Source organism: Vigna radiata, chromosome 1, assembly GCF_000741045.1.
Source record: "Vigna radiata var. radiata cultivar VC1973A chromosome 1, Vradiata_ver6, whole genome shotgun sequence".
NCBI lineage: Eukaryota > Viridiplantae > Streptophyta > Magnoliopsida > Fabales > Fabaceae > Vigna > Vigna radiata.
The window spans coordinates 8,552,505-8,605,723 of NC_028351.1; the positions used below are offsets into that span (position 1 = coordinate 8,552,505).

The following is a 53,219-nucleotide window of genomic DNA, read 5'->3' on the forward strand; positions in this document are numbered from 1 at the left end:
GCCAATTGTTGGGTTCGAGAGCGTGAAAACGAGAAACCCAGAAAACAGAGAAAAGTAGAAGAGAGAGAACAGAGCGAGATTGTGAATCTGAATATTATGAGAAAAGTTACAGAGAAGGAGGAGTTGGTTACAATATATAACCAACTCAAGCACAGAAAAGAACACAACAAACAAGACCGAAACAACAAAAGCAACCGGACGAGCAAACCTGATGGTCTATAAACCGTTCGGATAACCGTTCGGCATACAATGAAGTCAAGTCTAAATAACAATTCCAAGCACTTAAAATCTCTCTGATGATCCATTATCCAAATTTTGCTCTTTGGTATCTCTTCTTCTTATTCAAGTTCTTTGGAAGATATTTTTCAAATACTCTTCGACGTTCAAGTAAGTATTCAAGTGAAGATTAAATTAGAGTTAATTACTTGACCTTCTCTGTCAAAAATATATTTATAAATATTATAATAAACTATTACCAATAAATAACTTTCATTATTTCTACTAATTTTCAATCAATAACTTAATTGTTTATTAATACTTGTTATTACTCAGAATAATTATCAATCATTTTATGATAATTCTAAACCGATAAATATTTTTTCACTATCGATCACTTAATCTTTGGCTGACGGAGTAACCATACAATACAGTATTATATTTATGAGAATGAACTAGTTTTATTTTGCATCTTATTCAAGAACCTTGAAGAGTTTACATTATGGTTAGATTTGATATTGGTTAAATTTGTTTGATAAAAATAGATAAGTAGATAAATGAGAAAGCAATAATGAGGAAGTAGGTCCTAAAAGTCACGAAACAGTGACACATGGCGTTCCATTAGTCTGAGATGCTACTTGAGTTGTATAGTTGATGGCTAGCACCAGGCTTGCGGGGACCCTAAAGTCACAATAGACTCATAAGCCTAAGATCGGAGGGACCCTAGTTCTCCTTTTAAACTTTCTAGCTACCCTCACTCCTTTCCAACTTATATTCCCAAGATCAACATCCATACACTTCATTGTCAATTACTATATTTTCTTCTTTTTATTCACTAAATCTTCTAAAGTCTTAATTAATTACTGTTAGATTCTCAATTTAGAATCCATCCATAATAATTAAATACATAATGGACGAAAATTTTGTCATTCTTTTCATTTGACAAATTTTATCAAAAATAAAAATAAGTCGATAAATAAAATATGTATTGTAGATAAAATTCACGAGTAAATAAAATATAAATTATTGACGAATTAATTGACAAAAAAATAGTTGTTAAACAAAAATTTATATTACCAACAAATTTACTAACGAAAAATTCGTTAATAAATATAATATATATTACTGATGCAGTTAATAATTAAAATTTAAAAATTTATCAAATGATTTAAATTGGTGATATATTTATTCTCATCAATAAAATTTTCTCGATAATGTTACAATATTTTTTACTACTTGATTTTAAAAATACTGACTTGTAATCACTGCAAGTCTTTAAAATTAAATACAAAGTACATTATCTTGTATATATAAAGAGTATATAAGAAGTAATGGGATGTAGATAGAAAAGGGAGAGAAGAGGTGAGAAAGAATGTAAAAAAAGAAAATGGAAAAATAGAAAGAAGAAAGAAATGTTTATAACTTTATATTGTATATCTATTTATATTTATATGATTTAATATTTATATATTAAGTGAGGTATTCCATTTTGTTTATTTATATTTATATTTAGTATCTTATTTATTTGTTAATTATATTTATATTCAGTTCTACATTATTTTATTTAATTATTTATTTATATCTATTGGTTTCAATGTTTATTATTTTATTTTCCTTATAGTAATTAAACATGATAAAAATGATCTAAATTGTTAAAGATTGATGATACTACAATTGGTCTTCAATTTTATATTATTATTTAATTATTATTATTATTAAGAGGAGCTATGTTGGCCACGTCTTGATTTAATTAATTTTGATGATGATATAATGAATATATATTTTTTGGATAGAATATACAGTTGTGAGTTGATAGTTGAGCATAGCTAATGCAGCAATCAAGGTGAATGTCGTGAGAATAAAACAAATAAAAAAATTGGATGAATGATTCTTTGTATCCACAGCAATATTGGTGACTGAAATAATTGGAAAAGACATCATCATGAATATTGAAGAATTTGTTTTGAAGTAATTAGAAGAATTAGGCCATTAGGTATCTAGCTATACTACTACTTTTGAATGAGAAAGACAATATGGTCTAATCATAAAGAATCCCAAAGAATGAAATGAATCACCTTCGTATAATCCTCTATCTAATCAATCTATTATATTTCAATTTGACTTCAGATTACAAAGAAACAAAGCATCTAATAATACTATATATATAATTAATAATATCATTAAATGATAACCCACAACACAATTTTCAGACCAAGACAAATATAAATTCTCATACTGTTGGCCATGAAAGAAAAACTACGTGAATACACAGAATACAAGATTTGTTTAATTAAATGTTATTATTATGTTGTAAAATAGAGAATATTGTTTGTTTAAGAAGATGGGAAAAAGGAAAAAGTTAAATTGAGGAACATTGTAGGGAAAAGGTTTTTGACTTTGAAGGGAAGTCGCCATTTTGGGTAATAAAAGAAGCATGGATGCATGGTAATGAAGAAAAGAAAATTGATTGATGAAGAGACTAATGAAGAAAAAGAAAGAAATGATGATAATGAATTTTGTTTAGATTTTACCTTTTGATTGCATGTATATGTATGTATTGTAGCTTTGTTTAGGTGATCAATCAAGTTTTGACCAGTCATTATCACTAGGGTTGAATTGAAATGATCATAATGGGCAGAAAATGAATGGGTGGAAATAAGAGTGTGTGGTGGGGTGAGATATTTTCAATGTATTATATATATATATATATTCTTAAATTGTCTTTGTCTCGATGAGGAGGAAGAGGGGCCTATGTGTAATTATTTCTTTTTTATTTTTCATCCAACTAATTCTTATAATTATGCTCTGTGTATTATATCATTGTTTGTTGCTGTGAGGATGTCCTGATTTGAAGCCACTTGTCTTCTCATGTTTCAAGTTTTTGGTAATAATTAGTGAATGGTATCCTCTTTTTTTGTTTCATTTAATTGTTTGAAATATGTATGGACAAATATAAGAGACTTCTAATATTAATCCCTTGCACAAGACAAACATATCTTGTTCATCATCGTATCATAAACCCTATAACATGTTCGCTACATCGCCATTTACTTCTTGTCTATGTCCTAATAATCATCTATTCTTCCTTCTCATTATCACCATTTTCCATTATATATACCTATAAATATTAATCTTTTTTTTTTATCCCTATAAATATTATTATTACTTATTTTAAAAGAAAAAATATTCTTAAACTATAATTATTTAATTTTATTATTAATTATTATCGATAAAGAAATATAAATATTAATGATAAAAAAAAAATTAGATGAAAAATAAATACAGTTTTTTTTTTTGTTCATATCATTCTGTCAATATCAAAACGTATAAAATGTTTGACCACTAATCAGAATTTAATAATTCATTCATGCACATGCACCTAATGGATAGCTACCTAAAGCGTTTTAATCAATATTCCGGGAACTTCTGATTAATTGTGCATAAGATCATGATAATTATCTTATCGAAGAACTGTGACAATGACAGATGATAGTGTTAATCAAGAATTGATTAAGAGAATCATAATTAAATATCTGGCTTAATTATCAAGAGCATGACAAAAGAGTTGTTTTATACTTTGTCTATTAAAATAGTGAACACTGATTTTGTCATTAGTGCTTCTCAATAATTTTTATCTCATGTTCCCGGCCAACATCAAAGAAAAAAAAAGGGTCAGGCATATATTTTTATGTCTTTTTTTTTTTATTTAAACTACTATAATTAAGAACAACAAATATGAACAGTTGGTTGCTTTTTTTAATTGTAAAATGAAGTAATATATATTTTATAAAATAAAGAATATAAAATATGTTTTTTTATTTTTCGTTATGTTAATTTGTGTTATTTCTGTTATAGAGAATTATTTTATTATTAGAGACAACTGAGGTTGGATTAATTTATGAAAAAACTCATAATATATGTGAACTTTATAAATGACTTTTATTTCTTGTACCGTATGATCTTAGCATTCACGACCATCATCTAGACTGACCATTCAGGTCGATTACCTAGACCAATTACTCAGACCGATCATCCAAGCTGACCGACCAGGCCGACCATCTAGGCCAACCATCCATCAGGCCAACCACCAGGCCCACAACCTTGGCCAACCACGTTGTGATTGGGTCGTCATTAGACTCACAAAAGGTTAAAGTTCATTACAACTAGTATAAATAAAGGTATCAGGTATGACTTTAGACTAGGATGCACAATATATGCATTACTTGTTATACTAATCGTTCAGTTATATTACTAACTTGAGCGTCAGAGTGCCTTTTTCAGGGGCCCGTCCCGCTTGGAGAAAGAGGAGGGAGAGCGAACGATACAACTTGGAGCACGAAGACGACAAAGGAACTTGTTCGACCTTTAACGAGTATGTTCGGTTTTCAATACAACATGGAGTGTTTTGATCAAGAGACCTCCAAGCCTTATACCCGAAACATTCCTATTTTTGAAAAAGAAAATTAAAAATATCACTAGAAAATTAAGAAAATATGTCACCTAAGATTTTTTTTTCTTTCAATACATACAAGAACTAAATATAAAATATTTACAGAACTAAAACTGTTTTTAAATATTTTAAAAATTAAAAATATATCTTGAACAAAAAAACATAAAAGAAAATGTTGAAGATCTCACATAACTTAAAGATGGATAATATTACATTATATAATTTTATAAATGAGTTTTGTGGATTGAGTTTAGATCTTAATATATAATATCAAAATTTGTAGTTTTATTATATCATCTGGTGTATATAGAAAAAAAAAAGGATGATTAAAGTATTAAGGGATTAAAGTAAGTTGGGTGAATATATTTATAGAATTGAATGGAAAGAAAAAGTAAGAGAAGAAGAAGATGATGGTATTGTTGTTTTCCAATATAGAACAGTGAAGGAGGAAATAAGAATGCAAAAGTATGAGATAAGAAACCGAAATTGGAACTTAGTAATATTCTTGTCTTCCCTTTAAATTTGTGGAAGGGTATTTACTATTCAGGAATAATGGTGGGACGATGCAGCTGTGATGAGCACATGATTCAACTTTTTATCCACACAAAACCATTGGAGCAAAAATTATAAAAATGATGCATCTTTGTGGCAGCAACAATAATGAAGGCAAGTGTTTAAGAATACAATCATGAAAATAACTACTCAAACCCAAAGGGTCTTCTAATAACATGCAAATTGCAATTAGATAAATCATTTCATCACTTTTCTTTCTCCTCTCTCTCTAACATATGTCAAATAGAAAGTGACACACACACCAAGAATTCCAGTGAATTCCTTGGAAACATTAATTTGTCAGTTTTGTGAAAAAAAAGGTGGTCTCTACTTGGATTTTTCGTACCATGGTTTGGTTTGGTTTCGATCTACGTGATTCTTTTATACCCTTACATTAATCGATCTATGTAGTTCTGTAGTGTTCATGAGATATATCTTTTTTTTTTTTTCTCTTCCTTTCACTATCTAAGTGTCTCTATAACACATACCCATACACCCAACTCAGGGACAGGGTAGTGTTTGATTCCTTTATTCTTCCCAACGAGGAGAAAATGAATGAGAGTGTTGAGGAAGAGCATTATCTAGTAGGACATGGGAGCGTGGGTTGTTTTTACCTTCTTTTTTTAAAAAAAAAGAAAAATATTTAAACCTATTTTATTTTCCTATCTTCTTTTCATCCCTTTTCTCTTTTTCTTTTTGGTTGTAATGTGTACTCTTTTGTGGGAAGAAGACCTTTTAGTTTCCATGTGCCTCTCCATCACCTTCAACTATCATGGTGGCTGGATCATCTCACATGAAAGACAAAAGCCCTAAAAGTATGGGTTTATGATCACACATAGATGCACCAAGGAAGTAAAAAAAGAGAGTTTTCGCATAATTCAGATTCTTAGTTGAATTTTTGTTTTTCTGTTATATATTCAAAATACATTGATATTGATATATTATTTAATATATTTTAAAATATTTTAAAATATCAATATCAATATCAATGTATTTTAAAAATCGAACAGAAGAACAATACAGATAAAGAAAAATCTAAAATTGTTTTTGCATGAGACATAATGAGATGGTAAGAGAAGTGCATGGAGGTTTGGTGTATTCTAGGGTTTGAGAAAGCATTTTGGGAAAGTAAAACAAACAAAAAGTAACGAAAAAGAAGTTATAAGTGGTAACATGTCACACACAATGGAAAGAATAAAGATAAGGAAGGTGTTATTTACAACACAAAAGGCTTCCACGAATTGACGTATGCTTTGCAAGGAAGGATCTAAAGGTTCCATGAATTTGTTTTTGTGGTATATATGTATGTATATATATATATATGTATGTATATATATATATATATATATATATATATATATATATATATATATATATATATATGAAAAATATGATTTTTAGAAGTGTTAATTAATTAAAATGGTAAAGTTTATTAAGAAAAAATAAAAAGTTTAGGCAAGAAAGGCTAATAATGAAATTGGGTGATGGGGCCCTTGTTAAAATTTGGGCATCTCTTATGAATGAGAATTTGAGAGTGTAGGAAGTTGAAGAGTGATAAGAGATGAAACAAAGCATGTGAGTGGGGATACCTATCTTTAAATCCAAAAAGAGCAGTTTGCTTGTGCTAGTCCAAAAGTCAAAGCATCAAATCCCAAACATCACAAAAAAAACTCTTTGCTTTTTACAAAAACAATATTTAAAAATAAAATATATTTTTAACAACTTTTTTTCCGATAACTATTTTACAATCACTTATATAATAATTTGTGATAGATTCGTTCAAATATACAAACCAATAAAATAATATCACATTAAAAAATTATTAAAAAAAATTAAACCATCCATCTTTGCATATAAATACATACCAACTATCATTATTCTTCCTTCTTCTTCTTATTCTCTTACTTATCTCTTTCTCATCCTTCATCACATATATTCACAAACATAAATTTACTACTCTTAAATATATATTAGATTATTTTCAATTTTACAAAAACTCGTTAACACCTCTGTCTTATGTCTTCTTTCTAGATGATGTAAAATTTTTAATAGTTTATTTTATATAAAATTATGTATTAAATAGTATAATAATTTAAATAGTAATACAAAAAACAGTTTAATACATCAAATTTTTGATATAATCAACTTAAAAGTATTTTTAAAGTTTGAAAACTAAGCTGTAATAAAATTTGAAAAAAAAAGTTAATGTTAAAATTTAGAGATTTAAAATATATTTATCTATGTCTTAAGTTATGATATTGTTTTTGTTAACGTGAAACAAAGATGATAGTGTTATCCCCTGAAAACATGCACACATCATTGACATCTGTACACATTTCTAGGCATTATTTTTCATATTATGTATGCTTTTGTAACATGGATATGAGTAAATTAATATTGAGTGTTCATGTTTTAATTTTATATTTTATTGTTGTAATTGCTCATAATATTTTAAACACGACTATTAAAATACCTATAACAAGATTTAAAATTGCTTCTGTTTATTATTAAATAATAATATATAAAATTACATTAATAATTTTGGCATATGAATGAACATAGGCATTTGATTATTAGGGTGCAACATTATTTTTTATCGAAGTTGAGTTTGTTGAGGTTGTGGGCATACTTTATATAGAAGGAAAAATGGTGTTTGATGTTACTTAAAATTAGATGACAGAATGCTTGGAATTTGGTCATCTGAAAAAATTGTTAAGCAATGCTTACATACAAAGTAATATAACTAACTCAATGAATTAATTCAACCAAATGTTGTGATATATTGGCAAATGCATATTCTAGAAAAAGCACTAAATTATTAGGCGCAGAAAGGCATTTAGGTTTATCGAGGAACCTTTCCTATAAAGCACTTTAATTTCTCATTCAATTACTCCATTTTCTCAGCTACCAAATTGTCCTCTTTATAGTTAATGTGTGTCTCATCTCAACCTACTTTTTCTCATTTTAGAATGTTTATCCTCTAAATTCCTCCAATTTATTATATTTATACTTCCAAAATCATCTTTAATGGCCTCTTGAAAATTGGATTAAGAATAACAAATTTCATAGAAAATAAATATTTCAATTGGGTTTTCTAAATATTAAATTAATTTCCATTATTCCATTATGTTTTCGTTGACTTGTGTCGGGCTTGAGTCCGACTAAGAGGTAATATTTTTTACCTTGTTGCTAAATATTAAAAAGAATAAACAATTTGGGCTTTTTCCTAAGTTACGCTTATTCTGATACTATTTGCACCATTCTCTTACTCGTTACACCTCCAATTTTTATATGCTAAAAAAATATTCTTATATTTGGGAGTCTTAAAATGGGTTCAAATTTGTGAGTGAATCAACTTACCATGTGTTTGAGTTATTTGGGTTGAAAATAAATAATTTTTAAAATGTGGGATAAATTGAACATAACCAACAAGTTAAATGGTTGTTTTTAGTTTGGTTAAAAAGTAAGTTGATCTATGACATAGTAATAATAACTTTTTATAATTTTAATTTTCTCTTTTGTATTATAATTCTTTATTTATTGTTAAATAAGTTTATAATTTGATTTGTTTTAAGATTTTAATATTGTTCATTAGTATTAGAATGTTTAGCTTTTTTTTTTTTTTGTCTAATTCTATATAAATGTATATTATACTTTGGCCTGTGTATTTCAGAATAAAAAATAAAAAATACATTTCGAATCATACATTTAAGAATACAAAATTTACATACATTCTGAATTACATAATTTTAAATAAAAAAATTTAAGAGGTGTAGAAAGAAGGTAATACAGGAAGAGCCCGCCTTCCTAATGGATCAACATTTTTCTTTGGGCCGTTGATCCAGAAGAGGGTGATTGGTGTTAAAAACGATACTTAAGAACTAGTAAACAAATTTGTAAAACACGCAGCTTGATTTTTCTGAAGTTTATGATAATTTTAAATTATATAATAATAATATTATTAATAATAGTAATAATAATAATACTAATAATAAAATTCAGGGTCATTTTCACCTTTTATCTTACATTGAATGTAATTTTATCATTTTGTAGAAGAAATATTCTTGAATACTGTTTAGCGATAATATTAAGAATAAATGTGAAACAAAAGACAGATATAAAAGACAGAAATTATTTTATAGTGAACTTTTAAATAAATTAAACTAATCATTCTTCAAATTTTACGAAATTACATAGATTTTTCTGTTTTTTTTTCTCCTCCATTAAATTAATCTTTCTCAGCAGTTGTTTGAAAAATATTATCCTATTAGATTCTTTCCACTTTGAGCATAACTCGTATAAGAGAGTAAAATTCATTTTTAACTCGAAATCTTAAAATAATAAAATTAACAATCTTTTCTCTTTATATATTATTTTTATATTTGCATCTAATGTAAAATTTCAAACACATACCCCACAAATTACAAATATAAGAAACAATATATAGTTTTAATTGTAATTATAATAATTACTTGCCGCGATAAGCCGGTGGTGGTGAAGAAGAAGATAGAGTGAAAACCTAAGTCATAGTGATTTTCAAAAGTTTGGCAGTGTCCTATGACAGACAAACCAAATTATTAGCACAGCTCACTAAAATCACTTCTTATCGTAAATTAATTTGGAATCAGACAAATACAAAGAATGTTTATATTTTCCACCATTTCTTTGAAATCCCTCGGCTTTTCCGAAAACAACACGTATCCATTTTCTCTGTCATTTTCCTCAAAGAAAAACTGTCCTTTTTTTAATCCAAGGTTTTGGTTTGAATATGTTTTTTCATCTGATTTTAAAATTAGATGATCATATTTTAACAATTTATTTTAATAATTTTTCGACAACTAATTATGTATCGTTATTTTATTGATTCGTATATTTGAAACAGATTCATCATAAATTTTCACGTAAACAGTTATAAAAAAATTGTCAAAAAAATTATTTAAGATACATTTTCTTTTAAAATTAATCTATATATGTAATATGTTGTTTGAATACCATTAAAGATCTTATTTGCATGATTAAGCAATTAAAATATGAAGAATGATTTGATCACATATTTTTATATTTAGTTGATATAATATAAAGCCAAAATATTATGAAAAAAATTAAATTTTTATGTTTTCTTAAGGAAAAAAAGTAAAAAATAAGAAAAAATATTATTAAATAAATATAAAAAATTTATGTTGGTGTGTATTTTTTTATTAAAGTATTGGGTTACTACAACATACTACTCTTAATTTGCATTACTATTATCAGATGGTGTCTAGGTTTTGCTCTTTGGTAAAAGAACAAACACCAATAAAATATTTTTTAAGTGTTTTATTAAGCTGAAAACAATATCTTTGAATGAAATAAGTGTAAAAATTTAGGGTGGTGATTAATTGAACAATGTATTGGCATTGCTGTTTGCTCCAACATCCATCGAAATGAGGTTTTGCAGATTATACAAAACAAATGGCATTGGAGCTAACGAAGAAAGACCAAGAAATTAACCGTGTCTTGGTTATTAGTTTTGCATATAAAAGGGATTTCTTGGTACAAGATTGTAAGAACAGTGTTGGAGAAAAATACCTTAATTTGAAGCAAACATGGTGACAAAAGCTGTGGCCAACTCAATGCTTTTTCTTAGGATTGTTACTCTGGCAGCCTCAGCTGCATCTGTGGCCTTACTCTTTACTAACAAAGTCAGATTTGATGATGGAACACAGCTCAGATTTCAAGATTTCTATGCCTTCAGGTTATAAATTTTATTAAAAGCTTACTGCAAAATTTCTTTACACAAGCACTTATAATGTAAATTTCTACCATGTATAAATAGTTAGAAAATGCATATAAACCAAACTCTATTGAGTGAAAATAACCTTAATTTGTTGAAGCTTATATGGCATGGTTATGTGAAAAATGCAGGTATGAAGCTGTGGTTGGAATAATTGGTGGTGCATATTGTATATTGCAGCTACCATTTGCCATATATTATTCAGTACAGCAGAAGAGGTTGATACGCAATGGATGCTTGCCTGAATTTGACTTCTTTGGAGACAAGGTCCTAAATTTTCTTATTTTTGTTTTCTAATCCTTAGTAATTTAATTAAAATTATTACTATTGGAAGTCTCACGTCGAATATTGATAAGTTAAATTTAATATATATAAATATAGATGACTGCTAACTTCATCTTACAAGTCAGTTTTATAGAATTTAGTTAAATTTAAAGTTTTTTTCTTAACACAGTATAAAACTATCTTTTGATATCTAGTCTTACGTATAATATGTATATACTTATAATAAGTGTATGTTACAAGTCTTATAATTATTTTAGAATATATAAGTAGGTTGAAACTTTATTTTACAAGCAAATTTTATAAAATTAAATTAAGCTTAAAATATATATCAGACAATCTTTTAATATCTAGTCTCACATAAAATATGTATGTCTATTAGAAGTCCTAAATGACTAGTAACTAAAATATATAAGTATATTAAAATCTTAATTTATAAACCGATTTTGTGTAATTGATTTCGACTTTAAAGTTTCATTCTTAATAATTTTATATGCATGAACAAATTGAAAGAAAGTAAGTGGTGTGAAATTGCAGGTAATTTCTGTTCTTCTAGGCACAGGGGTTGGTGTAGGTTTTGGAGTGTCTTTGGAATTTAAAAAGTTCTTCGATGACTTATTTGACTCTGCGGGTGTCCTAAAGAGTGACCCTACAAGGAAGGCATATGACAGGTTTTTTGTTCGAGCGATTGTGGCTTCTGCTATTCTCCTTGCTGCATGCCTTTCTATGATCATCGTTTCTCTTATTTCCTCCATCAATCGAAATCGAAGCAAAGGCTTTTTTAATTAATTCATTTTCTTTTTCTTCATCAATTGAAGTGATTCATCACCTCCTAAATAAGTGTACTTCATCTGTTTCTCACGTCTTCACCATTGGATGGGGTGCAATAAGAAACTATCCAAAGAGAAAGAAAGAAGAAAGGAAAACAAGGCTTGGGCCCAAACCTTCAAAATGTGATTTTTGTATTTCAATTTGAGTATTTGGACCAATCATTGTTTTTACTTTTAATTATGGCTGCGAGTAATTCTTTTTCCTCTACAATTTGAATATTAAAAAATGACTAACTTAAGAATAGTTTTGGATCGAACTTGGTGAATAAAAAGAATTGTAATTAAAGAGTATTATATTGTTAGATATCTCGAATTATTACATATCTTGATAATTTATATTTAATTTTTATCTTAAGTTACTTTATTTTGTTATTATTTTTTACTTTATATTTTGAGTTCAATTCATATTTCCTTTCTTACAAATAAAGTACCCATGTGTATTTTTTTTCTCAGAGATTAATTTCATATATAATGTTTTAGTATATTAAATATGGCATCTAAAGTTTAAAATTCTTTTGAAAAATTTTCGCCGTCCTTATCCACTATAAACATCGCCACCGTTAAAGCTGTTGTTGTTGTTGTCATCTATCGTCGTCACCGTTGTTGGAGCTTCGGTTTCAATCGACAACCACACACTGCCATTAGAGTCTAGATGTGCTCTCACACGACAGTTAAAGTTCATAAACGTCGTCTTTTCCAGCCAAGCGTGGTAGTGTGTGTGTTGTCTTCTCCAGCTCTGATCATTCTTGTTGGACTTTCCGTGACCTCCTCTCTTTGGATCTAGACTTGTTGCCTTGATTGAAGAAACTTGGAATTTTAGGATTTCTCTGTCATGTTCATTAATGACTTCTTTTGTTGTTATCTCTTTTAATCTCTTTCACAAATGCGTTTGACCTGTCCATATAAATTATGTCAATGTGTAATTGTCTATTGATAAATTAGATGACATTAATTACACTAGTACAAAAATAGCATACACGTCGAATATTTTTGGCCTTTCACAGCGAATCCGAGAATGACGTCATATCAGGACGTTAAATTGACGTTAAATTTAAAAAATTGGACTTCAATTTAACGTCGAATTTTGCCAATAAACACCGTTAATTTAACTTCGAATTTTGTCAAAATACGACGTTAATCAATTTTATTTTATTTTTTTTTTAATTAATTGTGATCCTTTTTTTACAATTCTACGAGACCTGAAAAACAGATAAAACAACAAATTTCAGTTTTTGGTATTTGATAAAGCATGAACTATGAACAGTAATATATGATCAATCAAAGAACAATAACAAACAACAAAGAAGTTCAATCAAACAATAAACAAGTTCAATCAAACATTAACAACAAATAAGTTCAACCAAACAACAACAACAACAAACAAGTTCAACAAAAAAATAACAAACAAGTTATCAACAAATAAGTTCTTCAAAATGAAAAAAAAACAAAAATTAACCTTTAAAAGATGGGTTCATCGGTGAAAACAAACGAAAATCAGACCTAAAACAGTTAATTAACATGCATTTGTATCAAATGAAAGAAAGATTACATGTGATGGTCGTCAAACTTCATTCGAAAAAAGTTTGAGGAAAGAAAAGGGTCTCGCGCGCTGAGATAAAGTCAATGAATTTTTAATCTCCCGCTCAATTTTTTTTGAATTCACTAATCTTTTAACGTCTAAAGTTGGGGCATTCGACGTTTTATATTTTTTTTACGTCGAATTACAACTCTAAACGACATTTAATAATTGCATTTATTTACAAAAATGTCACCGTTCATTTTTAACGTTGGCTATTGAATGGTACGACGTTAAACACGTAACATTATACGTTGTTTTTGCACTAGTGTTATGTGATTTAGACATCAGACATTAAACTTTGACTTAAGAGTCAGGAATATATTAATCATATTACTAAAAAAGTGACGAATATTGCTTTTGCTGAGGTTTTCCCTTTGATGAAAATTGATGTTTATTGTTCTCAAGGGTGTCTTTCACTCTTCTTTAAATCAAGCTTTTCGTTCTTACTACACATGTTTTGAAGTTTGGGAACATGTTAAATTATTATACACCAATGACACTTAACGTCCTTATGGTGCTTGTCATGAACTTTTCAATGTTGTTGATCCTCGACATCAGGATTCTATGGTTGATTATATGGGTAAGATTGATGCTCTTTTCCATGAATTTGTAATGAGTTATTGCCTTCTGTCTCTTCACCTGTCCAAGAAATAGAGAACGATCATAATTATTGGCAATACATAGACTTGTTGATAAATATTTCCATGTTCCTGATCAACGTTGGGGTTCACATGTTGTACCCACTTTAACTTCTATTTGTTTCACTATTTAGCGTGTAAGTACTCCATCAATGACACTCCTACTTTTGTTTATGATGTCTTTGCATTAGCATCTTTACGTGATGATCGCAATTGTGACCACTGTGACAAGTTAAGCCACAAGATTGCATCCTCCTCTATCTATTGTTGTTGTTCACTGCAGATAGTTAAAACTTTCAGAAATCGAAAAGCAAGAATGAAAAGTGGTAGGAAGAAAGGAAGAAAAGAGGGAGAAGTAAAAGTATTGTATTAATAAATCCAGGAGATTAAAGTTAATTAAATTTCAAATTATTTTTACCTTTACTTTTTTTACACCATATTAATCTCTACTTAAAGTAAAACTAAGATAAGGCATAATTAAAAAAACCTATTAAATATAATAATAAGACAATGTGATTACATATTACAATTATTTATAATTTTCAAAATAGAAGGAATAACATTATAAAAAATGATACTCCAATATTTAATTTAAAAAATTGTAAAATGACACAAAACTATATAATTTATTTTTTCAATAAAAACTTTAAAAGAATATAATATTTTAATGAAAATAAAAATTGATTAAATTATGTTACTTACATATTTAAATTTCTAAGTATACTGATCATGTCGTTCTATTTTACCGAAACTGAACAAAACTATCCAACTATTTGATTTCTAATTATTTCTATAGTGTGAATTTTACGTTTTATTTCTTATTATACATCCATGTTTAAACTTTAGTTAGTAAAATAAAATCAACAATTGTATATTAAGATATTTTAAACTTTTGTAATACAAGAAAATAAGATGATACTTGACATAAATAAATAAAACACCAAATACTTTAATTTTAAGTATATGGTTGGATAATATTGTTACAGTAGCTGTCTTTGAGATATTGTTTACTTTTGTACTTTAAGTTTAACTTTATAATGACTTTTTGCTTTTTAAAGAATACTTCAATGATGTTAAAAGAGAAAAGCATGTAAAAATTATCTTTGATTTAAACGATATGAAAGGATATTAGAATAAGGGATATAAGTAGGAATGTCAAAAATATCCGTATTTGTTTAGAGATAAAATTTGTGATGAATAGTTAGTATCTAAATGTTTATTACTTGACAGATAGTAAGTATTTTAATACGTGCTTATAAATAGATTGAGTATAAATATCATATTATCCGTATTTATAGATATCTAATACTCACAAAAATTAAAATTAAAATTAAATTTATATTTTATTAAGTTAAATTTAATTAAAATTAAAATTAATTTATATTTTATTATATTAAATTTAATTAAAACTAAATTTTAGTTTAATTTAATATATATTTATTTTTTGTAATTTTATTTTAAAAATTTATAAGATATATACTTTTTAAAAATATCTACATGTAGATTTTAAAATAGTTGTGAGTATTTTTTAAACATATATCGAGTAAATTTTTTTTGTCACAATTTAGGTAACGAGTATCACTATTCATATGTTGTCATCATCCTTTAATATGAGTGATTGTTGTCCTAAAAAATAAAGTCGGAGTTTCAACTTCAAGTTTGCTTAAGCTAATGCATATCCAAAATAAATATTCCTAATACATTCATATATAGAGGGTGATGATCAATTTGTCTCAGCTTATTTCATGTTTAAGGTCTGTATATAAATTAAGAAATGTATTTAATATTTTTCATTTCATAATTAGTTATCTATATAGTAAAAAAATCTTCAATGTTTTATTGGTATAATCATAGAATAACTACAAAATTTTGTTAAAGCATATGGATGAAGTGTTATGTAAACCCATTCACAAGTATAACATTTATTTCATGTTCGGATGATGAATATAACTACTAAATAACATTAAATCTTTATTAAGTGAAGACTTATAAGTTTATAAGTTAGGTATTTTATATTCGTTCTATTTTATTCGAGTTTATTTAAATATTCTATTCATTATACACAGTAGATGTATATAATATTACATTTTGTTATCAATCTATTACGTTGAATCTAAATTTAATTAAATACTAAGGTATTAATATATAAATAAAGATGAGAATAACACAAATATAAAAAAATGGAAACAAGTTAAATACTTTTAGTTTCTAAACTTAAACACCAAATTAAAATTCATCCTCTTATCAATTGAATACATTTTAATCTTTAAACTTTAAAAATGAATTAAATATACACATTTCAACCTAATGATGTCAAATTGTTTAAACTTATTAAATAGTATTTCAGACTGACATGATATAAACAAACTCTATCAAAGTTTGAAATAAAAACAAATTTTATATTAAAATTTATGACTAAAAACATAATTAATCCAAATCAAAACTATAATATCACACTATTTACAGTGATTCCTAATTACAAATACTTTAATTACAAATACTTTAAAGGCTTTTGAAATTTTAAAGGCATGCATGACATAGTTTCAAAATAGATAATATACATCCATTTAACACCTTCAAATATATGAAAAATAATATTAATAATGGATCTGTTAAAACAATCATTAATTAATGATTGGAAAATGATATTTTAACATCATTTTTTAACACTATTTTGACACTGCACACGTGTCAAAATGTGATTGGACGATTTCAAATTAAAAAAGTTGAGATAGGAGTATGTTTGGAAGAAAAAAACCAAAATTTGTTTTTTTAATTTGAAATCGTCCAACCACATTTTGACACGTGTACAGTGTCAAAATAGTGTCAAAAAATGGTGTTAAAATTTTATTTTCCTTAATGATTATTCTCAACAATAATAGTTATAAATGAATATTTAAGAAGAATAATAATTATTATTTGAAAATTAATAAGAATAATATTAGTAATTAATGGATGAGACGAAACCTTGAACTTATTATAATATTTATATACGTGGAGGAGGTAATTAATTCCCTAACTCAAAATCTTTACTGTGTTGCATCCCATCCATTGAGATAAACCTCAGTCCTGAAAGAAAGGAGAAAGCTAAACAAAACAATGTCAGCTTCTAGGTTTGCACTGTACGGAATCGGACCGCAATCTTCCGTACCCATCGAACCGTACCTGTAACTGTTAAGTCTTCCTTTATCTTCTCCAAACCTATTCCCTTCACGCCACCGCAATTCCTCCGCCGCACTTCCCCCTCTTCCGCCGCCGCCGCCAAAACCCTACGCCCCGTCGCCGTCGACCACCCATGGTCGGAATGGATCTCCTTCGTGGACTGCTTGATCGCCAAAGGGTACCTCTCCAAATCCTCCTATTCCCACGACGAGACTAAAAGCTTTTACGCCAATAGGGTCTCTCTGAAGGACGGTTGTCTCAGTTTCGGGCGCGACCGTTACGACCCTATCAAGTCCGTTCCTCTCTTTAGTTTTTTTAACTGCGGTTTGTTTGGTGATAAATGGGGGAAATAAAATGGTGATGTTATGCAGGTTGCTGCCGAGGAGGGAAATCCGAGCAGTTGTTAATGGAAGGTGCCTTCTTTGTTTGCCTGTCCTTTACGGAGGAAACAAACCACCTGGCCGAAAACTTATTGAATCATACGCCAGAAAACTTCTCTCTCAGCTGATTCAGTTGAGTGAGTCTCCTGCTCCTCCTGATCCTGGATCCCAAGATTCGAGCTTGAGCCATGAGATTCGACTACTATTCGACAACTATATTAGACATTACGTTGTCTAAAATGCAAAACAGAGGGGTCAATAAAGGAAGCTAATACATTACGGATGAAGTTGAAAAGTGTTACAAAAAGGTTATCCCGTCCATACTCAGAATTTCCTATAAAAACACTCCTCTTTCAGAAGCCCGACAACTGGGATTCCTAAGTGATGAGTGTATATATTATGTTAATGAGATTCTTGTGTATTTAAATGATTTATTTAAATTGAATCTGTGACTATTGAATTTATTAGGTTTGAGAATTAAAGATGTTTAAGATGTGATTCTTAGTTGCGTATATTGTTTTGGATGTTCTATAGTTTATTTATAGAGTTGAAGTTAAAATTTTATTTATTTAAAGCATGAAATTGAATGATCAAAGCTGATCCATTCTGGTCAACTCTCTTATACAATTTTGAAAAGAAAGAAACGACTAAAGTGCAATTAGAATTAAAGATGTTTAAGATGTGATTCTTAGTACCATACATTATTTTGGATGTTCTATTGTTTATTTGTGCAACTGAAATAAAAATTTTATTCATTTAAAGCATGAAATTGAATGATCAAAGCTGATCCATTCTGGTCAACTCTCTTATGCAATTTTGAAAAGAAAGAAACGACTAAAGTGCAATTAGAGAAAAATTCTAGACTTTTGTGAAACTTTGAATAAAATAAAAAGGGTTAAAATGGGTGAAACTCATCTAGACATTATATCGGAAAAATACCAGGAGTTTCTAAGAATATCAGGAATAGTGAAGAATACTACATAACTAGGAATGGATGAAACTCGATTCTAGTCATGGTAAATAGGGATGACAACGGGTCGGGTCGGGCACGGATAATGTCTACCCGTAACCAGATCCGGCAAAAAAAAAATCCACCCGATACCCGCACGGATACCTATTTAAAAAATATCCGCAGATATTTTAAAACCCACGGATACCTGCAAATATTTAAAAAAATATTTTTTTATAAGTTATTAAAATAAAATTTAAATAGAATTACAAAAAAATATATAAAATATAATATAAATTAAATTAAATATAAATTAAAATTTAATTTTTGTTTCGGTTGAATTGTTCTGATGGTCAGTCGTCCTTATTTGCTTGGTTATCTTTTGATCTTCAATCCTTCCTAAGAATGCCATATAATCCGATGGGTTGTTGACGGGGACAATCTGACCTATTAGTTAGTGTAGTATATTTTTAAGCAATCAAACCCAATAATCAATACTGTATATTTTGTAAAGACCTATTAATATTTGTTAATTGTCCATAAATGACAATTAATTCCGATAGGTATACTTCATATAGTACCATTTTAATTAAATAAAATATAAATTAGATGTTAATTTTAATTAAATTTAACTTAATAAAATAAAAATTAAATTTTTATTTTTATTTTTTGCAGGTAGCGGATACTCGCATCCGACCCGTTTATAAGCGGGTATTAAAATATCCCTTATCCGTGGGTTTCAGGTAGTAAATATCTGCGGTTATCAACTATCCATCGCGGATTTTATCCACGGATATTCGCGGGCGTGAATTTTTTTGCCATCCCTAATGGTAACGGGGGTTACCGGGTTGATTAGGAAAAATCAGGAGTGGGTTAAATTCAACTTAACAGTGTATCAAGAAGATATCGGGTGTGTCTAGGGATATCAGTAGTGATAAAGAATACTACACAACCAGGACTGGGTGAAACTCGGTTCTAGTCATGGTAACGGGGTTACTGGGTTGATTAGGAAAAGTCAAGAGTGAGTTAAATTCAACTAGGCAGTGTATCAGGAAGATATCAGGAGTGTCTATGGATATTAGGAGTGATGAAGAATACTACACAATCAGGACTGAGTGAAACTCGGTTCCAGTCACAGTAATGGAGGTTATTGGGTTGACTAGAAAAAACCAGGAGTTGGTTAAACTCAAGTAGACGGTGTATCTGGAAGATAATGGGAGTGTCTAGGTATACAAGGATTGATGAAGAATACTGCAAAACCAGGAGTGGGTGATACTCGGTTTAGTTACAATAACGAGGTTACTAGGTATTACTAGTTTAACCAAGAGTGGTGAGAATACTCATATGTACTTCATTGAAAATTTAATGGAACCCTCTAAGACATCTTAGAGGTGAACTAGACATAGTTCATATGAGTGAAATAGGTCATATGAGTGAACCAATATAAAATATGTCTGCATAGTGGAGGAGAGTGGGTGGATGAATTTGAAAAGATTTAAGAGTGAATTAATTATTATTTATTTGAATGGATTTGAAGGTAAATGAAAATGAAATTTAGGTTAATAGAAATGTCAAGAAGTGAACAGACCAATGATGGATAAATGGGAGGTTTGCACTAACGCCTTGTTCGCTTGAACAGAATTCACTGTTCAGAGGCGAATACGAGCGAGGAAAAGAAATTTTTTCGTGTTCGCTTGTGTTGAAATGCGACGATGGATTTGTGTTGATTTGCAGGATTTCACTGTTGAGAGCATCTCACCTGTTTAGAAAGGATTTGCGCTGATTTACGTATAAAAGACTGAAATGCCCTGCACTATTACTAATATTTAAATACAATATTCAATCCTGATACGCAATGTTGTTCTTAATTTTAAGAATCGATTCGAAGAAGCAACCGAAAGCACTGTCCTGACCATGCATAGACTAGCGAGGGGATGAGAAAGAAGAAGCTTCATGACGAGGAGACAGGCAGATGAAGAAGATGAAGCTTGAAACAGAAGACATGTTCATGTATTCGGTTGGAGAGGAAGAGTATCCGGATCCAGGTTTTCCAAGATTTTGTGGAGGAACGGTATTCGAATAAAGTCTTTACGTATCTGGATCCAAGTTGTTGAAGATTTTGTGAAAGAAGCGTATTCGGATACACCTTCGTGTATCCGGTTCCGGGCAACGTAAGTGTGCTGCTGAGGTTGGGCATCCAGACTCCTGTTGAGCAAAGCCAGCACGAATATGCCATCGGTGTGAGCTTGTCTTTTTCGTGGGCATAGTACTTTAAGGCATCTTGGTGGTAGAAAGATTCAACATCGGGGAGGTCGATATTGAGGAGGTAGTTAATGATCCTACTTGCTGCAGCTAACTTCAGCTCTTTTGTCATGGTGAGCTGAGAACGGGGATGATGGTAGGGTCCAAGCCCCACAAAGTGAGGGTTGAAAGCTTTTGGGTGACCGTTTATCAAGAATTTCGGGACACGGCACACACACTTCATCTTCTTTTCCACAACCTTATTCTCCACGTTTATTACCACTTCTACGTTGTCGTTGGTGTTTTCTGCTTTCTCCGACACCCACATGATTTACGTTTTGCAAATCTCTGATATTTCCTTCTTCGGCATAAACATATATATACATATGGAAAAATGGAAAAGGGTCTTAAGTTCAAGAATTTGATATCATAATCACACCCCGTCATTTGTTTATATTATACTATCATATATCTATCCAACAATTCTAAAATCCAATATATTTAACGCAAGATTTCAACAACTTTTGGTAGATTTCACCATCTACCAATACTTTTTTATTAAATTTTTTATAATTTCTGTAAAAAATATTTTTTTTATGTTTGAGATCCTATAAAAAAATAATTTTAATAATTATTAATAAATTTACTCTTTTTATAAACATTTTTACATTTATATAACATTAAAAAATAACATTTTATATTACTTTAATAACTAGGGGCATTTTGGTCATCTTTAATTTCTATCAATTAAACTAATTTTTTAAATCTGTCACATCAATCAAATCTTACATTAATTTTCACAAACTTTACCCTCAAATCCACTATCAATTACCCACAAATCTACTCAAAAAAACAACAAAAAAATTATCCTCAAATCCACTCAAATCCATTCAAATCATCTCCCCCAAATCATCTCCTTCAAATCTTATTAAAAGAACAAAGCCTAAATGTTGTGTTGAGAGTACACTTTGGTCTTCGATGGGACGTTTATTAATTGGGAGGTTTGCGCTAAATGTTTTGTCGACTCGAGAGTGGACTTTGGTCCTCTGAGAGATATATGCTATGCATCCATTTTGGGACCATGGAATGCATTGCGTAACTAAAACTATTAGTTTCACATGTATTTTCTCATAGAAAGTGAAGTATAAGATATGGTAGAATTTCAGAGGATTATGGTACGACTTAAAGGGCTAGGTTTGATTTCTGAGGATATATTTTGTAAATTCCAAAAGTCGAATAAAATTATAGAGTGTTGTGCTAGCTTGAAATTTGATTATTACCTTTTTTTTTTGAAAAAATATGTATTTAGTTTTGAACTAAATTATAAAAATTTCTCATCATTGTAGATTGTTTCATTGCTTAGGTTCTTCTCCGTTTTTTTCCCGTCCTACAAATATGTTCAAAGGAAAAGTATGTTTTACACATTTTCAAACTCTGATTTAAAGAGAAAGTTAAATTAAATATTTTTCTATATATATATGATTTTTGTTGAAAATTAAAATATAAATTTAAATCTCATATTAAATAAATACGTAAAATTTAAATAATTATTATTTTAAAGTTAATTTTAGAACGTAAATTTTTTTTGTTTTATTATAGTTGAATCTTCCCTTCCATTTATGACGGAGTTTCCTCGTGAATCTCCAAAAGTCACATTCATTAATTTGATACATTAGAATGCATTATTTTTGTTTAATATTTTTCTTATTTATTTCACTTGTGGGTCAGTGAAATTTTATTAATTTGATATGTTTCTATTTCCTGTCTCTGTCCTTGGAGACATGTACGAAGCTATTATTACGTGAATGCAGTGAAGATTCCTAATTTTCCAGAACTAAAAACCAAACCAAAACAAAGATGTTAACGTCAATTTTAAACCGTGATTGTTTTACAATTACATTGATTATGCAAGAACATAGGAAGAAACCAAATCTAACTCACTGATTTCAATTTGAGTTGTGTGCATGAACATAATTTAATACAATAACACAAAAAAGTAACGTAATTTTGTTCAATTTTTAACTAATTTTTTTATATATTATTTTTAGAAAATTGAAGTTGATAATTCAATTCATAAAAATTGAGCATTGTTATATAATTTTTTCTGATCATCATTAAAAAAAAAATCTGTCTTCAAATTTTAGTGGTAGCAAATCTTCATGTACCTATTAGCATTAAATAATTTGATAAAATAAGAAAGTTTCAAAGCTTTCAATTTGATTTTTATTTTAGCGTTTTATGCTTCAGTTACACTCCTTTGGTACACCTGAGAAATTAGGGATAACTTTTTTTTTTTTAGATCATGGAGCTTTTCATTTTAAAAGGTCTTTGAGTTTCTTTTTTCTTTCATTAGTAATGCTATTTTTATGTGTACAATATTTTGGTTGACAGAGAAAGAAATACAATATGTGTGACATCCCATAAATTATATGGTACAATATAATATAACAGGATATTATCATTATAATATGACAGAGCAGTATGAAGATATACTNAGAAATTATAATCAGTACAATCATCCAAAATGAGTTGTAAACTTAAAACTTTACATACAAAGGAAGTCTCTCGTAATGGTATAAAAATGTCTAACATAAAACCTGGAAAAGTAGATACTACAACNGGATTATAAAGTCTCTCAAAATATATAGAGATCTAAGGACAGTAATCAGAAACTAAGTAAATACAAATAAACTAAAACGTTCCTCAAAATATAGTAAAGGGATCTAATAAAAAGGGTTCTAAGAGGTAGTGGTTGGATCCTCTGTCTCCAAAGCTTGCTCCAGGGAAACATCCTTTGACTCTGCTCACATCCAAAGGATTGGATGATCATCGCAAGGGGGAGAGCAAGCACATACAACAAACACAATGCAAGGGTAAGCTAGGTATAAAAAGCATGTTATAAATCAAGTATATCAAGCATGTAATGACAATAATACAACACAAACTATAACTGAATGCATTTTATTGATGCCAAGGACAGACCACGTGATTTGACCGTCCGGACTATGAAATGTCGAGTTCCAGGGGTTTGTGCACTTGTGGTGGCCCTACTGCTTTGCAAAGCCATTGCCGAGGGGTTTCACCCGACCACACACAAGTGTAAGTCCAACCAAACTCATTTTGGCCCATATAAAATGGAGACACCCAAGACTAGGACCACCTCCTATTCTCACCACATGACTCATCACTCTCTAATTGAGCATAGATGGTCATTAGAATGTCAAGGTAAACCCCATCCTGAACTCCGGCCATTCATACGATCAATCACGACAAATTACAGGGCACCACCATGTAACCTCCCTTGAGGATCATGGAATTACGTCCAATAACCATATTTTTCACTTTGAAACTTATCTCAATACATGAACCACAGATTACCATGATATTATCACATTGAATCCATATAAAACCATGTACATGTAACTATTCAACTTTGCTTTGCATACTGTCACAACCAGAATCGCGACGGGACGACTATCCAAAAAAAAAAAAGAAACGAGTTTGAAAAAGAGTTTGGAGTCGCCACCATAGTTTATTGCAGAAAACTACGGAAAAAACCATAAAAAGGATAAGGCTTAGTCTATGAAAACCATATTCTGGTTTCGGGAGTCGGTTACGTGTAGGGAAGGTGTTAGCACCCTACAACGCCTGCCCTAAGGCAGTACCTTTAATGCGCAAACTTGATGTGGTTTTTCAAAATGTTTAATTATCCCAGAAAATAAAATTCTAAAGAAACAAAAATATTTTTTTATTTTTTGTGCCCGACAAGGATTGACCTTGCTCCTACGTATTCTCAAAATGAGAAATCAGGGTTATGTAGTTCTAGAAAATCGTTTGGGAAATTTGTTTGAGGAATTTGTTTTGGACAAGATTTGGATTTTTTGGGAAAATGAAGAATAAGAGAAAGGTTTTAACCACAAGGCTGACGCGAATGGTCGCACGTGTGCTTAAACCTTTTAAAACATATTTTTATTATTTTAAAGTATTGAGTACTAAGCTGATGCGGACGATCGCACGAGCACTCATACCGTTATTTAAGTTTTGGGATTGAAAGTATTAAGTACTAGGCTGATGCGGACGATCGCACAAGTACTTATACTATTATTTAAGTTTTTTTTTTAAAATTATTTTTATTTTTTACTTTATAAATTTTACTTTTTATCTTTTTTTTGTAATTATTTTTATTTTCTACTTTTCCTTTTTTTTCTTCTTTTTTTCGTGCCTTTCCTTTTTCCCTTTTTTTCTTCTTTTTTCTTGTCTTTCCTTTTTCCTTTTTTTTTTCTTCTTTTTTCTTTTACTATTTTTTTTTTCTTTTTTCTATTCTTTCTTCCTTTCTTTTTTTTTAAAACTAAACAAAATAGTAAAATAAAATTAAGAATGACAAAATAACATAATAATAAAAAAAATAAAAGAAAATAAATGAAATAGGGCAACAATATATATAACACTATTTACACTTCAAAAGAACCACAAACGATCCAAAATCCAATGAACTCATACTTAGACAAGGAAAATGACTTTGAAACCATCACCAACAGTTCCGGAAGGGTCTAAAACCCCTAGAATGACCTAAAGAACGTCCAAAACGGATATCCGGAACCCCCTAAACTATCAAAAACAAAAGCAACAGCAGAAAAGGGCGCCCGGGCGCCATATTTCTGGCAAAACGCCGAATCAAAGGGCGCCCAACGCCCTTTTTGGCGCCCAGGCGTGGATTCTGCAGAGTTTTCTGCAGATTGTAGAACTCACCCACCCAAAATTAGTTCTAGGCTTTTTGATGAGGTTCTAACCTTCCTAAATCGAAGTATAGTTCATTTTAAACTGGTTTAAGGGTTTACACTCTTTCCTAACACTCATCCCTAGTAGTTATGCATAAAATTAGGATCATTTGCTTCACTTTCATTCACTTAAGAGATCAAACTCGAATTTACCAATTGTAATCTGTTTCGGACTATCTAAAACTCTTAATTCAAATTTTGACTACTCTAGTTCCTCTAAAATAGTCTAAACCACCTTGATTTGCCTAGCTTTTCCTTTATAATCTTTCACAACAGAATTTTGCTTCCTTCTAACATTTTAAATTCTCATTACCTCTCATCCCATCTACTTTATTAGATAACAATTTCAGAATCAAAATTTGACTATCACATAACCCTTTATTCATACACACTTTTCATCAAATTTCAATTCAAAACATCAACATTTCACCCAATCACTTCAAATTACGCTCTTCAAACAAAATTCACAAATCATACAACCAAAGATTTATTATAATAGAGAAGGAGTCTAGCTTCCCTTACCTGGAAATNCCAAAGTGCAGCTCAAGATTTTTCCTCCGCAGTTTCTACATTCTCAAGGACTCCCAAAACCCTAAAGACCACAAGTAGTGATCAAAGACAACTCTTAGAGCTGGGATTGAAATTAAATTGAAGGAAAGGACACAAAAGACACATGCAATCAGTGANATTGTAGGTCTTAGGTTTCCTAACAGCAAAGAAAGGGGAAAAACAACTTACTCGATTAAACTGAAAATTTGATCGGTGCGACTCAGAGCCTGTGACGTCAAGATCGTCTATGCACTTTCAAAATGGAATTCCAATGGCTCAACGGGAAAGAAAGCTAGAGAGAAGGCAATATTTTGAAAGAGCAAGAGGTTAGTGAGAGCTGGTTTGGGAAGAAATGAAATGATATGATTTCAGTAAGTGTATAATGGAGCTACGGTTATGGTTTAATTTTCTTAAAACATAATTTTATTATTTTACTATTATTAAAATTTATATTTTAATTTATAGGCTATTACAATATGGTAATAAGAAAACTCCCTTTTNATGATTATCTCATCATCGTCACAAACTATTATTTTTTTTTTCTCTCCATCACCTCCCAAGTGGATAAAATATAATTTTAGTTTTACTTTTAAATTTGGTATGGGGTAGAATATTTTTAATTAAACACGTAATGCAAATTTTGTTTACTTTACAATATAAAATAATTATAACTTCATTTGAGTTTTAACCATACACATGTTAACTAAACCCTTAAACACTAACGTAGAAAATATTATAAACAGTGTTTGAAATGAAAATTATAAATAAAAATAAAAAATTATTATAAGTCTTTGTGGTCCTAAAGGTAGAAAAACCGATGAAGATCAATTAATGGGGAACAACGAGGAAAGTGAGTGATGGTTTCTCTGTAATGGAGTGTGGAAAAACTTAGTTCTGAGATGTTGATGGCAGTAATTGGATTTAAGGAGATGATAGAGAAACAAATAGTATCATCTTGACTTGTTTTGTGTATAAAAGGGTATTCAAGAAGGTAAGAAAAATGAGAGAAAATAGCAAGGAAAATTAAAGAGGTAGCTTTGTTTGAAGTTAAAATGGTGACCAAAAGTGTGGCTAACTCAATCCTTGCGTTGAGGATAGTTGCTCTTGCAACTTCAGCTGCATCAATGGCCTTACTCGTTACCAACACCTACAAATTTCAAAACGGTGCAGAGGTCAAATATCAAGATTTCAGTTCATACAGGTAAAAAAAATCATCCAAACCTTTGAAAGGTTTCATATATACATACATCCCTACTAGTAAAATATTGTCCATTTTAAGTCAAATCTTCATGAATTGATTTTGAGACCGTTTCTTAACAATGAAAGTATGTATGTGTATATAAATCTATGTTCAACTTTTCTTTTATCTGATGTGAGACTTTGTCGTTAAATTTTTAATAAAATAAAAAATTTTTGCGTAATCTTAGAGAACTAAAGAGGAAGTAGTAAATTTGGCCTTAAAACCTTAAATATTTATGTTTGACTAAGAAAAAAGTTTGGTAAAAATGAGCAGAGCTTCTTGTATCTCATTGTTGGCGTTGGTATGTAAAATCTGCAGCCTTGTGGTAGCTATGGCAGTAGTTGCGTGTGCATATTCTATACTGCAGCTTCCATTTGCCATATACTATGCAGTACGACACAAGAGGCTCATAAACAGTGGATTCTTGCGAAAATTTGACTTATATGCAGACCAGGTATGGCTTTTTCATTATTATATTATCGCATAAAATATACTTAATAATACAAATCAAGTTATTAGGAATTTTTTGGGAAAATGATATTTTGAGACCATTTTTTGACATCATTTTGACACTGTACACGTGCCAAAATGTGGTTGGACGATTTCAAATTAAAAACACAAACTTTGGTTTTTTTCTTTCAAATATACTCATGCTTTAACTTTTTATTTGAAATTCTCCAATCACATTTTGACACGTGTGCAGTATCAAAATGGTGTCAAAAAATGGTGTTAAAATATCATTTTTCAATTTTTTACTCTATAATTCTTGGACATTAATATATATATGGATGTTAATTTGGAAGGTAATTAGTCTGTGTCTTGGCGTAGCCATTGGTGCTGGTTTTGCATTGTCTGTGGAATTAAAGAAGTTCATCGAGGATGATGTCAAAGCTTCGGATGATTTTAAGGGCACATACAACGATATTTTGATTCGAGGATTCATTTCTTCTGCTTTTCTTCTCGTCACCTTCTTCTCCATGGCTATCCTTTCATTCATTTCCTCCAAGAATCGACCCAGACAGCAACCCAATCCCTCCCTACCTATATTTTCTCCTATCTAAATTTATATAAATGTAGAATATTGGTAAATGAATGAGACATATGAATAGATTTTTTTTGTTAATTCCTGACAACAGGAACCACACTTTATTTCATTTCCTGTATATTTCGTACTCAATCTCTTCATTAACTATAAAGTCTATTTTTTCAAACTGAAATAAAATATTAGTTCTATCTAACAAATAATTTAAAAGTATTTTTAACTGCAACATATATACATTTTAGGATGCACTGACATCAATTATTTTACAACACGTTATTAACGTTATTTGTTAAATCATCATTCGTAGTAGTGACATTATTAATTTTTTTTAACAAATATAATTGAATAGAATAATATGGCTCTTGAAATTAAGTATACATAATAAAATTACAAAAAGAACAAACAACACAACGATAACTCACCCTATATATTTCTCAACAAGAAAACATATATGCTTCAATCTTTAACTAATAAACATTAGATAACTAAAGCTGATCGAAACTCACCCAAGAAGCTTATTGAAGATTCATCCAATTCAGAAAGCTTAAGAGAGATTCATTTAGAGAATTACAACTTAAACTAGGATTACGAGAATGAAAGAAAAAAGACTTCAAAAATTTATACTTTTATGGAAGATGGTGTTTTCAAACTTGTTCTTTACTTCTATTGAGCCTTGTAAATATGTATATCAGTATTTTCTTTAAATCTTACATTATGACTAAGTTCTCATGTCATTTAGGTTTGATTTTGGCCATTTCTTGGATTTGCTTCTTAAATAATCGATTATTTCATATGATATTCAATTATTACAAAGAGTTTTCAGACAAAAATAAAATTCTTATTGAAATAATCAATTATGAGATGAAATAATCAGTTATCCTAGTCAATTTTTGTTAGTTTTGAACCTTTTGAACTTACTTGTTGAGTGGGATGCGATCTATCACGTTTTGGGCTTGCTTGGCCATAAAATACCTTCTAAAACTTGGTAAATGAGGAGACTTCCATACATTGCATCTACTCTTGAGAAACTTGCAAGTCCAATGTATTTTTCTAATTCATTATTTTCATTTTCATATAGGTTCACTCTTCTATCTTATAAATAGGAGTGACCACCTCTTGTAATGATAGCTTGGAATGAATAATAGAGAGAACTTATGCTCATTTGCAATCTTCCTTTGTCTAGCTTACTAGATAGATGTCTTCAAGATGTCTCCTAACCTTTTCTTGATGATTGGTTCAACTTCCTTTAAGAAATACTCCAAACCCACTCTCCAAACACAACATCTTTCATCATTACATCCTTATTCGTCCAGTATGTCATTTCCATGGATTCTTCTTCAACTTGAATAAAGAGGGTTTCCATCATCTTAACACTGAGACTTGTTCCTTTTATGTGGGTTTTGATCCATCCTTTGGATTATACTCCATTGTTGGTGTCTATTAGAGCTATCAAAACGGGTAACTCGGCCCGACTCGACCAGACTCGATTCACCACGGGTTGGTCACTTAGTGAGCCAACCCAACCCAGCTCATTTATTAGCGAGCTAGAAAAATTCGAATCCGGTTCGACCCACCACGAGTTGGTGGGTAAACGGGTTGACTCACTGGCTCACTTAATTACAATTTTTTTTAAATAAAAAAATTACAAACTTTCTATAATTCAAATATAAACAAATTTTAATCCCAAATTTCACTACCAACATGGGAGTTTAATTAATTTTGAAAATAGGAAACTTAAATAATTTTTTCAAGCAAAAAAGTAATAATAAATATCTTTTCATAAAATTAAAATTAAATTTTAATAAAATAAAATTAGGTAGGTGGGTTGGTGGGCCAACCTGGCCCACCACGGGTTCAACCCGCATGAGCCGAGTTTAAATGAGCCGGGTTGAAATCTGATCTGCATAAAAAAATACAATTTTTTTAAACCCGACCCTACCCGAACCGTGGTGGACCGTATTGGCCCGCAGGTTGTGACCCATTTTGACAATTCTAGTGTCTATTGTGCAAATTAAAAAAGATTGACGTAGTCCATCTTCAACATTTGAGTTTGCACCAAATCCCTTTTTTATATTATTTTATGTTATCTCTTTTCTCTCAATCTTAGACTTTTTCGAAACTCTTGGAAAAAAGTAGGTTTAATATCTATTTTGGTCTATATTTGTGACCTTTGTCCAAAGTCGTCCTCGAGTTTTTTTTATGTTCAAAGTAGTTCCATTTTTTGTAAAATTTGATCTTTTTCGCTAACGGTGTCTAAATCGCTAACAACGTAGAATCCACATAAGAAAAACAAAATGAACCGTCACGCAATAGAGCTCACAATGGCTTACTCACATCATCATCTCGCCATGTCATCACCATTAACAAAGTTACTTTCCCCGCCATTTGAACGCACCTCACAAAACCCATCTTCTCCAATCTTTTCTTTTGAAAACAAAGATCATCCCACTCATTCATCTCTTTTGTTTCCCTTTTTTCATTATGTTCATCATCAATCTTTCGAAAACAAAGGTCACACCTCTCTTCCTGCAAACACAAAGAACTTCAAAGCCTCCATAAATAAGGTACCACAAAAATTCATTCTTGAACTATTGGGTAGGCGAAAAACTATTTTTTTTTCTTTGTTTTGTTTGTTAATCCACTTTTGTGTTTTATTGAACGAAAACCATTTTTGCATTATGAAGGCAAACCATTATTGTTGCACTTGTGAATGCGAAGCATGCACTACTTTTGAACATCCTTCAAAGTTGAAGTATGTGAAGCCTAATCCTTCTTTTTTTTTTTTTTTTCATTATGGTTTTGATTCATTACTAAAGGCAAAAAATCATCCTCTTTTATCTTATCTGGATATGTTTTGATTATTGAATCGAAATACAATGTTTAAAATAATTAATGTCAAAATTTTTCCTTACATTTATGAATAAGAAAATAGTTATAGGTACAAATGTATATAACAATATATCGATTATCGAATGAAAATGGAAATAACACAAAAATTTCATATCCATTAAATTTAGGAATCAGGATGTGAATAACTTTTTTTTAGGATATATATGAATTAATGAAACCCGTTTCCCATCCCACCTCCTTATCATTTATATTTATAATAGCTTTCTTTAAATTTAAATTTTAGAAGAAAATTAATTTATTTCAAAATATATAATATTAAAATTAATATAAATATTAAATTTTAACTTATTAAATAAACATGTTAAAAATGTAGAATAGGATTATGTTTACCATTTAATAAATATATATAATATACTTATCAAATTTAATAAATACAATGTTTGCTTAATTAAGTGTACCTGTTTTTTCTTTACCTCCAGATAGATATTAAAAAGATATTAATTATTAAAAATTGTATTGTTCTTTTAGGTGTATGGCAAAATAAGACTTGTAATAATATAATTTAGTGACATTACCTTACTAAAGTATTATATATTTGATAAAAAAATTAAAAAAACATAATTATATAATATTTTTAAAATATCATTAAATTCTTGGAGGATTTATACAATACTTTAAGTCTTATAAAATTTTAGAAAAATGTTAGTTGTTATAAAATAAAATTATATTAATAATAATTCTTTTCATAATTTGATTTTTAATAATAAAATAGTTGAATATCAATTTACAAGGATCAAAATTATAAAATTTTGAAGAATAACAGTTCTTAAAATAAAACTTGATTAAAAAATGTTCTTTTATAACTTTGATTTTTAGTAATAAAATAATTGAATATCACCTTACCAAACTCAAAATCATAAACTCCTGAGTTACTAAAATAAAATAAAAAATTATTATTTTCTATCTTGAAAATATATTTCTTTATTAACAATCAAATAAAACACTAATGAAAAAAAAATGAGTTTAAGACTCATTCAAATAAATATTGCAAAAATGTCTTCAGAGTTAAATTACAGTGGAAAATAGAAAAATAAAATTAAGATATTAGTTTCCAGAAAAATAATGTAACATTGATATAAACATTAATGTGTAATTAATAAATCATCAATTCTTCTAATTTAACTCATTATATATAGTATAAATTGATATAAATATTATGTAAAAACATTAAAGTATAATTAATAAATAATCAATTCTTTTAATTTAACTCATTATATATACTATCTATATAAATGTTATGTAAAACCCTTAATGTATAATTAATAAATCATCAATTCTTCTAATTTAACTCATTATATATAATATTGATATAAATGTTATTTATTACATACATAATTAATTAAATTAAACACTATTTTATAAATTAAAAAAATTAGTATTTAATATAGATTTTATTATTAATAAAAATTTATAATTAGTTTGTGAATCAAAATATAAGTTGCTCTATAATATTATTAGTCTCTATTAATAATTAGAGGTTAATTTAAAATTTAATAATAATTAAAAATTTTATAATTAATAGTAGAGATTAATTTAGATTCTGATTAATAAACTAATTATAGATTTTTATTAACAAAGATTATTTTAGATATTTTTTAGTTTAAAAAAATAGTGTCTAAGTTAATTAATACAATGAGTAATTACTTTATCTTTAAATTAATTATTAATTAATGATTTTGTTTTTAGTGAATTCTTAACTTGTTCAAGTAATGTTGAATGGATCAGGGCTTACATATATCAATTCAGTAACCTTTTTCTGAGTTATCTTCTTAGAAAATATCAGGTTTAATTCAGTTTTAATCAGTGAACATTGTTTTACAGTTTTAAGGATGTATAGTACTAGCCAAGCATAATATAAACATTTTCTTCATATGATTTGATCACTTTAATAAACCTGTTTTAATTTTCTGAAACTGTTTTATTTGATTCCATTTCACAGAAGCTATGGAGGCAAAGACAATCCCAGAAGTGGTGCTGAACTCAGGGCATAAGATGCCCAATTTGGGTTTTGGCACAGGAACAGTGCCATTACCACCACCGAATGTGCTCATTCCTGCATTCATTGAAGCCATTAAAGCTGGCTACAGACACTTTGACACTGCAGCATATTATGGTTCTGAGGAACCTCTTGGTCAAGCAATAGCACATGCACTGGATCAAGGTCTCATCAAAAGCCGTAGTGAACTATTTGTCACCTCCAAACTCTGGTGCACTGAAGCTCATCCCGGTCTTGTTCTTCCATCACTCAAGAGTTCATTACAGTAATTTTGTTACCCTTTTATTCGATTGTTAAATTTTAGTTTTTGAAATTCTCTATATTTTGTTCATTGTATGTATGTGTTGGCTGATAGGCACAATTGTCACTATTTCTCTATCAAAATTAGCATTTCGTTTTGATCATCATTTTAACATCACTCAAATTTATGATGAGAGAAAATATACGATTACTGTTGATCAGAAGAATGTACATTAAACGAGGAAAACTCACTTTCTGAGTCTGCTTTGGAGATTCACAATGCTGATATATTCTAAAAGTTGTTTAGATGCATAATTTAATTTGGATTGAAAACTCATTTAAATGTTTATTTGATACTGAATGTGATTTGTGCAAGATTCATCCTGAGTATAATGATTTGAATGTTGCATTTTGATAGGAGAATGGGCCTAGAGTATGTGGATCTTTACCTAATCCATTTTCCAGTGAGGCTGAGGCAAGGAGTTAAAGGATTAAATTACGGCAAAGATGACATTCTTCCTTTGGACATGAAAGGAACATGGGAAGACATGGAACAATGCTCTAAATTGGGTTTGGCCAAATCCATTGGTGTAAGCAATTTCGGGGTGAAAAAGCTTTCGCAACTTCTTCAGAATGCAATTATTACTCCTGCTGTTAATCAGGTACTCTCATACTGATCACCTGAATGAAACCTTCACAATTCATTTTGTTCTTGGTCCTTTCGTTTGAAATCCATCCTTCTCCAAAAGCAGTGTACAATGTTTTGAATTGTTGCCAAAGAAACTAGTTTGTGTATGCAATTCAGCTTAAGCATGTGTGTTTGCAAAATGCATCGTCTCCAGGTGGAGATGAACGCAGCATGGAAACAGGAAAATGTGAGAAAATTCTGCAAAGAGAGAGGAATTCATGTAACTGCATGGTCTCCTCTGGGAGCCAATGGAGCTGTGTGGGGTTCCCTTGCTGTTATGGACAGTCCTATTCTGAAGGACATTGCATACAAATCAGGCAAGAGTGTGGCACAGGTGAGTTAATAATAAAACATGATAAACAATATAGATGGATTATGTGATGTGAAACTTAGTGGTAAGTGTGTGCAATTGCAGGTTGCACTGAGGTGGATAATAGAGGAAGGTGCAACTCCAATAGTGAAGAGCTTCAACAGTGAGAGAATGAAGCAAAATCTTAAGATTTTCGATTGGGAGCTGAGTGAGAGTGACTCAGAGAAGATTAAAGAAATACCACAGCATAGGGGTTTCAAGGGTGAACGTTTTGTCTCTGAGTTTGGCCCTTTCAAAACTTTCGAAGAACTTTGGGAATGACTGCACATCAATCTCATCAATGCTGTTTTCAAGTGAATAAAACACAGTGTTTCGCTTCTTCTAAGACCTTTCCTTTCAAATAAACAAGCTTTTAAATAACAGTTTCATTCTCATTAGCATAATTTTTATATTATCAAACAGTTGAGAACTAAATATGCATGAATTCAGTATTCAATAATATTCCAATAAGCGACACATTTCTCAACCGTTGCCATCGTTTTCATCCTTCTCTCTACGTGCTTTGTCCAAACGGTTGTAACATAATGGTTTTTTAAGGTACGTGTAATAACATAATGGCATTCTTTCCTGCCAAATATATCTTTTATAGACTAATTGCTCTCATACTTAATAGTCATATGTTGTTCCATCATTATGATTATTTGAAGAAAATAATAATAAAAAAATCAAATATTAAGAAGGAAAATGCTTTGTTACATACACTTGCATCAATTCCTAGTGCAGCAAAAGAAAACGATAACAATTATTTTCGTTTATATATAACGATTCACAAATCGAGATATATACAGTCGAGGTAGTAGAGATTCTTTTGCCTTAATTCATAGCACCCGAAATAGTAGAAGATATTTCATATGTTTTTTTTTTCAATTTTTTGTTGTGATGTCTATTGCCTCGGTTCAAATGAACCGACGTAATAAGTGAAAATCTTTTATCTCGATTGGAGTCGAAGAGGGTATTTTTCTTCAATAATTTTTTTTTCAATACATGAGAATCTTTTGCCTCGATTGTTACCACAATCGGTACCACAAAACACATACTACCTCGGTTATTATCACAATGCATATATTGCAATTTTTTTTCAAAAGAGAAGGGTTTGTTTCTGTAACAACTCTTTCTACAGAATCAAACCTACTTATATAGAAATTATCCACAACACACAAATACAACCCAAAAGTTAATTTTCAATGAAAATTAAAATAATCATATTACACTAATTAAAGTATTATATATATTTGATAAAAATCTTTTATCAACTAGAAGGATTTATACAAAGGTTTTTATAAAGTTTTAGAAAAATACTAGTTTTTATATAATGAAATTCGATTAATAAAAATGCTTTTCGTAATTTTATTTTTAATAATAAAATAATTAAATATCATCTTATTAGAGTTAAAATCATAAAATTTTTGAAAAATGATAATTCTTATAAAATAAAACTTGATTAATAATTTTTTTAAAACTTAATTTTTAGTGATAAAATGATTGAGTATTACGAGACTCAAAATCATAAACTCCTGATTTATTAAAAAAATTATTATTTTTATCTTAAAAATATTTTTTTTTATTAACAATCAAATAAAACACTAATGAAAAAAATGAGTTTCAGACTCATTCAAATAAATAGTGCAAAAATGTCTAAAGAGTTAAGTTACAGTGGAACATACAAAAATAAAATTAAGATATTTGTTTCCAGAAAAATAATGTAACATTGATATAAACATTAATGTATAATTAATAAATCATCAATTCTTCTAATTTAACTCATTATATATACTATTGATAAATACTGTGTAAAAACATTCAGGTATAATTAATAAATAATCAATTCTTCTAATTTACCTCATTATATATACTATCGATATAAATGTTATGTAAAACCTTTAGTGTATAATTAATAAATCATCAATTCTTCTAATTTAACTCATTATATATTTATATAAATGTTATTTGTTACATACATAAAATATACTCTCTCATTTTACTTTTACATGTATTTCAAGTTTATTTTAAAGAAATTCAAAAATATAATAAATTTTATTTAATCAAATAAAATAATTATACACAATTTCAATTACTGAACTTTCTTTTTATTTAACATGATAAATACATGCATAAATTATTTTGAAAATATTATAAAGATTAAAGGTATATTAGAAAAAAAAAAATATTTTTAAGAATTGAGATAGCAAAAAAAAAAAATTGAAGTATTAATAAATACAGATCGTAACGCTTCGTGTAAAGTAATTGTTTCATTGACTTTATTAGCAATTCTTTAAAAGCAATACCCCCGTGATATTTAACGCCATCCATTTATATTAAACCTTTAAAACTCTGTTTAAATGTTTAAAAATATGAGATTAATTAATTAACAATTTTTTGTTCGATATTTACTGGAAGAAAATTATTGAATAATAGTGAATTTAGAATTTAGAGACTAAAAATAACTAATTAAATTAAACACTATTTTATAAATTAAAAAAATTTAGTATTTAAAATAGATTTTATTATTAATAAAAATTTATAATTAGTCTGTGAATAAAATTATAAATTGGTTTATAATATTATTAGTCTCCATTATTAATTAGAGACTAATTTAAAATTTAATAATTATAATTTTAGTAACTATAGTAGAGATTAATTTAGATTCTGATTAATAAACTAATTATAAATTTGTATTAACAATGAAGATTTTTAGATATTTTTTACTTTAAAAAAATAGTGTCTAAGTTAATTAATACAATGAGTAATTACTTTATCTTTAAATTAATTATTATTTAATGATTTTCTTTTTAGTGAATTCTTAACCTGTTGAAGTAATGTTGGATGGATCAAGGCTTACATATATCAATTCAGTAACCTTTTTCTGGGTTATCTTCCTAGAAAACATCAGGTTTAATTCAGTTTTAATTAGGGAACATTGTTTTACAGTTTTAAGGATGTCTAGTACTTGACAAGGATAATAGAGACATATTCATCATATGATTTGATCCCTTTAAACCTGTTTTAGTTTTCTGAAACTGTTTCATTTGATTCTATTTCACAGGAGCAATGGAGGCAAAGACAATCCCAGAAGTGGTGCTGAACTCAGGGCATAAGATGCCCAATTTGGGTTTTGGCACAGGAACACTCCCATTACCACCATCGCATGTGCTTATTCCTGCATTCATTGAAGCCATAAAAGTTGGCTACAGACACTTTGACACTGCAGCTGTTTATGGTTCTGAGGAACCTCTGGGTGAAGCAATAGCACAAGCACTGGATCAAGGTCTCATCAAAAGCCGTAGTGAACTATTTGTCACCTCCAAACTCTACTGCAATGAAGCTCATCCTGGTCTTGTTCTTCCAGCACTCAAGAGTTCATTACAGTAATTTTGTTACCCTTTTATTTGATTGTTAAATTTTGGTTTTTGAAATTCTTTATATTTTGTTCGTTGTATGTGTTGGCTGATAGGCACAATTGTCACTATTTCTCCATCAAAATTAGCATTTCATTTTGATCATCATCTTAACATCACTCTAATTTATGATGAGAGAAAATATACGATTACTGATTATCAGAAGAATGTGCATTAAACCAGGAAACAACTCACTTTCTGAGTCAGCTTTGGAGATTCACAAGGCTGATATATTTTAAAAGTTGTTTAGATACATTTTAATTTGGATTGAAAACTCATTTAAATGTTTATTTGATATTGAATGTGATTTGTGCACAAGATTCATCCTGAGTGTAATGATTTGAATGTTGCATTTTAATAGGAGAATGGGCCTAGAGTATGTGGATCTTTACCTAATCCATTTTCCAGTGAGGATGAGGCAAGGAGTTAAAGGATTAAATTACGGCAAAGAAGACATTCTTCCTTTGGACATGAAAGGAACATGGGAAGACATGGAACAATGCTCTAAATTGGGTTTGGCCAAATCCATTGGTGTAAGCAATTTTGGGGTGAAAAAGCTTTCACAACTTCTTCAGAATGCAATTATTACTCCTGCTGTTAATCAGGTACTCTCACACAAATGAAACCTTCACAATTCATTTTGTTCTTGGTCCTTTCGTTTGAAATCCATCCTTCTCCAAAAGCAGTGTATAATGTTTTGAATTATTGCCATGATTATGTTTAAAGAAACTATTTTGTGTACGAAATTCAGCTTAAGCATGTGTGTTTGCAAAATGCATAACTCTCCAGGTGGAGATGAACGCAGCATGGAAACAGGAAAATGTGAGAAAATTCTGCAACGAGAGAGGAATTCATGTGGGTGCATGGTCTCCTCTGGCAGCGAATGGAGCTGTGTGGGGTTCCCTTGCTGTTATGGACAGTCCTATTCTGAAGGACATTGCATGCAAATCAGGCAAGAGTGTGGCACAGGTGAGTTAATCATAAAACATGATAAACAATATAGATGAATTATGTGATGTGAAATTTAGTGGTAAGTGTGTGCAATTGCAGGTTGCACTGAGGTGGATAATAGAGGAAGGTGCAACTCCAATAGTGAGGAGCTTCAACAGTGAGGAAATGAAGCAAAATCTTCAGATTTTCGATTGGGAGCTGAGTGAGAGTGATTCAGAGAAGATTAAACAAATACCACAGCAAAGGGGCTTCAAGGGTGAAAGTTTTGTCTCTGAGTTTGGCCCTTACAAAACTCTCGAAGAATTTTGGGAATGACTGCACATCAATCTCATGAATGCTGTTTCTGCTTTCTCATCCAATGTTTCATGTGGAAAACACTGTTTTGCTTCTTCTAAGATGTGTCCTTTCAAATAAACAAGCTTTCAAGTAACAGTTTAATGCTTATACATTTTTAAGGCAATGTTCTTGTATTATTAAGCAATTGAAATTTTGATAGATATAGTTTTTGATATATAATTATATAAAAATGGTATCTGAATGGATTAGGGTGGTAGCCCAATCTAAAAAATCTTCCAAAGATGTTCCTTTTGCATCAGTCAAGTAATATCTATCCCATCCTCGTGGAAAGTTGAAACCTTCAACACCTTGTTTCAGCCTCACCAGCCAATGAACCAAATAGAGATCTGTATACTGCATACTGCATACTATAATCATAGACAATAATACATATACTAATGTGTCTTTGTTTTAGGGTTTAGGAAACCTAGCTTCCTAAACAGTGTCAGATAAATTTACATGCAACAAGAGAAACAAACTGTAGAAGAGGAATTCATGCACTGGGATTCGTTTTGCTTCCATATTTTCTGTTGGGTTTGACTTCATATGAGTTGAGATGTTATAGAATATAAGAAAAGTGTTAATTCTTAGTGGTTCGAAGAAAACTAAAACGACACTCATCAACTTTGGATTTAGGTACTAGTACAGAATTGACTTTTAACGTCACCTTTTAGGCGTCACTTAAGTCGGGGTCCGACGTAAATTAATGACCGGTAGCACTTTCGTAAATAAGTTGTCAATATAGACGTCAGTTAAGAGAGGCCCAACGTCTATAATATTATTGACGTCAGGACCCTCATAACCGATGTCTATAAGCCCTCATATACGTCGGCTCTCCAAAATAAACGACCAAACTAAACGAAAAAGTTAATAAAAAATAATTTTTTATTTTATTTAGACGTCTGTTACGGTGGGAACCGACTTCTAAAGCATTTTAGACGTCTGTTATTGGGGGAACCGACGTCTAAACCCTAAAACCAGAAATTTAAAAAGTGATTTTGTGGCTCCATTTGGACGTCTGATCCCGCCACTTCGACTTCTAAAGCCCTTTAGACGTCTGTTATTGGGGGAACCGACGTCTAAACCCTAAACCCAGAAATTTAAAAAGTCACTTTTTGGCTCCATTTAGACGTCTGATCCCGCCACTCCGACTTCTAAAGCCCTTTACATGTCTGTTATTGGGCGAACTGANTCTAAAGCCCTTTACATGTCTGTTATTGGGCGAACTGACGTTTAAACCCTAAACCCAAAAATTTAAAAAGTCACTTTTTGGCTCCATTTAGACGTTTGATCCTGCCACTCCGACTTCTAAAACCCTTTAGAAGTCTGTTATTGAGGGAACCGACGTCTAAACCGTAAACCAAGAAATTTAAAAAGTCACTTTTTGGCTCCATTTAGATGTTTGATCCCGCCACTCTAACTTCTAAAACCCTTTAGACGTCTGTTATTGGGAGAACAAACGTCTAAACCCTAAACCCAGAAATTTAAAAGGTCACTTTTTGACTTCATTTAGACGTCTGTTATGGGGGGAACCGACTTCTAAAGCCCTTTAAAAGTCTGTTATAGGGGAACTGACTTCTAAATGTCGACATTAAAACACCGTTACGCGCACTCATTGTTCATCCTCTTCGTCGCGTTTTCTCTTTACTGGTTGTGCTTTTCAGGTTTGTTTTCTCACTTTTGCACCATATTAAATTAGTTTTACAACGATTACATCACTCTTTGATGCATTATCTTTCATTTGAATCGCGACACAGCCGTTACGCGCACTCATTGTTCATCATCTTCGTCACATTTTCTCTTTACGGGTTATGCTTTTCAGGTTCATTTTCTCACTTTTGCATCGTTTTAAATTAGTTTTACTCCTATTGCATAACTCTTTGATGCATTATCTTTCATTTGAACCGATTAAAATGCGTTTTCGTTGGGCTTTGGTGAAGTTATTCTCGTGTCCTTGGGCGGCGTTCTTTGGCGGCTTGCGTTTTGCACTCTCCAACCCTCCACAACGTTTTTAAAACCCTCCAATAAAAAAAATATACAATACATTCTCTTCAACTAAAATATAAAATTGTAAACTTGAATCACCATTAGTCAGGAGCAACCTCAGAGACGTTTGACCTGTATGGATCCGACGTCTATATAGACGTCTGACCTATATAAGTCTGACGTCTATAAAGACGTCTGACCTAAAGGGTTCGACGTCTCATTAACGTCACTTGTATAAACGTCTGACAAAAATCCGACATTAAAAATCCAAAATAACAGACGTCTAAAGTCCTTTCTGTACTAATGACGGGTGCATAATGCAAACTCACGAAAATATTACACAAGACTAAAATTGTTATGAATACTTTTTTCTAAATTTATTGTATAATCAAATAATTTACTTTTCAATATCTTTATAAGAATAAATTAAATCAAATTTAATATCAATATTTCTTTAAAACATATTATATATCAGTTTAAAGTTTTTATCTAACCCGATTCACATCCCAAAATTTTAACAATTATTTCACTACAAAAATAACAATTTTAATATGACTTTGTTTAAAATAATCACTTAGCAAAGATCATGTTTTGATAATGCATCAAAAACAAATATGATGATTACCGGACACAGTATTTGGTGGCCATCATCTATAGAAATTAAAAAAGGATGATTATGTTGGACATAGTAACTTGTTGCCAATTACACTCCTGGAATAGGTACGTTGAAGCATCAACCATTTATATCTGACAATGGTGACTAAGCTTATGATAATGAGATGTCAACTACAAGCTTGTGATTAAGCTTATAACAACAATTTGTAAATCTCCAAAATTTAGTTATGAAATTCTTGTCTCCAGAACACAACTTATTGTACAACAACTTCAGTTCATCCAAACATTATCCCAACAACAACGACACTATCCACTACAACCAACCCTAGTCCAACCAGCTCCCAGCAGGATGAAGAAGAACAAAATGATTCTAATGATTATGATAACTATTAGGACTTTTGTTAGTTTATGTACATTTATTTTTACTTTAAGACTTGTATGTTTTTATTAATGACACTATAATTATGTTATTAATGATATGTATTTATTGTCACTGCATTGTCTGTTTGGATTGTCTACATTGTCTGGATTTGATTGTTATTGCATCTGATTATCATCAAATTCATTGTAATAAGTAAGGAATGTTATCCTTTACACTTGAATCTATTATCCCATTTACCAATGGACTTACCCATGAATTTTCATTGATAATATAACTCGTTGTATTATGTGATTATCAACAAATATAGGTCATTAGTAATTACAAACATACAAGAACTGTCTGATGATTACAAACTATCAATATTCTATATTCGCCAATAATTACTAATTACTAATATCCTTCTATAATTGTTTTTCACAAAGACATTACACATATTTAGGTCCGTCAAATATATTAAAAATTTTATTAATATTTATAATTTTTTTATAATACTTCCATAACTCACCCTTTTTTTACCTTTATAATTTAGTTATTTTTACTAATTTCAAACTTTTAACCTACATTCTCTATTTTATTTGTTCATAATTTTGTAAGTGCAAAAATTTGAATTTTTCTTCTAATAATTTAATTAATTACTCATTTTAGTTTCTCATTTTATCTTTTATAAATCAAATTAATTGAATTTAAAAAATTTCAACAGTAAAATATTTAAAAAATACAACCCATAAATACAACAACCATGTTAGTAATAATAATAATAATAATAGTAATATTAATTGTAAAATAAAAATTATTCATAATAATAATTAATTGTTTTTATTATAATTATAATTAATATTAGAGTGATACTAATAATAATATTGTTAATAATAATAATTATTATTATTATTATTATATTTTATTTTATATTAATTTTAATCATCAGAATGGAATTATAATATAACTATTTAATTTTTAAAATAATTTTTATTTATTATATCTATCAAATTATTTACAAATTTTTAAGATTTTTATCATTAAAGAATCATCAATTCAATCTCTTTTTTATTCCTTAAAACATATATTCTCATACTCTCCATTATTTTTTCTCATCCCTATTATGTCCTTAAATCAATGAAGTCACTCTCCTCCAAATATATCCAATATATGCTTCAATTCAAGCACACATCTCCAAATAAATCAAATATATGTTTCAATTCAGCACACATAATTTCACCACATCCCAATGATCCCAGGTATTTAAAACCATTGAGAATTTCAAGGCATTCACATTAACTAATAATTTTTTGTCCCTCAATTCGAACACCATACAAGACAATGTCGGAATTGGTCCCTCCCATTCTCGGACAGAACATGAACATTTAAACCGGTCTTTAAAATATGTAGATATTATAATCATTTATAATTCTTAAAATGCAACTTTCCTAGTCTCTTGTATTCTTGTTGTACTTATATGTTAAAAAGAAAAAAAAAGGAAGAAAAAGAATAGAAAAAGTAACTTGATAAAAAAATTGAAAAAATTACTTTTATTTATTATTCATAATTTTCTATTATTAAAATAGGATATTATTTTACCATACCTAACACATAATATAATTGTATTAAACACATACAAATATGTTACATATTTTTGTACAAAAATGTTCACAAGATTATGCAGAGATCAAATGGAAACATTATTTACTAGGGAAAAGGCTCTAAGAGTTTCTTGAAATAACTTTTTCTTAAATATAAAGATTTCTATAAAAGTGATTTTTAAATGATGATTAAAAGTATAATGTTTATTTGTTAACACAAACATATCTTATTTATATACATGTTACAGCTTGTCTTAAGCTTAAAAAACTACCTGATACCAAAGTTTAAATAATTTTAAATTTTTCAAAAAAAAAAATACAAATTAAATTCCTTCTACTAATTTAAGTTTAAAAAATTATAAACAGAGTCAATTTGAAACATTCACTAATCTCTTCCTTAAACTTTATATTTTAATTTATTTTAAACTTTCTAATTTTAATTTATTTTTTATTTTTTTAAGATATTACTCTTAATATTTTAAATTGTATTCCTTTACAATTTTAATGAATATGCTTATTAATTGTTCTGTTGAAATTGGACAGAACACCTCAATATCTGCAACCTGAAACCACATTATGAATAAAACATCTGTGTTTCTTAGCAGTTGATTGAAATATATTAAAAGTTGAGAAAGTCAACAAAAAGCACACCATTTTGTGAAGAAGAAATCTAAATTATTTTTTACTTTATATTTATTTTGATTTTAATAAGTGGCATTTAGGAAGTATAAGATGACATAACAAGTCTTTTTTCTATAGAAATAGAAACTCAATTATTTAAAAAAAAATATAGAATATATGTATATGTATAAACAAAATAAAAAAAATTAAATATAATAATCAAATTATTAATTAAACTTATAAATATAATTATATTATATATAATATTGGACCATCTATTGTCTGTATTATTTATCGATGTTTGAAAGTGGACCACTCCATTAAGTCTAGTTTTAGAGAGTGTATTATTATAAGACAAGAACATAGTTGAATTAAGTTGTGATTCCAATTGAGAGGAATAACAATGGAGGGAAAAGCAATACCAGAAGTGATGCTGAACTCAGGGAAGAAGATGCCAATGTTAGGTTTTGGCACAGGAACAGTGCCATTACCACCACCACATGTGCTCATTCCTGCATTCATTGAAACCATTAAAGTAGGCTACAGACATTTTGACACTGCAGCTTATTACCGTTCTGAAGAGCCTCTTGGCCAAGAAATAACAGAAGCACTCCATCAAGGTCTCATCAAAAGTCGCACTGAGATCTTTGTCACTACTAAATTGTGGTGCACTGAAGCTCATTCTGGCCTTGTTCTCCCAGCACTCCAGCTTTCATTACAGTAATTTTGATACCCTTTTTATAACATTCTTATTTTTTTTTAAATTAGATCATTCCAATCTTCACTTAATTATTGAAATATTATTTATCAGATCTTAGTTGAGATAATTTAAAACTTTGACATAATTCTTTTTTCCAGTGTTAGTAGGAATTTCTTGAGTTAAAATCAATTCATGTTTGTCTAAGCAGATTTGATTAATGTCACTAAGATTTATGTTAGTAGAAATTGTTGTATTTGTATTTTTATATTCTGTTGTTTCTCTATAGAAGTTATTTCACTTCATTAGCATTATGTGATAATAATAATTTGTATAACTCATATTTTTTATTCTTTTTATAATTGAAATATGTTAGCAAATAAAAAATGTATACAAAAGTTATATTATTTTGTTGAAATAAAATATTTAAAAGAATAGTATAGATTATAATAGGCTTAATACTGTTTTTGGCCCCTAGTTTGGGGAGTTGTGTTCAAAATGGTCCTACCTTTTTTAATCGTAACAATGGATTCCAACTTTTGAAAAAACAAGTTAATCCTTTTTTGCTAACAGCGTAACAAATTTAAGGATGAAGCTATCATCCTGGACAAAAACATACATAACGTGTCAATTTTGAATTTAAAAAAAAAATTGACACATCAGCTTCATCTTCCATCTCCATCAACAGTGAACTTAGGGTTTTTTTTCCTCATGCCTGTTGCGCTGTCGTCTCCTTCTTTCTCCTCCACACATCAGCTTCTTAAGAATTGAGGGTGTTGCACACGTTTGCGTTGCATAGTTTTCTCATTTTGATTTTGGATGGATAAAGGTAAACCTGCCAAAGCATTAGCGACCTCTTTGAAAAACCTCGATTCGAACCCCCCATCCAACATCAAATTCAAGTCTTCCATTACCCACCCTCAAATTCCCAGTAAATTTCTGAACTTCAATATGTTTTTTTATGAAACGTAACTTCTATCGTTCACTTTTAAAGATGGGGTGTTATGTTTATGTTTAGGTTTTGTTAAAGCTTTCATCTTTCAGAGCCCCATGATAATCAAACTTACTCTATTTTGGGGATCAATTGAATTTCAAACACCGTGGTTCTTTGTTTTTTTGTTCATTTTAAGTAAAAAGTTCAAGTCATTACTCATTTGGGCTTTATTGCAATTGATATCTGTTTTTGATGGTATTACCAGATTTTGTGGGTACTGCACATTGATGATTAATTAGGTTTTGATCTGTTACACTGTTTAGAGTGTCCTCAGTTCGGTGATAATCATCTGAATCACCCGTGTTTATCAAATTAGATAGCTCCACAACAACAACATTCTTTGTTTTCATAGCATTCTCTGAATTAATTGCATAGTTGTTTGACTAGACTCCACCTAAAAGACTAAGAACTTGTTCATCAAGGGACCAAGTGCTGAATTAAATTACACAGGTTACAACTCTCGTGGGTTTTGTGGGGAGGAGAGGGAGAGGGAGAGGGAGAAGGAGACGGGGCATACCTCTGGGGTCATGAGAGAAAAAACCCTAAATTCACGGTTGGTAGAGGTGGAAGATGAATGTGATGTGTCAATAATTTCTTTTAAATTCAAAATTGACACGTAATATTACCTCACCGTGCCACGTATGAGACAGTTCAGTATGTTCTATCCAGGGTGTAGTTGCACCGTTAAATTTTTGATGCCGTTAGCAAAAAGGATTAACTTGACCCGTTTTTTCAAAAGTTGAGATAGCACTAGTAAAAAAACACCTTTTTAACGCACTATATATGCCTCGATTTTATTAAAACTGAAGCATATAAAAGTACGGTGGCATTTTCGTAGTTTAAGAGAAGTTATATGCCTCGGTTTTAAAGCACCCGAAGCGGAATACGTCTACTACCTCGGTTCGCTCAGAAGCCGAAGCATAAAGTATGCCATGTATCCTCCTGCTACCCTACAAACAAGCTCAAATTCAGATTAACAGATATACTGCCTCGGGCATCTGCAGAACCGAGGCAGAAAGATCAGGCTATCGCCTCGGGCTGGCGCCAACTGAGTCCAATAGATTCAAAATTGCCTCTGTATTTTTTATTTTTTTTTATTTTATAGTATAAGCATCGGTCATTCTTTGAACTGAGGCAACATAGCCTCATATCAGCACTAACCCTTCCAAAGCTTTCCATTTCTCTTCTCGCAAACTCTCGTCTCTCACTATGTTCTCCAACCCTTTCGAAACAGGGCTGTCACCATCACCACTACTCTGTCGTTCAGTCGCCACCACGCCTCTGGTGTTCTCGCGCAAGAAGAAACCTCCCATTCCCGCAACAGCGTCGCTGCCTCCCGCAACAGTATCACTGCCTCGCCGCCAAGCCTCGCCTTTTTTCACTTTTTTCACTTCAAGATTCAGACGCGCTTTCGTTGCGTCACTCTCTCTTTTCCTCCTCGTGGGTTCATCTCTCTTTGCTCAAATGGTAACCCTAGGGCTCTTCCAATCTTTCGTGAGTTTTGCACAAAATTCGATTTTTTTTATTCTCTGCCAAGTGGGCATGATGGGGAACGACGATGCGGTTCACCTCTCCGCCTCCCGGAAAATGTTCTGGCGGTTGGCGTCGTGGTCATCTTCCTGGACTGTCGAAGGTCCTCACAGAGAGAATCGGGTAAGGGTTTCATGGATTTTGGTAGCGCAGAAGGTCCTCACAGAGAGAATCGGCGATTCCCTTCGCCACCACTTACACCTCGGTCGCAGCAGAATTGTAAGGCGCGGTCTTGCTTGTCGCCGCTGCAGCCGCTGTCTATCGCTCGACGGAGTCTTGATGAGTGGCCGAAGGCGGGCTCTGACGACATCGGCGAGTGGCTGCAACCGCCCACCATCCCGGGAGGGAGAGGTAATGGTAGCAATGGTGAAAGGTTGAAACTTGATTTGTCTTCCATAATGGTTTCACTGTGTTGAATTGTGTGGGGTTTGTGTGTCCTGTATAATTTATGGTTTATTTTGTGTACAGGACTTTGTGGCTGCAGGATAGTCCCTCCGAGGACACTACTAGTATCTTGTATGATGTCATTGACTACTTTGAGGATGTTAGGAAAAAAGGTGGGAGGGTGTTTGTGCACTGTTGTCAAGGGGTGTCTCGGTCTACATCTCTGGTGATTGCTTACCTTATGTGGAGGGAGGGACAAAGTTTTGATGATGAAGGCTGCAAGAGGGATTGGTGATCCGTTTCACTTGCTTGTTGATGATGCATTTCAGTTTATTGTACACATTCCTTCGGCAATATATGTTTGGATTAGTAAGACCTGTGAGGCCATCATGGAGAGGGACGCCAGAGGACTGTTGGCCAGATTGAAAAAATAAAAAAAAAAGAAGTTACTGCCTCGATTACCTAAAAACCGAGGCATAATCATCTCCTTTTTGACTCGGTTCGTAACCAAGGCATAAAACCTACCTCTTTTACCTCGTCTATATATGTCTCGGTTGTAGAACCGGTGCCTATAAGCCAAAGCAACTGGTGTCATTTCCTCTTTCTGCACTAGTGTAGGACCATTTTGAACACAACCCCTCAAACTAGGGACCAAAAGCGGTATTAAGCCATTATAATAAAAGTGCTTTAAATTTAATATAATTAAATTTTTTATGGTGTGAAGTAATGATAGAATTATATTCAATGGTACATGTTAACCCTCTAAACTAACCTTTTATTACCCGAATTAAAATTATTGCCATAAAATATTATTTTAAGGATGGTTACCCGTTCTTCAAATGAATTATTATTATTATTGGATTATTCATGTTTATAGCTATAGATTTTACACTCCTTAGGTTCAGTTCTTGATGAGAAAGGAATGTACTATAAAAATCTCTTATATTAGTAGCAATAAAGTATATAAATGAAGAATAGTTTTGATTTTTATTTACCTTTTTCTTTCAAATCCAAATTCTAAAGTTTATTGAGATAAATTTAAATTTTAATCAAAGAATAAAAGAAAATGTTTACAATAAGTAGTGTACAATATTAGGTTTATAATATTAGTCTTACATAATTTAGTTTAAAACTCAGAAACTTCTTTTCTCTCTAGCTCTACAAGGATCAGATTTCTCCAGAATTTGTAATGCTACAGCTGTTTAAGATTTTGCTTCAAATACAAGTTAGATTGTGTTCAATTCTTCTTCTTTTACTTTCTTTGCATTTTTCAATTCAGGTTTGGTGCTTCTTTCAAAACCCATTTTATGAATTCTTACTTGTGAATAATGTTACATTTTGGCAGGAGGTTGGGTCTAGAGTATGTGGATCTTTACCTAATCCATTTTCCAGTGAGGCTGAGACAAGGAGCTAAAGGAATCAAGTATGGCAAAGAAGACATTCTTCCTTTGGACATGAAAGGAACATGGGAAGACATGGAACAATGCTGTAAATTGGGTTTGGCCAAATCCATTGGTGTAAGCAATTTTGGGGTGAAAAAGCTTTCACAGCTTGTTCAGAATGCTATTATTACTCCTGCTCTTGTCCAGGTACTCTCATGTTACTACCAATAGCAGTGTACAATGTTTTGAATTGTTGCCAAAGAAACTAGTTTGTGTATGAAATTCAGCTTATGTGTTTGTAAAAATGCATCCTCAGGTGGAGATGAACGCGGCATGGCAACAGGAAAACCTGAGAAAATTCTGCAAAGAGAGGGGAATTCATGTGAGTGCATGGTCTCCTCTGGGAGCCAATGGAGCTGTGTGGGGTTCCCTTGCTGTTATGGACAGTCCTATTCTGAAGGACATTGCATACAAATCAGGCAAGAGTGTGGCACAGGTGAGTTAATAATAAAACATGATAAACAATATAGATGGATTATGTGATGTGAAACTTAGTGGTAAGTGTGTGCAATTGCAGGTTGCACTGAGGTGGATAATAGAGGAAGGTGCAACTCCAATAGTGAAGAGCTTCAACAGTGAGAGAATGAAGCAAAATCTTAAGATTTTCGATTGGGAGCTGAGTGAGAGTGACTCAGAGAAGATTAAAGAAATACCACAGCATAGGGGTTTCAAGGGTGAACGTTTTGTCTCTGAGTTTGGCCCTTTCAAAACTTTCGAAGAACTTTGGGAATGACTGCACATCAATCTCATCAATGCTGTTTTCAAGTGAATAAAACACAGTGTTTCGCTTCTTCTAAGACCTTTCCTTTCAAATAAACAAGCTTTTAAATAACAGTTTCATTCTCATTAGCATAATTTTTATATTATCAAACAGTTGAGAACTAAATATGCATGTATTCAGTATTCAATAATATTCCAATAACGGACACATTTCTCAACCGTTGCCATCGTTTTCATGCTTCTCTCTACTTGCTTTCTCCACACGGTTGTAACATAATGGTTTTTAAGGTACGTGTAATAACATAATGGCTACTATGGAAACCAGAACATAAGTTATAAAACAGATGAACAGTGTGAGGCTGGAGTCACATGCAACATAGCCTATAATATCAAACCAAACACCCCAAAAAGTCGACATCTGAAAAATAATGGTAGTACACAAATCAAATATTCGGAAGGAAAATGCTTTTTTACCTCCACTTGCACCAATTGACAATTTTTAGAAATATTTTAATCATTGAAAAAGTTCATTTTTGTATTTATAAGGACAGAAAGAGATTGAAAAGTAAAATAGTGGATGTAAAATATGTGCAAAAGTTTGTTGCATCAAAATAATAATATACTGAATAAAGTATAGTTACATTATACTTATTCAAATATAAGAAAAAAAAATAGATCAATTGGTTAATCTTAGTAGTATTGGACTCTAAATGAGTTCTTAAGTTTAAATATTATAGAAAAAAAAGTGTGATTATACAAGGAAATCTAACTAAAAATAATGAGTTAGGTTGATTAGGAGATTAATCATCAATAAAAAAATATTAGGAAATATAAAAATTTTATGCAATCAACATTGTTTAATTTTTCTAATCTCGTATAAAAATAATACTTATTTTTCTAAATAGTAAAATGTTCAATAAAATATAAATAAATTTTAATTTGTGGAAGTAAAACATATTTAATAAAATATATTCAATTTCATGTAAATTATGATATATTAATGGTGAAAGGACCATGATTGTAACTTGATATAGGTTGTACACAAGTCAATATTTTGTTCATGCACAAAAAATTTAAAGTAATTCTTTCTTTCCATGTATCATGAACACAATAATAGAGAACCTCTTTCCAGTTGAATCAACTTTAAGATTCAACTGTATTGATTAGGGTCGGATGATCTTTTTTACAGCACTATGTCACCTGTTTAAGAAAGAAGGAGGCGGCAAAATACAAGTAAGCTTTTCCAAACAAACAAATCATGTCCTGTAATCCTCTCTTTTGTTTTCATATTTTGACAATGTACATTATGGAAATATCCCTATAAATATATTTTATAAACCAGTTGGACTTTATTTAATACATAACCAGTCAAACCCTTTTAAAGAAACATGTATATTCTCAATCATGCTTTGATCATTAGAGGACAAATGAAACTCAATAATACAACAATATTATCTTGAGCTGGTCCTGCCTCTCGTTTATGCAGCCTGAAATATAGCCATAACTCAAGTCTCAAAGTCAACACATGATAATTATAAATTGTGGGGAACTTGGTAAGCCTGCAATCTGCATCGTAACCTTAGAATCAATTTCTCCAACCAATTGGTTACATGTTAAGGTTTAGTTAAACTTTTGTAACAAGTATTTAGTAAAGGGTTATATACAACTGTAACAAGACAATACTTATTACAAACTCCTTCATGCGTGACATTTTGAAATTTAAAGTTTGGATTTGGAAGATCAAGAAACTTCAAAAACAAGAAATGAAGTTTGATCCAAACAATAAAACAAAGACTCTAGGGAAAAAATAAATTAATTTGTGTTGTTTCCATGTGTCCTCATGTGTTTCCATGTGTTTTGTTTATGTGGACCGGTTCATCCCAAGTTGATAATTCTAGTTTTCTCCGAAAGACTTAGAATTATCACTTTTATATGTTATATAACAACATTTCAAAACACATCAAACCCACCAGAAAACATGGAAGCAAAAATCATCCCAGAAGTGATACTAAACTCAGGGAAAAAGATGCCAGTCATAGGCCTTGGAACCGGATCTTATCCTCGTCCACCACATGAAACTCTCACCTCCATATTTATTGATGCCTTTGAGGTTGGCTACAGACATTTTGATACTGCTGCTTGTTATGGAAGTGAAGAGCCTCTAGGCAAAGCTGTGGAAAAGGCTTTGGAGCTAGGCCTTGTAAAGAGCAGAGATGAAGTATTCATCACTACAAAACTATGGCCATCTGATGCTCACCCTGACCTTGTTGTTCCAGCTCTCAAGACCTCACTGCAGTAAGTACACAGGAGCTTTGACTACTCATTTGGCTGCAATATTTATAAAAACTTCACCTTTTGGTTTTTACATCTGAAAACTGTTGTTTTAATTGTTAAAATATACTTGTTAAAGCTTATATGATCATCCTCTTATCAAGAATTGTTCCTCTTGTTGTATGTTATGTAAATTTCCCTGAAACTGCTTAGGAAGTTGGGGTTGGAGTATGTAGATCTGTATTTGATTCATTGGCCAGTGAGGTTGAAACCTGAAGCCAAAGGGCCAGCTGATGGAAAAAAGGAGAATGTGATGCCCTCCTTTGACATGAAAGGAATATGGGAAGCTATGGAAGAGTGTTGCAGATTAGGCTTAGCAAAGTCTGTTGGTGTCAGCAACTTTGGCATAAAAAAGCTCAACCAGCTCTTGGAAAATGCAACCATCCCTCCTGC

The 53,219-nt window shown here is 30.4% G+C and overlaps 6 protein-coding genes across 6 annotated transcripts in view; all 6 read left to right on the plus strand.

Annotated features, from left to right (window-relative positions):
* The first annotated feature begins 10,803 nt into the window (after nucleotides 1-10,803).
* On the plus strand, nucleotides 10,804-12,062 carry LOC111241410 (CASP-like protein 4D1). The gene is made up of 3 exons (XM_022779271.1): nucleotides 10,804-10,952; nucleotides 11,123-11,258; nucleotides 11,811-12,062. The coding sequence occupies exons 1-3, from the start codon at nucleotides 10,804-10,806 to the stop codon at nucleotides 12,060-12,062; spliced, it is 537 nt and encodes a 178-aa protein (XP_022634992.1).
* Nucleotides 12,063-27,316: 15,254 nt separating this feature from the next.
* On the plus strand, nucleotides 27,317-28,680 carry LOC106756806 (CASP-like protein 4D1). Its single transcript, XM_014639401.2, has 3 exons — nucleotides 27,317-27,580; nucleotides 27,938-28,073; nucleotides 28,423-28,680. Exons 1-3 carry the CDS (start codon nucleotides 27,432-27,434, stop codon nucleotides 28,678-28,680), a joined length of 543 nt encoding a protein of 180 aa, XP_014494887.1. The 5' UTR covers nucleotides 27,317-27,431.
* Nucleotides 28,681-33,515: 4,835 nt separating this feature from the next.
* LOC106768497 (methylecgonone reductase-like) lies at nucleotides 33,516-35,341 on the plus strand. The gene is made up of 4 exons (XM_014653684.2): nucleotides 33,516-33,832; nucleotides 34,226-34,469; nucleotides 34,650-34,829; nucleotides 34,911-35,341. Exons 1-4 carry the CDS (start codon nucleotides 33,516-33,518, stop codon nucleotides 35,124-35,126), a joined length of 957 nt encoding a protein of 318 aa, XP_014509170.1. The 3' UTR covers nucleotides 35,127-35,341.
* A 2,572-nt stretch (nucleotides 35,342-37,913) lies between these two features.
* Nucleotides 37,914-39,533, plus strand: LOC106768602 (methylecgonone reductase-like). Its single transcript, XM_014653843.2, has 4 exons — nucleotides 37,914-38,230; nucleotides 38,622-38,865; nucleotides 39,050-39,229; nucleotides 39,311-39,533. Exons 1-4 carry the CDS (start codon nucleotides 37,914-37,916, stop codon nucleotides 39,524-39,526), a joined length of 957 nt encoding a protein of 318 aa, XP_014509329.1. The 3' UTR covers nucleotides 39,527-39,533.
* Nucleotides 39,534-47,330: 7,797 nt separating this feature from the next.
* LOC106769962 (methylecgonone reductase-like) lies at nucleotides 47,331-50,912 on the plus strand. The gene is made up of 6 exons (XM_022783815.1): nucleotides 47,331-47,496; nucleotides 47,654-48,322; nucleotides 48,418-48,624; nucleotides 49,679-49,922; nucleotides 50,032-50,211; nucleotides 50,293-50,912. The coding sequence occupies exons 2-6, from the start codon at nucleotides 48,084-48,086 to the stop codon at nucleotides 50,506-50,508; spliced, it is 1,086 nt and encodes a 361-aa protein (XP_022639536.1). The 5' UTR covers nucleotides 47,331-47,496; nucleotides 47,654-48,083; the 3' UTR covers nucleotides 50,509-50,912.
* Nucleotides 50,913-52,411: 1,499 nt separating this feature from the next.
* Nucleotides 52,412-53,219, plus strand: part of LOC106769935 (methylecgonone reductase) — a 39,959-nt gene continuing 39,151 nt past the window's right edge. The window contains exon 1 of the mRNA XM_022783826.1: nucleotides 52,412-52,790. Within this exon, the coding sequence (XP_022639547.1) occupies nucleotides 52,474-52,790 (317 nt within the window). The 5' untranslated portion in view covers nucleotides 52,412-52,473. The remainder of the gene's footprint in view (nucleotides 52,791-53,219) is intronic.

Coding starts and splice junctions, on each gene's coding strand:
- LOC106768497 (XM_014653684.2), top strand. CDS start 33,516: ATGGAGGCAAAGACAATCCCAGAAGTGGTGCTGAACTCAGGGCATAAG. Junction 34,470..34,649: donor TTACTCCTGCTGTTAATCAG/GTACTCTCATAC, acceptor CATCGTCTCCAG/GTGGAGATGAACGCAGCATG. Junction 34,830..34,910: donor CAGGCAAGAGTGTGGCACAG/GTGAGTTAATAA, acceptor GTGCAATTGCAG/GTTGCACTGAGGTGGATAAT.
- LOC106756806 (XM_014639401.2), top strand. CDS start 27,432: ATGGTGACCAAAAGTGTGGCTAACTCAATCCTTGCGTTGAGGATAGTT. Junction 27,581..27,937: donor CAAGATTTCAGTTCATACAG/GTAAAAAAAATC, acceptor TAAAATCTGCAG/CCTTGTGGTAGCTATGGCAG. Junction 28,074..28,422: donor TTGACTTATATGCAGACCAG/GTATGGCTTTTT, acceptor TTAATTTGGAAG/GTAATTAGTCTGTGTCTTGG.
- LOC111241410 (XM_022779271.1), top strand. CDS start 10,804: ATGGTGACAAAAGCTGTGGCCAACTCAATGCTTTTTCTTAGGATTGTT. Junction 10,953..11,122: donor CAAGATTTCTATGCCTTCAG/GTTATAAATTTT, acceptor TGAAAAATGCAG/GTATGAAGCTGTGGTTGGAA. Junction 11,259..11,810: donor TTGACTTCTTTGGAGACAAG/GTCCTAAATTTT, acceptor GTGAAATTGCAG/GTAATTTCTGTTCTTCTAGG.
- LOC106769962 (XM_022783815.1), top strand. CDS start 48,084: ATGGATTTTGGTAGCGCAGAAGGTCCTCACAGAGAGAATCGGCGATTC. Junction 48,323..48,417: donor AATGGTAGCAATGGTGAAAG/GTTGAAACTTGA, acceptor TTTTGTGTACAG/GACTTTGTGGCTGCAGGATA. Junction 48,625..49,678: donor GAAGGCTGCAAGAGGGATTG/GTGATCCGTTTC, acceptor ACATTTTGGCAG/GAGGTTGGGTCTAGAGTATG.
- LOC106768602 (XM_014653843.2), top strand. CDS start 37,914: ATGGAGGCAAAGACAATCCCAGAAGTGGTGCTGAACTCAGGGCATAAG. Junction 38,866..39,049: donor TTACTCCTGCTGTTAATCAG/GTACTCTCACAC, acceptor ATAACTCTCCAG/GTGGAGATGAACGCAGCATG. Junction 39,230..39,310: donor CAGGCAAGAGTGTGGCACAG/GTGAGTTAATCA, acceptor GTGCAATTGCAG/GTTGCACTGAGGTGGATAAT.